The sequence below is a fragment of the Salvelinus namaycush genome, chromosome 20, assembly GCF_016432855.1.
Source record: "Salvelinus namaycush isolate Seneca chromosome 20, SaNama_1.0, whole genome shotgun sequence".
In the NCBI taxonomy this organism is placed as follows: Eukaryota; Metazoa; Chordata; class Actinopteri; order Salmoniformes; family Salmonidae; genus Salvelinus; species Salvelinus namaycush.
In genome coordinates this window covers 53,409,484-53,481,273 of record NC_052326.1, presented here as the reverse complement: position 1 = coordinate 53,481,273, position 71,790 = coordinate 53,409,484, and the positions used below count along the sequence as shown (strand labels likewise).

At 41.9% G+C, this 71,790-nt stretch overlaps 5 protein-coding genes across 5 annotated transcripts in view; 3 read left to right on the top strand and 2 right to left on the bottom strand.

The window, feature by feature from the left end:
• Positions 1–5,427, bottom strand: part of LOC120064868 (L-rhamnose-binding lectin CSL3-like) — a 5,645-nt gene extending 218 nt beyond the window's left edge. Inside the window, exons 1-8 of the mRNA XM_039015460.1 lie at positions 5,415–5,427; positions 5,040–5,155; positions 2,260–2,314; positions 2,135–2,179; positions 1,845–1,980; positions 1,584–1,702; positions 211–255; positions 1–100 (exon numbers count right to left, since the gene is read on the bottom strand). The exon at positions 1–100 is cut by the window's left edge and continues 36 nt beyond it. Coding sequence (XP_038871388.1) covers positions 1–100; positions 211–255; positions 1,584–1,702; positions 1,845–1,980; positions 2,135–2,179; positions 2,260–2,314; positions 5,040–5,155; positions 5,415–5,427 — 629 coding nt within the window. The remainder of the gene's footprint in view (positions 101–210; positions 256–1,583; positions 1,703–1,844; positions 1,981–2,134; positions 2,180–2,259; positions 2,315–5,039; positions 5,156–5,414) is intronic.
• Positions 5,428–7,397: 1,970 nt separating this feature from the next.
• Positions 7,398–10,220, top strand: LOC120064867 (L-rhamnose-binding lectin CSL3-like). Its single transcript, XM_039015459.1, has 6 exons — positions 7,398–7,428; positions 8,048–8,183; positions 8,289–8,407; positions 9,749–9,793; positions 9,904–10,039; positions 10,115–10,220. The coding sequence occupies exons 1-6, from the start codon at positions 7,398–7,400 to the stop codon at positions 10,218–10,220; spliced, it is 573 nt and encodes a 190-aa protein (XP_038871387.1).
• A 16,151-nt stretch (positions 10,221–26,371) lies between these two features.
• Positions 26,372–29,194, top strand: LOC120064671 (L-rhamnose-binding lectin CSL3-like). The gene is made up of 8 exons (XM_039015295.1): positions 26,372–26,402; positions 26,705–26,740; positions 26,821–26,865; positions 27,022–27,157; positions 27,263–27,381; positions 28,723–28,767; positions 28,878–29,013; positions 29,089–29,194. The coding sequence occupies exons 1-8, from the start codon at positions 26,372–26,374 to the stop codon at positions 29,192–29,194; spliced, it is 654 nt and encodes a 217-aa protein (XP_038871223.1).
• A 7,757-nt stretch (positions 29,195–36,951) lies between these two features.
• On the top strand, positions 36,952–63,115 carry LOC120064866 (rhamnose-binding lectin-like). Its single transcript, XM_039015458.1, has 17 exons — positions 36,952–36,982; positions 37,292–37,327; positions 37,408–37,452; positions 37,607–37,742; positions 37,845–37,963; positions 39,256–39,300; positions 39,411–39,546; positions 39,623–39,720; positions 54,062–54,107; positions 60,287–60,357; positions 60,668–60,703; positions 60,784–60,828; positions 60,983–61,115; positions 61,217–61,335; positions 62,643–62,687; positions 62,798–62,933; positions 63,010–63,115. Exons 1-17 carry the CDS (start codon positions 36,952–36,954, stop codon positions 63,113–63,115), a joined length of 1,383 nt encoding a protein of 460 aa, XP_038871386.1.
• Positions 46,546–49,329, bottom strand: LOC120064667 (L-rhamnose-binding lectin CSL3-like). Its single transcript, XM_039015292.1, has 8 exons — positions 49,299–49,329; positions 48,976–49,011; positions 48,851–48,895; positions 48,556–48,691; positions 48,372–48,490; positions 46,974–47,018; positions 46,728–46,863; positions 46,546–46,651 (listed from the first exon to the last, which is right to left on the bottom strand). Exons 1-8 carry the CDS (start codon positions 49,327–49,329, stop codon positions 46,546–46,548), a joined length of 654 nt encoding a protein of 217 aa, XP_038871220.1.
• Positions 63,116–71,790: the final 8,675 nt, after the last annotated feature.

Here is a 71,790-nt window from a genome sequence, read left to right as displayed (position 1 = left end):
CAGTTGGTGTTTTTGAGTTGGTTTTGTGGGCGCCCAATGGAACACACATCGTGTTGACGACGACCGTAGTTGGCACGCTGAATATGGATCTCACCCCGATCTGAGGAAGAGAACGAAGAAAAGGATTACCAAAACTGGTTGTATGTGTGGGCTAGTGACTAACATACGTCACCACATGAATACACCGTACGGTAGTGTTGACCAGCTTACCACATAGTAGTTGAGAATCAGAGCCTTCACATATGATGCTGCTTACTGCAAGGACAACACAGGAGTTACACCACACTGGCCAGACAAATTAAGACACATTAGCCTGGTGAAGTGTTAGTGATGGGCACTAATAGGGAATGTGGATTTCAGGTGCATTTTAAACATGTTGGCATGAACTAAAGTATAAAAAGTTATGCGCATCATCTTCCACCGTTACCTTGTAGTTTCACTTCCTTATGAACAGTTCTCGAAATGCTAACATAAAACAAACTGGCGAAAAAGGTCAACCCACTACACCAAATCTGTAATTCTACGCAGTTTGTGCTGTGCCATCTGTCAGATTAGCTATAGACCCTACCAATCTGTGGGAGTTGCGCTAGCTAGTTACCGTTCCCTGAAACATATTCAGTGGTAAACCAGATTAAGTGCACAACCATCAAATAAGCTTGAGAAACTTCCCTTCCATGTTCTTGCTGGCTAATTGAGCGAGATATGTACATATAACAAGGAGCAGCAGCAGCATATGAGACAAGTCGAAAAGGTTACTGCAAAAAGGGTCAATGCAGATGGTCAGGGTAGTCATTCAGCAGTTTTATGGCTTGGAGGAAGTAGAAACCGTTCAGGGTCCTGTTGGTTCCAGACTTGGTGCAGCAGTACCATCTGTTATGGAGTAGCAGAGACCAGTATGACTTGGGTGGCTCGAGTCTGTATGTAGGGCCTTCAGACACACGTGGTCTCGAGATCCTGATGGCAGGGAGCCCAGCCTGAGTGATGTACTGGGCCGTACACACTACCCTCTGTAGCACCTTGCAGTCAGATGCCATACCTAGTGGTGATGCAGCCAGTCAAAAAGCTCTCAATGGTGCAGCTGTAGAATTGAGGATCGGAGGGCTGATTACAAATATTTCTAGCCTCCTGGTAGGGAGGGCTCGGCCCTCCGTTTCCTGTAGTCCACAATCAGTTCCTTTGTCGTCTTGGCACCACACTTCCAGGTCCCTGACCTCCCTATAGGCGACGCTAACTAAAGTTGTTGCCGGCTACATTTTTCAATAACCACAGCTTGTTGGCTAGCTAGGGTTAGTTAGCAGGTGAGGGTGGTTTACGCGTTGAAAAACACATGCATGTATGAAACACGTTGTGGCCATAAGACAGCATTTAATAAAACATAGTTAGCAAGCTGGTACCATAGGGGAACAAACCTATTCTATTCCTTTTCTAGCTATCAGCATAGTACACTCTTTTACAAAAGAGTAAAGTGGGTAGGAGTATTAAACAATATCCCAACATGCCACAGTCATACCGATAGTACGTTGAATCTAATTATGGATATTGATGCCCACCACTAAGTGTAATTAGCACACATTGAGACTGACTTGTTTCTTGCTGTTGGACACAGGAGTATTTGATGTCCAGGTACTTATAAGTCCCAACACAGGGGTCTCCAAAAACGAAATTGGATGCCGGGACAACACACTGGGTCTTCCCACCACACCTGTGTGTTTCAAAGACAGGTAGAGGTCATGAGTTCCTACAGGTACACACTACAGGTTCCAGTACCCTTCTACCATCTTCCTGGTGGTGGTTAACACAACAACCACGGAGTTTCTACAGGTAAACAGCACAGGTTCCAGTACCTTTCTGCCATCTTGCTGGTGGTGGATTGGCTGAGGCAGTTGGTGTCGGTGAGTTGGTTATCGGGGCGCCCAATGGAACACATATCGTGTTGACGACGACCATAGTTGGCACGCTTGATTTGAATCTTACCTCCATCTGGGGGAGATGGGGAAGAGACAATGAAAAGGAGAAAGGTGAGGGACAAAGGAGAGCCAAGTATGGGTCTCTATGGTGTGGGCTAGTGACCCTAATCTACAGTAGAAACTATCATAGGTGGTCAGTGAGTATACTGTAGGGTTGACTAGCTTACCACATTGCAGTAAAGCATCAGAGCCTTCACACGTGATGCTAATTGCTGCCAGGACAAATAAACAGGAATTACACACTCCTCATATTAGCTTGGTTAAGTAACATCATCATTATTACATACAGTACCTCCATCCGTTAGTGTACAGCAAGCTGCAGCCAGCACTGAAACAACATCACACAGCTAGTTCAGCAACATCTCACAACATATGCACTTGGACCATGAAGGTAGAATTCCGCATTTGAGTTATACCTACTGGATTATAGTCAAGTTGAGCATTTGGTCTCTTATTCCAAGAATGCAACGTGACAATTATATATTTTTTTTGACCAATAGAAATTGAATGTACCTCAAATCATATAACATGTACTTCATTTACTCTCTAATACAAACATTTGGTCATACATATCCGGAGATTCTGGGGTAATGTTGCTACGTATTCACAATGTATAACCACGATTTCCAGCTCTAAATATGCACATTTTTGAACAAAACATAAATGTATTGTATAACATGATGTTATAAGACTGTCACCTGATGAAGTTGTCCAAAGGTTAGTGATTAATTTATATTTATTGCTGGTTTTTGCGAAAGCTACCTTTTGCGGTGAATAAATGCGTTTGTGTGTTTGGCTATTGTGGTAAGCTAATTTAACCTGTCTAGCCCCGCCCACATTCCACTGAAAAGGCGAAATTCAAAAAATATTTTTTAGAAATATTTCACTTTCACACATTAACAAGTCCAATACAGCAAATGAAAGATAAACATCTTGTGAATCCAGCCAACATGTCCGATTTTTTTAATGTTTTACAGCGAAAACACAATACGCATTATATTAGCTTACTACAGTAGCCAGCCACACAACCGCATTCATTCAACCCAATGGTAGCGATAGCGAAAAAAACAGCAAAATATATACATTTATTCACTAACCTTCACAATATTCATCAGATGACAGTCCTATAACATCATATTACACAATACATATATGGTTTCTTCGAAAATGTGCATATTTAGAGCTGAAATCCGTGGTTATACATTGTGAAAACGTAGCAACTTTTTTCCAGAATCTCCGGATATATTTCTGACACTCACCTAATCTGACCAAATAACTCATCATAAATTTTACTAAAAAATACATGTTGGATAGCAAATGAAAGACACACTAGTTCTTAATGCAATCGCCGTGTTAGAATTCTAAAAATAACTTTAGTACGACATACAGCTTACGTTATAGCGAGACAGCGCCCAAAATCAGGGCGGAAAATAATACTAAACATTTTCGACAGAAATACAAAATAACATCATAAATGTTTTCTTACTTTTGCTGAGCTTCCATCAGAATGTTGTACAAGGAGTCCTTGGTCCAGAATAAATCGTTGTTTGGTTTTAGAATGTCCATTTCTTCTGTCGAATTCGCACCACAATGCTAGCCAAGGTTGCTAACATTCCCATCCTCTCTTGGCGCAAAGAACGGAAAACTCCAAAAGTCCCAATAAACGTTGAATAAACTGATAAAACTCGGTTGAAAAAACCTACTTTATGATGTTATTATCATATGTATCAAATAAAATCAGAGCCGGAGATATTCGCCGTGTATACCGAACGCTTTTCAGAAAACAATGTCGAGCTCCCCAGCGCGCCTTCGAAGACAAAGAAAATACCGGACCTGTCACTCCAAAAGCTCTCATTCGGTCTCACATCAAGCTAGACACCCCATTCAACACTCTACTGCCTGTTGACATCTAGTGGAAGGCGTATGAAGTGCATACAGATCCATAAATACAAGGCAATTGAATAGGCAAGGCCTTACACAGAGACCCATTTTCAGAATTTTCACTTCCTGTTTGGAAGTTTGCTGCCAAATGAGTTCTGTTTTACTCACAGATATAATTCAAACAGTTTTAGAAACTTCAGAGTGTTTTCTATCCAATAGTAATAATAATATGCATATCGTATGATCTAGAACAGAGTACGAGGCCGTTTAATTTGGGCACAAATTTTTCCCAAAGTGAAAACAGCGACCCCTATTAAGAAGAAGTTAACTTCTCTAGGATAGGGGGCAGCATTTTCACATTTGGATGTGTGCCTAGAGTAAACTGCCTCCTACTAGGTCCCAGATGCTAATATATACATATTATTATTAGTATTAGTATTGGATAGAAAACACTCTGAAGTTTCTAAAACTGTTTGAATCATGTCTGTGACAATAACATAACTTATTTGTCAGGCAAAACCCCGAGGACAAACCATTCAGATTATTATTTTTTTTAGGTCACTCTCTTTTCAATGTGTTTTCATTGGGAATCCAGATTTCTAAGGGACCTTCCTGTAGTTCCTGTCGCTTCCACTGGATGGCAACAGTCTTTAGAAATTAGTTGAGGTTTTTCCTTTGAGAAATGAAGAAGTAGCCATGTTCAGAATGAGTTTCCAGTGAAGTGTACTGTTAGTTAGAGGCGCATGACCAGAAGGCATGCTACACATTGTTTTCCTCCGGTATTGAACACAGATCATCCCGTCTTCAATTTTATCGATTATTTACGTAAAAAAATACCGAAAGTTGTATTACAAACGTAGTTTGAAATGTTTGGACAAAGCTTACAGGTACCTTTTGAGATATTTTGTAGTCACGTTGTGCAAGTTGGAACCAGTGTTTTTCTGGATCAAATGCGCCAAATAAATGGACATTTTGGATATATATCAACGGAATCAATCGAACAAAAGGACAATTTGTGATGTTTATGGGACATATTGGAGTGCCAACCTCCCTCTCAGACGAGCTTAACTCATTCTATGTCCGCTTCGAGGTAGACAATACCAAGTCATCAACTCTTGCTGCTCTGAATGACCAGGTGCTTTCACTCTCCGAGGCAGACGTGAAGAAAAACTCTCAAGAGAAGGTACTCACAAAGCCGTTGGCCAAGATAGAATATTTGTCCGCATGCTCAGAGTGTGGGCTGATCAGCTGGCGGGCATCTTCTCGGACATCTTCAACCTGTACCTGTCCTTGGCTGCAGTACCCACCTGCTTTAAGGAGACACTGAATCAACACAGGTGACCCCCAGGGGTGTGTGCTCAGCCTCCTCCTGTGCTCCCTGTTCACCCATGACTGCGTAGCTTTGCACAACACCACGGTTGTAGGCCTGATAACCAACAATGACGAGTCAGTCTGTAGGGAGCAGGTATGTGAACTGGCATTGTGGTGTCATGACAACCTCTCCCTCAACGTTAGCAAAACAAAGGATTTGATTGTTGACTTTTGGAAGCCGAGGAGGGAACATACCCCGGATCCACATCAACGGGACTGCAGTAGAGAGAGTCACAAGTTTTAAGTTTCTCAGCGACTACATCACTGCGGACTCGTCATGGACCAACATGACAACAGCGTCTCTACCTTCTAAGGTGGCTGAAGAAAGTTGCCATGCTGCCTCCTCTCTAAATACTACTACTGCACCATCGAGAGCGTCCTGAGCGGATGCATCATGGCCTGGTATGGCAATTACTCCGTCCACAACTGCAAGGCACTCCAGCGGGTTAGTCAACAACACCTCTGCAACGCTGATCCTCAAGACTGGGGCCCCACACGGGTGTGTGCTCAGCCTCCTCCTGTGCTCCCTGTTCACCCATGATTGCGTGGCAACTCAATCGTCAATTTTGCTGACGACAGTGGTAGGCCTGATTACCAACAATGACGAGACAGCGTACAGGAAATATTTGAGGGCCCTGACGGAATGATGCCAGGAAAATAACCTCTCCCTCAATGTCAACAAAACAAAGGAGATGATTGTGGACTACTGTAGACAGCAGATTGAGCTAGTCCCCATCCATGTCAACAGGGCCGCACTGGAGAGGATGAAGAGCTACAAGTTATAACTATAAAGCTGAAATAGTCCATTCACAGAGTCAGTGTGGTGAAAGCTCAACAGCGCCTCTTCAACTTCAGGAGGCTGAAGAAATGTGGCTAGTCCTCTAAGGCCCTCATGAAATTCTACATGGGCACCATTGAGACGATCATGTAGGGCTGTATCAACGCCTGGTCCGGAATTTGCAACCACAGGGCTCTCCAGATGGTGGTGCGGACAGCCCAACGCATCACCGGGGGCACACTGCCTGCCCTCCAAGACATCTCCAGCACTCGGTGTCACAGATAGGCCAAGAAGATCATCAAGGACCTCAGCCACCCGAGCCATGGCCGTGTCTCCCCGCTACCATCTAGAAGGAGTTGATAGTACAGGTGCATCAAAGTTAACCCCAAGAGACTGAGAAACTGGAGATAGAAGTTTCTTACTCCAGGCCATCGGACGTTGAAATAGTAACCTCTAGCCGGCCTCCGCCCAGAACCCTGCCCAAACTTAGTCTCTGTTAAAAGCAGGGTATTGGGCTGATACCAACTGGTACTCTACCCTGTACCATAGAGACTGCTGCCATATGTATATAGTCACTCAACACGGGTCACTTTAATAATGTTTACAGTAGAGTAACTGTACTGGGGATCTGTGGTCACCAAACTGCCTTCAAGAGCAGCGGTCTCCCTTGACAGGAGTGGCAACTGGGAACATATAAATTAACAAAATCACTCGGACCAGCCTTTCTGGACCGTGGCAGTAAAGCCTGATAAGTGCAACACCCAAAGGGCTCGCACGTTGACGGGCAAGGCACCTGTCCAGCAGCCCTGAGAATTTAAGAGGTAATTTAGGCAATTCAAGGCAATTTACTGCACATACAGTTATGCTGTGTTTGCTCAAGAGTATAATTAATTGGCTGATCCCTCCTGATGACCCGGATTGAATAAAGGGGTGCGTTCAGCAGGATGCAACCTTTTGGAAGGTTCAGATAACAATATGCTATTTTGAACAAATATGTCTCTCCGACATGTAGATTAAGGAAATACGTTGTCTCTATTCATGAAATGTATATCTGCAATGATCGAAGGTTTTTTGACTGAACGTGGCCCATGTAATTCTTCCTTAACGAAGAAGCACCACCTAGATGGCTACTTTAAAATGTTGGAAGCCCTCAATGGCAGTGTTCATGCCAAAATGGATTTCATCCATCTAGAGTCCTCTATCTAACTCCATGAGACTGACTCAATAGCCAGGTATAGACCAGCAAACGCCGGCCCCTAATTGCAATGAGGTGCACCTGGAGACAAAGAGATACACCTGGGTTAATTAAGACATGTCACATAACATAAATACCAGGTGAATTGGGTCTTGTTATCATCAGTTGCATTTTCTCTGTTACTACCACGCCTGTACCTGGAATCATGCGCATGTTCAGACTGACGGTGGTCACATGTGAGTATACAAAATCTGTATCTGATGCAGATTAGAATTTAAATATATATGACCAAATGTTAGTAATAGAAGAATGTCATATGATTTGAGGGACATTCAGTTCCTATTGGGCAAAAAAGTATTCAAAACAAAGTCATATAACAAATGTCACATTTTGTGCCTGGAATAAGAGACCAAATGCTCAACTTGACTATAATACACTTAGTATAACTGAAATGCTTGAGTATAGAGACCAATGCTGAATTCTAGCTTCATGGTCCAAGTGCATATGTTGCTGAACTAGCTGTGTGATGTTGTTTCAGTGCTGGCTGCAGCTTGCTGTACACTAACGGATGGAGGTACTGTATGTAATAATGATGATACTACTTAACCAAGCTAATGTGAGTGGTGTGTAATTCCTGTTTATTTGTCCTGGCAGCAATTAGCATCACGTGTGAAGGCTCTGATGCTTTACTGCAATGTGGTAAGCTAGTCAACCCTACAGTATACTCACCGACCACCTATGATAGTTTCTACTGTAGATTAGGGTCACTAGCCCACACCATAGAGACCCAGACTTGGCTCTCCTTTGTCCCTCACCTTTCTCCTTTTCATTGTCTCTCTTCCCCATCTCCCTCAGATGGAGGTAAGATTCAAATCAAGCGTGCCAACTATGGTCGTCGTCAACACGATGTGTGTTCCATTGGGCGCCCCGATAACCAACTCACCGACACCAACTGCCTCAGCCAATCCACCACCAGCAAGATGGCAGAAAGGTACTGGAACCTGTGCTGTTTACCTGTAGGAACTCCTTGACTAGTGTTAACCAGCAAGATGGCAGAAAGGAACTCATGACCTCTACCTGTCTTTGAAACACACAGATGCGGTGGGAAGAGCGAGTGTGTTGTGCCGGCATCCAATTTCGTTTTTGGAGACCCCTGTGTCGGGACTTACAAGTACCTGGACATCAAATACTCCTGTGTCCAACAGCAAGAAACAAGTCAGTCTCTCAATGTGTGCTAATAACACTTAGTGGTGGGCACCAATATACAGAATTAGATTCAACGTACTATCGGTATGACTGTGGCATGTTGGGATATTGTTTAATACTCCTACCCACTTTACTCTTTTGTAAAATAGTGCACTCTGCTGATAGCTAGAAAAGGAATAGAATGGGTTGGTTCCCCTATGGTACCAGCTTGCTAACTACGATTTATTAAATGCAGTCTTATGGCCACAACGTTTCATACGTGCATGGGTTTCTCAACGTGTAAACCACCCTCACCTGTTAACTAACCCTAGCTAGCCAACAAGCTGTGGTTATTGAAAAATGTAGCCGGCAACAACTTTAGTTAGCGTAGCCTATAGGGAGGTCAGGGACCTGGAAGTGTGGTGCCAAGATGACAAAGGAACTGATTATGGACTACAGGAAACGGAGGGCCGAGCCCCTCCCAACCAGGAGGCTAGAAATATTTGGTATCAGCCCTCCGATCCTCAATTCTACAGCTGCACCATTGAGAGCTTTTTGACTGGCTGCATCACCACTAGGTATGGCATCTGACTGCAAGGTGCTACAGAGGGTAGTGTGTACGGCCCAGTACATCACTCAGGCTGGGCTCCCTGCCATCAGGATCTCGACACCACGTGTGTCTGAAGGCCCTACATACAGACTCGAGCCACCCAAGTCATATTGGCCTCTGATACTCCATAACAAATGGTACGGGTGCACCAAGTCTGGAACCAACAGGACCCTGAATGGCTTCTACTTCCCCCAAGCCATAAAACTGCTGAATGACTACCCCGACCATCTGCATTGACCCTTTTTGCAGTAACCTTTTCGACTTGTCTCATATGCTTCTGCACCTTGTTATATGTACATATCTCGCTCAATTAGCTAGCAAGAACATGGAAGGGAAGTGTCTCAAGCTTATTTGATGGTTGTGCACACTTAATCTGGTTTACCACTGAATATGTTTCAGTGAACGGTAACTAGCTAGTGCAATTCCTACTGATTTGTAGGGTTTATAGCTAATCTGACAGATGGCACAAACGGCATAGAAATACAGATTTGGTGTAGCGGGTCGCCCTGCTTCACCTTCTTGAGTATAGCCAGCCAGTTTGCTTAATTAAAATGTTAGCATTTTGAGAACTGTTCATAAGGAAGTGAAACTACAAGGTAACTGTGGAAGATGACGAGCCTAACTTTTTATACTTTAGTTCATGCCAACATGTTTAAAATGCACCTGAAATCAACATTCCCTATTAGTGCCCATCACTAACATTTCACCAGGCTAATGTGTGTCTTAATTTGTGTGGTGTAACTCCTGTGTTGTCCTTGCAGTAAGCAGCATCATATGTGAAGGCTCTGATTCTCAACTACTATGTGGTAAGCTGGTCAACACTACCGTACGGTGTATTCATGTGGTGATGTATGTTAGTCACTAACCCACACAAACACCCAGATTTGGTAATCCTTTTCTTCGTTCTCTTCCTCAGATCGTGGTGAGATCCATATTCAGCGTGCCAACTATGGTCGTCGTCAACACGATGTGTGTTCCATTGGGCGCCCACATAAACAACTCAAAAACACCAACTGCCTCAGCCCATCCACCACCAGGACAATGGCAGAAAGGTACTGAAACCTTTAGTGTGCATTTACCTGTAGGCACTCATTGGCTGTGATGTTAACCTCTACCTGTTTACACAGGTGTGACGGAGAGCGCCAGTGTATCGTCAAGGTATCCAACTCCGTGTTCGGCGACCCCTGTGTCGGAACCTTTAAGTACTTGGATGTGGCTTACACCTGTTACTGAATGTGAGTGTTGTATATGTTCATGCACACATGACTGGGAACTAGAATGCTGGTACTGATGGTTTGTCTTGCAGGATATCTTCCTGGGGAACCTGAAGATGCACAAGGCTTCTGGGATATCTTCATCAGGTCGTGCTGTTTTCAATCAACTTCAATGACCATTGTTAACCTGTATTTTGTGTGTAAGCATTTCTTAAACAATTTCTGAACTGTCAGCCCAGCCTCACATTCAATTTGCGCATATATGTACAAAATGTATTTCAGCAGATTTCGTGCATTTTTGGGGTGGTTCAATTCGTTTGAAAATACACGAATTTCTGTGCTACTTAATTTGTGCGAAAATACACGAATTTCTGTGTTACTTAATTCGTGCGAAAAGACACGAATTTAACCAGTAGGCGACACAAGCCGTTGCAACAACCGTAGACGCGATCGACTGTATTTATTTATTTTACGTTATGAATATATAGGTATTTTGTCTTTTTTTTAACCATAAGAGGTTATATATATTGTCTTTATTTAATCCCTATTAAAACATTGTGGTTTTATGCCTATGTACTGTTTTCGATTTTTCTCAACAGACTTTTCAGGATAGAATGAATGTAAGCAATGCATGATGGTTAATGGTGTTTTATTCGGTTGTAGTTCCATGTATTTCTTAAAAAATAAACGTGTAAACCATTTTTATTGAACAGAATGTAACTGAAAATACAATGGCAGCCTTGCCATTGTCCATCAATAACAAAACATTTTTTTTTCATAACATTTGGGGAAACGTATGCAGTCATTGTAGTCTTACATTTTGTTGGCCAACCAAAATTACCAAAACGTTAACCCGTAATAAGGCTAGGGTGGCTGAGTGTAAGCACCTTTTCACTAGAAACGTTCTTGTGTTCAAATTACCGTCAGTGCGAAATAGCTAGAAAGCTTTCGTATTTCCACTTGGCTCCACCTACGGTTACGATAACGATAAATCAAGTGCAATACCTGCGTCGACCTGTGTCGCGCAGCTAAACACCGGAAAGCTTCTAGCCTACCGGAAAGTTACAAGAAGAACAAGAATAGTTACCTCATCCGGTCATGTGACACTCTGGATGCCCCCTAAAAGCAATTTCAACCGTTTTGAAAAATGACACCTGGTAACCCAAAAAAAATACCAGGTGCATGAAGTTTGGACTTAGAATATTTTTTGAAAACCTCCATAAATCACTCAGGCCATTGACTCGAAGAAAAAACACAAAATATTTTCCAGAAAAACAATATTTTTTGAAAACCTCCATAAATCACTCAGGCCAGCACCCATTGATTTGGGGCGGTAGTATAGCGCTCCCAGAGCGGGTATGGAAGTCTGGATCCCCCCTAAAAGCATTTAAGGCTCTGTGTGTCTTTAAGCACCATACTTTTTCACTCCATCCTTGCTGTGTGTGTGTGTGTGTGAGAGCTTTTCTTTGACATCTGTTTAGCGAAATTACTGATTTACAGTTCATGAGGGTTGACCGATTCACACATTTAAAGTTTTGGAAAGATCTGACTTTTTTAAACCTTCGAAACAGCACCTATGACCCCATTTTAAGGCACTTCCGGTTGGCACAGGAAGCTATAAGTAAATACATATCCTGATCGGGGTATGCTTTTACAGAATCCTGAGTTTTAAGTCTATACGTTAAGAACTGACTGATTTACACAGGGTTGAATGCACTATATATCACAAACTGCTGGTTGGGTATGGCAAAACACTTTTGGGGTGATTTTATCACTTCCGGTTGCTCCAGGAAGCTTAGAATCAACACAGGTAGACCTCATAGTGGCTTGATGGATTGTCATTGAAGACAGGTTCATAAGAAATTCATAACCCACATAGGCTTCAGGTTGAATTTAGGGGTGCAGGCAATGTGTTCCTATGGGGTGAGATGTCATTGTAAACTGTTTGATGTAAACACCTTTTAACTGTTAAGGGTTAATGCCACACGGTCAATGTTAGGCTTGCACAGAGACCTTAGGAACGTTCCTGAGGTCAAATTGTGCTTCTGAACCTTAACAGTTCTCTCTCTGTCTCCCAAAAGCAAAAGACTTGAAATGTAGGTCAAGGGTCATCTTCTTGTCACTGTCGCTGCGCTCAGACCGAGCAAGCTACGGTCAAGCGGGGCATCTCGTTGAACTCGGCACGGCTATGGTGATGTCATTTTTAGTGGTGATTTCAGAATGCTATTTTGGTGGTTTTTCACTGTTGAAACATATTGCAAATGCACAAAAGTCAACTAGCAAGTCAGTGTCCATCAGCCAATTAGATATTTTCAGACACCAAACTGATACCATCTGACTCCAAACTCACTTTTTCCAACTCGTTTAGAAGCCAACTATCACATATATGCTCATAGCAGGCCCAAAATTCACAGCGCCTTCCATTTAAACCATAATAAAACAAATAATACGTAGTTATGTTCTAGCTGCGGGTCCAGTTTTCACATTATGTTTAGCCCTATGTGAGGCGACCTCGAATCCCAAGTTTCGGCTCGATAGGTCATTCGGTGCCCGAGCAAAACCTTAATTGGTGCTGAAATTCCACTTTTTTCCATGCCTTGCTACGGGGTCCTTGAATGAGCTATCGGACAGAAATGTCGGGGTCCGTCTCTATGGGCCGAGCCGGTTTCAATGCACCTAGTCTTGCAACTCTGGGACTTTTCTAAATGTCACAATTTTGTAATGCTCAAAATGAATTGAAGTCAATGCAAATGCACCGAGGCTTTTTATCGGTCCGAGAACCTTCTAGAGCCACATAACTCACCGTGTTTAATCGACCTGAGCTCTAGAACAGGTTTGTAAAGTTTCAGAACTCTAGGTCTGACGGTTCTTTAAAAGTTCAAACAAAAGTAACTATTGCAGGCACTGTCTGCCTCTAAGCCCCTCAGTGTGTCACTCCATCCTTTCTGTGTGGGTGTGTAAATTTTTCCTTGAAATCTGATGGGATGAATGACTGATTTACAGTTCATGAGGGTTGCCTATTCACATATATTAAGTTTTGGAAAGATTTGACTTTTTTAACCCTTCGAAACAGCCCTTTTGACACCAATTATGGCACTTCCGGTTGGCACAGGAAGCTGAAAGTAAACACATATCCTCATTGGAGTGGGCTTTTACAGAATCCTGAGTTTTAAGTCTATACGTTAAGAACTCACTGATTTACATAGGGTTGAATGCACTATTTCTCTCAAACTGCAGGTTGGGTATGGCAAACACTTTTAGGGTGATTTAACCACTTCCGGTTGCTCCAGGAAGCTTAGAATCGACACAGGTAGACCTCATAGTGGCCTGATGGATTGTCATCGAAGACAGGTTCATAAGGCATTATTATTTATTTTATTTTATTTATTTAACCTTTATTTAACCAGGTAGGCAAATTGAGAACACGTTCTCATTTACAATTGCGACCTGGCCAAGATAAAGCAAAGCAGTTCGACACATACAACAACACATAGTTACACATGGAGTAAAAACAAACATATAGTCAATAATACAGTGAAAAAAAATAAGTCTATATACAATGTGAGCAAGTGAGGTGAGATAAGGGAGGTGAAGGCAAACAGATATATGTATAAATAAATAAAAATATAAAAAGGCCATGGAGGCGAAGTGAGTACAACACAGCAAGTAAAATAAAAACTAAAAAAAACACTGGAATGGTTGGTTTGCATTGGAAGAAAGTGCAAAGTAGAGACAGAAATAATGGGGTGCAAAGGAGCAAAATAAATTAATAAATAAATACAGTAGGTAAAGAGGTAGTTGTTTGGGCTAAATTGTAGATGGGTTATGTACAGGTGCAGTAATCTATGAGCTGCTCTGACAGCTGGTGCTTAAAGCTAGTGAGGGAGATAGGTGTTTCCAGTTTCAGAGATTTTTGTAGTTCGTTCCAGTCATTGGCAGCAGAGAACTGGAAGGAGAGGCGTCCAAAGGAAGAATTGGTTTTGGGGGTGACTAGAGAGATATACCTGCTGGAGCGCGTGCTACAGGTAGGTGCTGCTATGGTGACCAGCGAGCTGAGATAAGGGGGGACTTTACCTAGCAGGGTCTTGTAGATGACCTGGAACCAGTGGGTTTGGCGACGAGTATGAAGCGAGGGCCAGCCAACGAGAGTGTACAGGTCGCAATGGTGGGTAGTATATGGGGCTTTGGTGACAAAACGGATGGCACTGTGATAGACTGCATCCAATTTATTGAGTAGGGTTTTGGAGGCTATTTTGTAAATGACATCACCGAAGTCGAGGATTGGTAGGATGGTCAGTTTTACAAGGGTATGTTTGGCAGCATGAGTAAAGGATGCTTTGTTGCGGAATAGGAAGCCAATTCTAGATTTGACTTTGGATTGGAGATGTTTGATGTGGGTCTGGAAGGAGAGTTTACAGTCTAACCAGACACCTAGGTATTTGTAGTTGTCCACATATTCTAAGTCAGAGCCGTCCAAAGTAGTGATGTTGGACAGGCGGGCAGGAGCAGGCAGCGATCGGTTGAAGAGCATGCATTTGGTTTTACTTGTATTTAAGAGCAGTTGGAGGCCACGGAAGGAGAGTTGTATGGCATTGAAGCTCGCCTGGAGGGTTGTTAACACAGTGTCAAAAGAAGGGCCAGAAGTATACAGAATAGTGTCGTCTGCGTAGAGGTGGATCAGAGAATCACCAGCAGCAAGAGCGACATCATTGATGTAAACAGAGAACAGAGTCGGTCCAAGAATTGAACCCTGTGGCACCCCCATAGAGACTGCCAGAGGCCCGGACAACAGACCCTCCGATTTGACACACTGAACTCTATCAGAGAAGTAGTTGGTGAACCAGGCGAGGCAATCATTAGAGAAACCAAGGCTGTCGAGTCTGCCAATGAGGATGTGGTGATTGACAGAGTCAAAAGCCTTGGCCAGGTCAATGAATACGGCTGCACAGTATTGTTTCCTATCGATGGCGGTTACGATATCGTTTATGACCTTGAGCGTGGCTGAGGTGCACCCATGACCAGCTCTGAAACCAGATTGCATAGCGGAGAAGGTGTGGTTTGATTCGAAATGGTCGGTAATCTGTTTGTTGACTTGGCTTTCGAAGACCTTAGAAAGGCAGGGTAGGATAGATATAGGTCTGTAGCAGTTAGGGTCAAGGGTGTCCCCCCCTTTGAAGAGGGGGATAACCGCAGCTGCTTTCCAATCTTTGGGGATCTCAGACGACACGAAAGAGAGGTTGAAGAGGCTAGTAATAGGGGTGGCAACAATTTCAGCAGATAGTTTTAGAAAGAAAGGGTCCAGATTATCTAGCCCGGCTGATTTGTAAGGGTCCAGATTTTGCAGCTCATTGAGAACATCAGCTGACTGTATTTGGGAGAAAGAGAAATGGGGAAGGCTTGGGCGAGTAGCAGAGGGGAGGGCAGTGCTGTTGTCCGGGGTAGGGGTAGCCAGGTGGAAAGCATGGCCAGCCGTAGAAAAATGCTTATTGAAATTCTCAATTATAGTGGATTTGTCGGTGGTGACAGTGTTTCCTATCTTCAGAGCGGTTGGAAGCTGGGAGGAGGTGTTCTTATTCTCCATGGACTTTACGGTGTCCCAGAACTTTTTTGAATTTGTGTTGCAGGAAGCAAATTTCTGCTTGAAAAAGCTAGCCTTGGCTGTTCTAACTGCCTGTGTATATTGGTTTCTGGCTTCCCTGAAAAGTTGCATATCACGGGGGCTGTTCGATGCTAATGCAGAACGCCATAGGATGTTTTTCTGTTGGTTAAGGGCAGTCAGGTCAGGAGAGAACCAAGGGCTATATCTGTTCCTGGTTCTAAATTTCTTGAATGGGGCATGCTTATTCAAGATGGTGAGGAAGGCATTTTTAAAAAATGACCAGGCATCCTCTACTGACGGGATGAGATCAATATCCTTCCAGGATACCCCGGCCAGGTCGATTAGGAAGGCCTGCTCGCTGAAGTGTTTCAGGGAGCGTTTGACAGTGATGAGTGGAGGTCGTTTGACCGCTGACCCATTACGGATGCAGGCAATGAGGCAGTGATCGCTGAGATCTTGGTTGAAAACAGCAGAGGTGTATTTGGAGGGCAAGTTTGTTAGGATGATATCTATGAGGGTACCCGTGTTTACGGAATTGGGGTGGTACCTGGTAGGTTCATTGATAATTTGTGTGAGATTGAGGGCATCAAGCTTAGATTGTAGGGTGGCTGGGGTGTTGAGCATGTTCAAATTTAGGTCGCCTAGCAGCACGAGCTCTGAAGATAGATGGGGGGCAATCAGTTCACATATAGTGTCCAGAGCACAGCTGGGGGCAGAGGGTGGTCTATAGCAGGCGGCAACGGTGAGAGACTTGTTTTTAGAGAGGTGGATTTTTAAAAGTAGAAGTTCAAATTGTTTGGGAACAGACCTGGATAGTATAACAGAACTCTGCAGGCAGTTTTTGCAGTAGATTGCAACACCGCCCCCTTTGGCCGTTCTATCTTGTCTGAAAATATTGTAATTGGGGATAAAAATGTCTGAATTTTTGGTGGTCTTTCTAAGCCAGGATTCAGACACGGCTAAAACATCCGGGTTGGTAGAGTGTGCTAAAGCAGTGAACAAAACAAACTTAGGGAGGAGGCTTCTAATGTTAACATGCATGAAGCCAAGGCTATTACGGTTACAGAAGTCATCAAAAGAGAGCGCCTGGGGAATAGGAGTGGAGCCAGGTACTGCAGGGCCTGGATTCACCTCTACATCACCAGAGGAACAGAGGAGAAGTAGGATAAGGGTACGGCTAAAAGCTATGAGAATTGGTCGCCTAGAGCTACTAGAGCAGAGAGTAAAAGGAAGTTTCTGGGGGCGATAAAATAGTTTAAAGGAATAATGTACAGACAAAGGTATGGTAGGATGTGAATACAGTGGAGGTAAACCTAGGTATTGAGTGATGATGAGAGAGATCTTGTCTCTAGAAACATCATTGAAACCAGGTGATGTCATCGCATATGTGGGTGGTGGAACTGAGAGGTTGGATATGGTATAGAGAGCAGGGCTAGAATCTCTACAGTGAAATAAGCCAATAAACACTAACCAGAACAGCAATGGACAAGGCATATTTACATTAAGGAGAGGCATGCTTAATCGAGTGATCAATAAGGGTCCAGTGAGTAGAGGTTGGTTGGGGTCGTGGCGATCCAGACAGCTGGCCGGGTATATGGCTATCGGTAGCAGCATAGGATGGAGGTCTGTTTGTAGATACCTCGTGCGTTTCCGTCGGTAGGTTCCGTGTAGTGGGGTTTTGTTCAGATAGCAGCCGATAAGACAGCTAACGATTAGCGGGCCTCAGATGAGCGTTCAGGTAACGTCGGGACGGAGGTGCCGGTTGGATAAATCCCTCGGGCAGAATAACGTCGGCAGTCAGTCGTGAAGGCCCGGTGGGGTTCCGTATCTGCAGCAGCAACAAAAGAAACGGGTCCGGATGGTGATGGAACTCCTCAGCTGGCTAGCTCCAGCATGATTTGAGTTTGCTCCGGGGTCGACGTAAGCCAATAGTCACACGGTATGCAGCTAGCTAGCTGCGAAATCAAGGTGCAAGTGTCCAGAGCCTGCGGTTGGAATCCGGGGAAACTGAGAGAAAAAAAAGTCCCGGAATGCTCCGGTCCGAGTCGCGTTGCACAAAAGTGCCGGTAGATTATCGAGCTAAAGGAATAGCTGATGACCGCAAAACGTGGGCAGCTGAAACACCAACGCTAGCCAGCAAACCGGCTAATTTCGGGGCAGCTACAGATTAGCTTCTGGCTAGCTATCGGAGTAGCTTCTGGTTAGCTTTCAGGCTAGCTTCTGAATTAGCCCCTGGCTGTCTTCCACGATGGATTTTCAGATTGAGGTAAATAATACTTATTGTAATTGGTGAAGCGGGTTGCAGGAAAGCTTTTGCAGGAAAGCTTTTGTAGTTGAGTTCTTGGATAATAAAATAAATTAAAGATATGTGAAGAAAAGGTGTAAATATATATATATACAGGACACGACACGACAATACGGAAAAAGACGTCTGAACTGCTAAGCCACCTTGGAGGAGTCCAACCCACATAGGCTTCAGATTGAATTTAGGGGAGCAGGCAATGTATTCCTATGGGGAGACATGTCATTGTAAACTGTTTGATGTAAACACCTTCTTTTAACTATTAAGGGTTAATGCCACACGGTCAATGTTAGGCTTGCACAGATCGGGAGGACCTTAGGAACGTTCCTGAGGTCAAATTGTGCTTCTAACCTTAACGGTTCTCTCTCTGTCTCCCAAAAGCAAAAAAATATGAAATTGAGGTCAAAGGGTCATTTGGGTCCTTCTTCTTGTCCCTGTCGCTGCACTCAGACCGAGCTAGCTACGGTCAAGCGGGGCATCTCGTTGAACTCGGCACGGCCTGGAGATAATGGCAATGCCATTGCAGGCTTTGTGTGTCTTTAAGCACCGTACTTTTTCACTCCATCCTTTTATCCCCTTTTCTTCGTGGTATCCAATCGCTAGTAATTACTATCTTGTCTCATCGCTACAACTCCCGTATGGGCTCAGGAGAGACGAAGGTCGAAAGCCACGCGTCCTCCGAAGCACAACCCAACCAAGCCGCACTGCTTCTTAACACAGCGCGCCTCCAACCCGGAAGCCAGCCGCACCAATGTGTCGGAGGAAACACCGTGCACATGGCCCCCTTGGCTAGCGCGCACTGCCCCCGGCCCGCCACAGGAGTCGCTGGAGCGCGATGAGACAAGGATATCCCTACCGGCCAAACCCTCCCTAACCCGGACAACGCTAGGCCAACGGACCTTCCGGTCGCGGCCGGCTGCGGCAGAGCCTGGGCGCGAACCCAGAGACTCTGGTGGCGCAGCTAGCACTGCGATGCAGTGGCAGAGCTTCGAGACCCACTTAAAAAATGTTCGTCTGAACACACTGCAACTGGATCTGTAACTTTTTTTTTTTTAACTCCTTTTTGTGAACATGACCAATTTGTCAATGTACGATTTCTCTTAAATTACGATAGATAAATGGCTGGTTCTTTTTTTCCTGACACCGTATGCTTATGTACTTTGACGTGAAGCGGTCAAATTAGCACCCTACTTTACGTTTTTGACCTTTAATCCCAGAAAAATGGCCATAACTCAAAAAGCGTTGAGGCCTCGACGCCATCTTGTTCGGGGCCAACTGTCCATTACGTCTTCGAAATATTTTCCGTTTAGGAGAAAAGGCCACATGCATTTGCAATGTGCTTGTGCATTTGCAATATTATTTATTTTCCCTCTGGTGGGAATTTCCTAGACTGCGGAAAAATGACCAAAATGTGTTATTTTTATAAAACGGAAACCGAACGTCCGAGAGATTTAGTTTGATGACTTCCTGAAAGATCTCTCCCCCGCTCACGGCCCGACGCCGTCCGCGAATTTTAGAAACGTTGCAGGACGTCTAGTAAGGGACCTTACATTTGCAATGTGGCGTTTCTCACTAACCATATGGCGAGTGCTAAAATGTTCCCTTAAGGTATGGAAAGGCCTTGGAAAGGCCATAAGTGTAAGCCAACATAATTCATTATTTTACATTAACATGTAATACATGCATTATGAAGAAAATGGTGTAATTTAGGCTCCACGAAATATGAAATGGGTTATGAAGAAAATCGTGTATGGTTGCCTACATGACAAAAAGGCGTTCTGATTACAAGTGCACCAGTATCCAAAGTATTAAGCGAAATCAAGCACAGAAAACAGCATTGGCATTAATAAAACAATATTTCCCACGAATTAAGTCGCAGGTAAATGTGCGTCTTTTCTCAAAAATTCTGTTCAGCAAGTCTAAAACAGTACATATAGGCATACAACGACACATTTTAAAACATGGTTAAACAAAGACAACATTTCTGTATATTCATGACGTTGAATTAGCCATTAAGAAGAACAAAAATGAAATATAAATTATCGCGTCTATATGGTTGTTGCAAAGGCTTGTGTCGCCTACTGGTTAAATTCGTGTCTTTTCGCACGAATTAAGTAGCACAGAAATTCGTGTATTTTCGCACGAATTAAGTAGCACAGAAATTCGTGTATTTTCGCACGAATTGAACCACCCCAAAAATGCACAAAAACGCACGAAATCTGCTGAAATACATTTTGTACATATATGCGCGAATTGAATGTGAGACTGTGTTGGAACTGTGGTTGTTGGTCTGAATTAAACGAAGCAGCTGAAGAATAGACTTGTTGCCTCTTGTATATTTCTAAATGTCACACAATTATTACTGACCATGTGTCCATTATTCTCGCCTTTCACCTGATTTATTTGTACGTGCCTTTGTCTTGATGTTTGTATTCTGTGCCCACTAACTATTCTGTGCCCACTGTCATCTAACAGCCTCTGATCCAGAGACACACACACATGAGCAAACGGGTTCAATGCCCTACTGTGTGGGAGACAGATCTCCCACACTGTCAAAAATGTGCCCCCCCCCCCCCCCCACCAACCACAGTTCCAAGAGCAGCCCCTCAACCATCAGATTCCAGACAGAGAATAAATACAATTCCATTCCCTGCCCCATGCAACACCAACGCACAAGAGGAACAACATGGAAAAACAACCAGGACAATTTAACAGCAAGGCCAACAATATTTGAGTGCATGTACGGCACCTTGTCCATCTTGGTGCATTTGAATGAGTATGCATTTGTACAAACACCTGCATGGCATCAGCCTCAATTGTATCAACACAGCCTCTGTATCATTAATGTATCTACCTTTTATACGGAATTTATTTCTCATCTTAGTCATTCTATCCTTCGCCCAGCAACTGCACACCCACTTGTCTCTGCTGGCAACACTTTCTGGCTTTCTACGCAGCATATCTTTCAACAATACAATTTATATCTAATAGAATCTACAGACTGAGTTAATATTTTACTAAGAGCGTTAGTATATTACTATTTCACTGACCTGGTCTCCAGATATCCAACAGTATTTCTAGGGTCAATTTTAGATCAATGTTATGCATTTTCAGCCATTCCTGACCGGCTGCTTGAGGACAATACCAAAATAAATGGTCAATTCTGTATCCACAAAACAAAATCTGCAGCGCTTTGATTTTATGCCCCAAATATTCAGCATTTTATTGTCAAGAATTCTATAAAACTTTAGCTGATAAGCACAAGTCTTGAAACAACTCATACACCCTGTACCATGGAATCGGTAATTAAAAAATCTCTTCCCAACAATTTTGCAATCTGTATGGCACAGATGTCAACATCCTGGTCATCAAATGAAACTGGCAAACATTCCTATTTATGCTATTTTTTTTTCTCTGCAAGGTTTGGTCCTTTATATTGGGCAGACAGACGAGTTCCCTACCTCCTCCTGCTGCCACCTGCCTCCATTTTGGGGGTAATGCTGTAATCAATTGGTTATAATCTTGGATTGAGCAGACCTTTCCATGTAATTCTGATAACTCCATGAAAGACAACTCTACCCTTCTAATTGACAATATCATTTAAAAACAAATACTCTTTCCCATAAATATAGGTATATTATAAACCAAATGAAAGATAAACATCTTGTGAATCCAGCCAACATGTCCGATTTTTTTAATGTTTTACAGCGAAAACACAATAAGCATTATATTAGCTTACTACAGTAGCCAGCCACACAACCGCATTCATTCAACCCAATGGTAGCGATAGCGAAAAAAACAGCAAAATATATAAATTTATTCACTAACCTTCACAATCTTCATCAGATGACAGTCCTATAACATCATATTACACAATACATATATGGTTTCTTCGAAAATGTGCATATTTAGAGCTGAAATCCGTGGTTATACATTGTGAAAACGTAGCAACTTTTTTCCAGAATCTCCGGATATATTTCTGACACTCACCTAATCTGACCAAATAACTCATCATAAATTTTACTAAAAAATACATGTTGGATAGCAAATGAAAGACACACTAGTTCTTAATGCAATCGCCGTGTTAGAATTCTAAAAATAACTTTAGTACGACATACAGCTTACGTTATAGCGAGACAGCGCCCAAAATCAGGGCGGAAAATAATACTAAACATTTTCGACAGAAATACGAAATAACATCATAAATGTTTTCTTACTTTTGCTGAGCTTCCATCAGAATGTTGTACAAGGAGTCCTTGGTCCAGAATAAATCGTTGTTTGGTTTTAGAATGTCCATTTCTTCTGTCGAATTCGCACCACAATGCTAGCCAAGGTTGCTAACATTCCCATCCTCTCTTGGCGCAAAGAACGGAAAACTCCAAAAGTCCCAATAAACGTTGAATAAACTGATAAAACTCGGTTGAAAAAACCTACTTTATGATGTTATTATCATATGTATCAAATAAAATCAGAGCCGGAGATATTCGCCGTGTATACCGAACGCTTTTCAGAAAACAATGTCGAGCTCCCCAGCGCGCCTTCGAAGACAAAGAAAATACCGGACCTGTCACTCCAAAAGCTCTCATTCGGTCTCACATCAAGCTAGACACCCCATTCAACACTCTACTGCCTGTTGACATCTAGTGGAAGGCGTATGAAGTGCATACAGATCCATAAATACAAGGCAATTGAATAGGCAAGGCCTTACACAGAGACCCATTTTCAGAATTTTCACTTCCTGTTTGGAAGTTTGCTGCCAAATGAGTTCTGTTTTACTCACAGATATAATTCAAACAGTTTTAGAAACTTCAGAGTGTTTTCTATCCAATAGTAATAATAATATGCATATCGTATGATCTAGAACAGAGTACGAGGCCATTTAATTTGGGCACACATTTTTCCCAAAGTGAAAACAGCGACCCCTATTAAGAAGAAGTTAACTTCTCTAGGATAGGGGGCAGCATTTTCACATTTGGATGTGTGCCTAGAGTAAACTGCCTCCTACTAGGTCCCAGATGCTAATATATACATATTATTATTAGTATTAGTATTGGATAGAAAACACTCTGAAGTTTCTAAAACTGTTTGAATCATGTCTGTGACAATAACATAACTTATTTGTCAGGCAAAACCCCGAGGACAAACCATTCAGATTATATTTTTTTTTAGGTCACTCTCTTTTCAATGTGTTTTCATTGGGAATCCAGATTTCTAAGGGACCTTCCTGTAGTTCCTGTCGCTTCCACTGGATGGCAACAGTCTTTAGAAATTAGTTGAGGTTTTTCCTTTGAGAAATGAAGAAGTAGCCATGTTCAGAATGAGTTTCCAGTGAAGTGTACTGTTAGTTAGAGGCGCATGACCAGAAGGCATGCTACACATTGTTTTCCTCCGGTATTGAACACAGATCATCCCGTCTTCAATTTTATCGATTATTTACGTAAAAAAATACCGAAAGTTGTATTACAAACGTAGTTTGAAATGTTTGGACAAAGCTTGAACGTATTGATGTTAGGTACTGCACAAAACAGCCCTGGAGTATTCCTACCTTAGTGGACTTTGTCTACGTTTGTCCTCAACACTAGTTTTTGAAATTATAGTACCTTTTGAGTACCTTTTGAGATATTTTGTAGTCACGTTGTGCAAGTTGGAACCAGTGTTTTTCTGGATCAAATGCGCCAAATAAATGGACATTTTGGATATATATCAACGGAATCAATCGAACAAAAGGACAATTTGTGATGTTTATGGGACATATTGGAGTGCCAACCTCCCTCTCAGACGAGCTTAACTCATTCTATGTCCGCTTCGAGGTAGACAATACCAAGTCATCAACTCTTGCTGCTCTGAATGACCAGGTGCTTTCACTCTCCGAGGCAGACGTGAAGAAAAACTCTCAAGAGAAGGTACTCACAAAGCCGTTGGCCAAGATAGAATATTTGTCCGCATGCTCAGAGTGTGGGCTGATCAGCTGGCGGGCATCTTCTCGGACATCTTCAACCTGTACCTGTCCTTGGCTGCAGTACCCACCTGCTTTAAGGAGACACTGAATCAACACAGGTGACCCCCAGGGGTGTGTGCTCAGCCTCCTCCTGTGTTCCCTGTTCACCCATGACTGCGTAGCTTTGCACAACACCACGGTTGTAGGCCTGATAACCAACAATGACGAGTCAGTCTGTAGGGAGCAGGTATGTGAACTGGCATTGTGGTGTCATGACAACCTCTCCCTCAACGTTAGCAAAACAAAGGATTTGATTGTTGACTTTTGGAAGCCGAGGAGGGAACATACCCCGGATCCACATCAACGGGACTGCAGTAGAGAGAGTCACAAGTTTTAAGTTTCTCAGCGACTACATCACTGCGGACTCGTCATGGACCAACATGACAACAGCGTCTCTACCTTCTAAGGTGGCTGAAGAAAGTTGCCATGCTGCCTCCTCTCTAAATACTACTACTGCACCATCGAGAGCGTCCTGAGCGGATGCATCATGGCCTGGTATGGCAATTACTCCGTCCACAACTGCAAGGCACTCCAGCGGGTTAGTCAACAACACCTCTGCAACGCTGATCCTCAAGACTGGGGCCCCACACGGGTGTGTGCTCAGCCTCCTCCTGTGCTCCCTGTTCACCCATGATTGCGTGGCAACTCAATCGTCAATTTTGCTGACGACAGTGGTAGGCCTGATTACCAACAATGACGAGACAGCGTACAGGAAATATTTGAGGGCCCTGACGGAATGATGCCAGGAAAATAACCTCTCCCTCAATGTCAACAAAACAAAGGAGATGATTGTGGACTACTGTAGACAGCAGATTGAGCTAGTCCCCATCCATGTCAACAGGGCCGCACTGGAGAGGATGAAGAGCTACAAGTTATAACTATAAAGCTGAAATAGTCCATTCACAGAGTCAGTGTGGTGAAAGCTCAACAGCGCCTCTTCAACTTCAGGAGGCTGAAGAAATGTGGCTAGTCCTCTAAGGCCCTCATGAAATTCTACATGGGCACCATTGAGACGATCATGTAGGGCTGTATCAACGCCTGGTCCGGAATTTGCAACCACAGGGCTCTCCAGATGGTGGTGCGGACAGCCCAACGCATCACCGGGGGCACACTGCCTGCCCTCCAAGACATCTCCAGCACTCGGTGTCACAGATAGGCCAAGAAGATCATCAAGGACCTCAGCCACCCGAGCCATGGCCGTGTCTCCCCGCTACCATCTAGAAGGAGTTGATAGTACAGGTGCATCAAAGTTAACCCCAAGAGACTGAGAAACTGGAGATAGAAGTTTCTTACTCCAGGCCATCGGACGTTGAAATAGTAACCTCTAGCCGGCCTCCGCCCAGAACCCTGCCCAAACTTAGTCTCTGTTAAAAGCAGGGTATTGGGCTGATACCAACTGGTACTCTACCCTGTACCATAGAGACTGCTGCCATATGTATATAGTCACTCAACACGGGTCACTTTAATAATGTTTACAGTAGAGTAACTGTACTGGGGATCTGTGGTCACCAAACTGCCTTCAAGAGCAGCGGTCTCCCTTGACAGGAGTGGCAACTGGGAACATATAAATTAACAAAATCACTCGGACCAGCCTTTCTGGACCGTGGCAGTAAAGCCTGATAAGTGCAACACCCAAAGGGCTCGCACGTTGACGGGCAAGGCACCTGTCCAGCAGCCCTGAGAATTTAAGAGGTAATTTAGGCAATTCAAGGCAATTTACTGCACATACAGTTATGCTGTGTTTGCTCAAGAGTATAATTAATTGGCTGATCCCTCCTGATGACCCGGATTGAATAAAGGGGTGCGTTCAGCAGGATGCAACCTTTTGGAAGGTTCAGATAACAATATGCTATTTTGAACAAATATGTCTCTCCGACATGTAGATTAAGGAAATACGTTGTCTCTATTCATGAAATGTATATCTGCAATGATCGAAGGTTTTTTGACTGAACGTGGCCCATGTAATTCTTCCTTAACGAAGAAGCACCACCTAGATGGCTACTTTAAAATGTTGGAAGCCCTCAATGGCAGTGTTCATGCCAAAATGGATTTCATCCATCTAGAGTCCTCTATCTAACTCCATGAGACTGACTCAATAGCCAGGTATAGACCAGCAAACGCCGGCCCCTAATTGCAATGAGGTGCACCTGGAGACAAAGAGATACACCTGGGTTAATTAAGACATGTCACATAACATAAATACCAGGTGAATTGGGTCTTGTTATCATCAGTTGCATTTTCTCTGTTACTACCACGCCTGTACCTGGAATCATGCGCATGTTCAGACTGACGGTGGTCACATGTGAGTATACAAAATCTGTATCTGATGCAGATTAGAATTTAAATATATATGACCAAATGTTAGTAATAGAAGAATGTCATATGATTTGAGGGACATTCAGTTCCTATTGGGCAAAAAAGTATTCAAAACAAAGTCATATAACAAATGTCACATTTTGTGCCTGGAATAAGAGACCAAATGCTCAACTTGACTATAATACACTTAGTATAACTGAAATGCTTGAGTATAGAGACCAATGCTGAATTCTAGCTTCATGGTCCAAGTGCATATGTTGCTGAACTAGCTGTGTGATGTTGTTTCAGTGCTGGCTGCAGCTTGCTGTACACTAACGGATGGAGGTACTGTATGTAATAATGATGATACTACTTAACCAAGCTAATGTGAGTGGTGTGTAATTCCTGTTTATTTGTCCTGGCAGCAATTAGCATCACGTGTGAAGGCTCTGATGCTTTACTGCAATGTGGTAAGCTAGTCAACCCTACAGTATACTCACCGACCACCTATGATAGTTTCTACTGTAGATTAGGGTCACTAGCCCACACCATAGAGACCCAGACTTGGCTCTCCTTTGTCCCTCACCTTTCTCCTTTTCATTGTCTCTCTTCCCCATCTCCCTCAGATGGAGGTAAGATTCAAATCAAGCGTGCCAACTATGGTCGTCGTCAACACGATGTGTGTTCCATTGGGCGCCCCGATAACCAACTCACCGACACCAACTGCCTCAGCCAATCCACCACCAGCAAGATGGCAGAAAGGTACTGGAACCTGTGCTGTTTACCTGTAGGAACTCCTTGACTAGTGTTAACCAGCAAGATGGCAGAAAGGAACTCATGACCTCTACCTGTCTTTGAAACACACAGATGCGGTGGGAAGAGCGAGTGTGTTGTGCCGGCATCCAATTTCGTTTTTGGAGACCCCTGTGTCGGGACTTACAAGTACCTGGACATCAAATACTCCTGTGTCCAACAGCAAGAAACAAGTCAGTCTCTCAATGTGTGCTAATAACACTTAGTGGTGGGCACCAATATACAGAATTAGATTCAACGTACTATCGGTATGACTGTGGCATGTTGGGATATTGTTTAATACTCCTACCCACTTTACTCTTTTGTAAAATAGTGCACTCTGCTGATAGCTAGAAAAGGAATAGAATGGGTTGGTTCCCCTATGGTACCAGCTTGCTAACTACGTTTTATTAAATGCAGTCTTATGGCCACAACGTTTCATACGTGCATGGGTTTCTCAACGTGTAAACCACCCTCACCTGCTAACTAACCCTAGCTAGCCAACAAGCTGTGGTTATTGAAAAATGTAGCCGGCAACAACTTTAGTTAGCGTAGCCTATAGGGAGGTCAGGGACCTGGAAGTGTGGTGCCAAGATGACAAAGGAACTGATTATGGACTACAGGAAACGGAGGGCCGAGCCCCTCCCAACCAGGAGGCTAGAAATATTTGGTATCAGCCCTCCGATCCTCAATTCTACAGCTGCACCATTGAGAGCTTTTTGACTGGCTGCATCACCACTAGGTATGGCATCTGACTGCAAGGTGCTACAGAGGGTAGTGTGTACGGCCCAGTACATCACTCAGGCTGGGCTCCCTGCCATCAGGATCTCGACACCACGTGTGTCTGAAGGCCCTACATACAGACTCGAGCCACCCAAGTCATACTGGCCTCTGATACTCCATAACAAATGGTACGGGTGCACCAAGTCTGGAACCAACAGGACCCTGAATGGCTTCTACTTCCCCCAAGCCATAAAACTGCTGAATGACTACCCCGACCATCTGCATTGACCCTTTTTGCAGTAACCTTTTCGACTTGTCTCATATGCTTCTGCACCTTGTTATATGTACATATCTCGCTCAATTAGCTAGCAAGAACATGGAAGGGAAGTGTCTCAAGCTTATTTGATGGTTGTGCACACTTAATCTGGTTTACCACTGAATATGTTTCAGTGAACGGTAACTAGCTAGTGCAATTCCTACTGATTTGTAGGGTTTATAGCTAATCTGACAGATGGCACAAACGGCATAGAAATACAGATTTGGTGTAGCGGGTCGCCCTGCTTCACCTTCTTGGGTATAGCCAGCCAGTTTGCTTAATTAAAATGTTAGCATTTTGAGAACTGTTCATAAGGAAGTGAAACTACAAGGTAACTGTGGAAGATGACGAGCCTAACTTTTTATACTTTAGTTCATGCCAACATGTTTAAAATGCACCTGAAATCAACATTCCCTATTAGTGCCCATCACTAACATTTCACCAGGCTAATGTGTGTCTTAATTTGTGTGGTGTAACTCCTGTGTTGTCCTTGCAGTAAGCAGCATCATATGTGAAGGCTCTGATTCTCAACTACTATGTGGTAAGCTGGTCAACACTACCGTACGGTGTATTCATGTGGTGATGTATGTTAGTCACTAACCCACACAAACACCCAGATTTGGTAATCCTTTTCTTCGTTCTCTTCCTCAGATCGTGGTGAGATCCATATTCAGCGTGCCAACTATGGTCGTCGTCAACACGATGTGTGTTCCATTGGGCGCCCACATAAACAACTCAAAAACACCAACTGCCTCAGCCCATCCACCACCAGGACAATGGCAGAAAGGTACTGAAACCTTTAGTGTGCATTTACCTGTAGGCACTCATTGGCTGTGATGTTAACCTCTACCTGTTTACACAGGTGTGACGGAGAGCGCCAGTGTATCGTCAAGGTATCCAACTCCGTGTTCGGCGACCCCTGTGTCGGAACCTATAAGTACTTGGATGTGGCTTACACCTGTTACTGAATGTGAGTTGTATATGTTCATGCACACATGACTGGGAACTAGAATGCTGGTACTGATGGTTTGTCTTGCAGGATATCTTCCTGGGGAACCAGAAGATCTACAAGGCTTCTGGGACATTTTCATCGGGCCGTGCTGTTTTCCTCCAACTGCCAAATCAACTTCAATGACCATTGTAAACCTGTGCATTTTGTGCTGAAACATTTCTTAAACCATTTCTGAACTGTGGTTGTTGGTCTAAATTAAATGACATGGCTGGAAGATGATACTGGTTGCCTCTTGTATATTACTAAATGTCACACCAATATTACTGACCATGTGTCCGGTGTTCACCGGTCTCATTTGTACCTGGTGCTAACATGCCTTTGTCTTGATGTCTGTCATCTGTGCCCACCTTTAGGCAGTTGTAGACAAGTTTAATACTCATTGTGATCTGGATGGTCAAACTATATTTTAATCAATTGAACCTGAGTCTCAAATCATTGACAGGTAGTACTTATGACATCAGCAGCCTTAATGGTCCTAATTTGTATTAATCACCAGCTAATCTGGTCACAAAGCAGACCTGGTTGGGTGAGAAATGTTTATACAATGTGTAGACCCTACAAACATTGATAGTTAAGTGGTTGGATCATGAACCAAATGTTACTGTGTAAATTCAGCTAGACTATTTATTCTCTTAATAAACATACTTGCAGTGAAGTTGCCCAACTACATCACATTAGTCTAACAGCTTCTTATCCAGAGACCCACAGGGTCACAGGCACGTCGACAAATCTCCCACAATGTCAAAGGGGGACCTGACCGATACAGCCATCCAAGAGCTGCCCCTCAACCATCACATTCCACTCTGAGAAATAAAATAATTATATTCCCTGCCCTATGCACCACCAAATAAGAGAAACAACCATGAACAGCCAGGCAAACAATGTGAGTGCATGTATGGCACCATGTCCATCTGAGTATTCATTTCTACAAACACCTGCATGGCATAAGCCTCAACCGTATTAACACAGCCCCTCAGTGTCATTCACATGTATTTTTATCTGGAATTTATTTTACATCTCATTCTATCCTTCGCCCAGCAACTCCACCCCCACTTGTCTCCAATTCCACATCCCAACCCTCAGCTTCCCTTAGCACATCCCACCTGTCTCTGCTGGCCACACACTGGATTTCTACGCAGCATATATATTTCAACTATGCTTTGATTAACATACCATTTCTATTGAATAGACTCTACAGACTGTTGAAAAACAATAGTATTAGTAATTGATCTCCAACAGATCTAGGGTCAATGTTTTGCATTTTCAGCTATTCCTGAGAACCTACTTGAGGGCAATACTAAAATAAATGGTCAATTGATTCTGTTCTCACAAAACCTGCATTAGCTGCAAAGCACAAGTCTTGAATCATCTCATACACCATGGAATCGGTAAATCAAATCTCTTCCCAACAATTTTGCAATCTGTATGGCACATATCAACATCCTGGTCCTCAAATGAAACTGGTATACATTCCTATTTTTGCTATTTTTATTCCGCTGCAAGTTTTGATCCTTTAAATTGGGCAGACAGACCACTTCCCTACCTCCTTCTGCTGCCACCTGCCTCCATTTTTGGTGTAATGCTGTAATCAATTGGTTATAATCTTGGACTGAGCAGACCTTTCCATATATTTCTGATAACTCTATAAAAGACAACTCACCCATTCCAATTTACAATATCATTTAATAACAAAATACTTTTTCCAAACTGTTTCCCATAAATACAGGTATTTTATCAACCAGCACATTTAAATTCAGCATTAATATTTGTTCTATCTTTTCAGGTGGATGACATATAAATTGTAGCCAGCTCTGCAATGCTTGTTTGAAAAAGAGAGATACTTAGAAAAAGGTATCATTTGCAATCAATCAAAAATGAGACATCGAAATCTGTACACAGGCAAAAGCGCTATTTAAACAGTGGATTAACTTTTCTTAGTATTTTACTTGAGAACCATTTAGGGTTCAAATAAATCTTTTGACTAAGTGAAGATTTTAGAGATGTTTAGTGCTTTTATATTTAATAATCTCACAACACCCAATTCATATTCATTATATAGCCAGCTAGGCCTGCATACCACCCATCATCCCGCTGCTGGTTTGCTTCTGAAGCTAAGCAGGGTTGGTCCTGGTAAGTCCCTGGATGGGAGAACAGATGCTTCTGCAAGTGGTGTTGGAGGGTCAGTAGGAGGCACCCTTTCCTCTTGTCTAAAACATATGACCAAAGGCAGTAGGGTGCTGTCTTTTGGATGGGACGTTACATGGGTGTCCTGACTCTCCGTGGTCACTAAAGATCCCATGGTACTGATCGCAAGAGTAGGGGTGTTAACCACAGTATCCTGGCTAAATTCCCAATCTGTCCTTCATACCATGGCCACCTAATCATCCCCGGTTTAGAATTGGCTCATTCATCCCCCCTCTTCTCCCCTGTAACTATTCCCCAGGTTGTTGCTGTAAATGAGTATGTGTTCTCAGACAACGTACCTGTTTAAATACAAATGGATAAATATAGATAGGCACACTGTATCTTGTCTGGTTTAGCGTCCCAGATTAAGCTGTCTGTTTTCTGTTTAAAATAGTGTCTGTGAGTTTAACCTCTTGACGCTAGGGGTCAGATTATTATATTTTTTTTTTAAATAACATTCCCAAGGTAAACGGACTATTTCTCAGGTCCAGATCGTAGAATATGCATATAATTTACAGATTAGGATAGAAAACACTCCACAGTTTCCAAAACTGTCAAAATATTGTCTGTGAGTATAACAAAACTGATTCTGCAGGCAAAACCTGAGAAAGTCTAACCTGGAAGTGATTTTTTTATTTTTTATCTGTGTTTCCTGGCCCATCTTTCTTCCATTTAACCTGTTTGGGCTGCAGGGGCAGTATTGAGTAGCCGGATAAAAGGTGCCCATTTCAAACGGCCTCGTACTCAATTCTTGCTCGTACAATATGCATATTATTATTACTATTGGATAGAAAACACTCTCTAGTTTCTAAAACCGTTTGAATTATATCTGTGAGTAAAACAGAACTCCCTTTGCAGCAAACTTCCTGACAGGAAGTGGAAAATCTGAAATCGATGCTCTGTTCTAGGGCCTGCCTATAAAGTTCCTTGATATTTATTAGAATAGATGCACTTCATACGTCTTCCACTAGATGTCGACAGGCAGTGCGAGAAGAAATGGAGTGTGTAACTTGATCTGGTGTCGAATAAAAGCTTTCGGCATGACGTGTCACCAGTTTCCTGTTTTCTGGAGATCGCGTGAAGGGACCTGGATATGCCTTCTGATTAGCTGTCGTTATGGACGACTAATATCTCCGGCTTTGATTTTATTTGATACATGTGACAATATCATCGTAAAGTATGTTTTTTCAATATAGTTTTATTAGATTATTGAAATTTTTTCAGGACGTTAGGCGTGTTGCGTTGTGTGCCTTTGTTCAGGAAGGAGAGCTTAGCGCTACTTTGCTAGCTTTCCGTGCTAATTGACTGGAGAAGAGGACATTCTAAATCCAAACAACGATTGTTCCCGACAAAGGACCCCTTGTACAACATTCTGATGAAAGATCGTCAAAAGTAGGACCCATTTTATGATGCTATTTCATATATCTGTCGAACATGTTGTACTAGTCGTTTGCGCCCAGAGTTTGGGCACGCTCTCGCCATAACGTAAACTGCATATCGTAATGAAGTTATTTTTAGAATTCTAACACGGCGATTGCATTAAGAACTAGTGTATCTATCATTTCCTATACAACATGTATTTTTAGTAACGTTTATGTATAGTTATTTGGTCAGAATAGTTTGAGTGTCATAAAAATATCTGCACATTCTGGGAAAAAGATGCTACGTTAGCACAATGTATAACCACTGATTTCAGCTCTAAATATGCAAATTTTCGAACAAAACATAAGTGTATGTATAACCTGATGTTATAGGACTGTCATCTGATGAAGGTTTATGAAGGTTAGTGAAAATTAATATCTTTTGCTGGTTTATTCCCTATCGCTAACGTGCCTATTGCTATCGCTAACGTGCCTTGATGAATGAATGCGGTAGTGTGGTAGGCTATTGTAGTAAGCTAATATAATGCTATATTGTGTTTTCGCTGTAAAACACTTAAAAAATCGGAAATATTGGCTGGATTCACAAGATGTTTGTCTTTAATTTGCTGTACACCATCGATTTTTCATAAATGTTTTATGATGAGTATTTACGTATTTGACGTTGGTGTCTGTAATTACTCTGGCTGCTTCGGTCCTATTTGTGACGGTAGCTGTGATGTTAGCTGCAATCTAAAACTGATTTATACCTCAAATATGCACATTTTTCGAACAAAACATAGATTTATTGTATAACATGTTATAAGACTGTCATCTGATGAAGTTGTTTCTTGGTTAGTTTGGTTGGTTCTTGGTTAGTTAGGTTGGCTTTGTGCATGCTACCTGTGCTGTGAAAAATGTCTGTCCTTTTTTGTATTTGGTGATGAGCTAACATAAATATATGTGGTGTTTTCGCTGTAAAACATTTTAAAAATCGGACATGTTGACTGGATTCACAAGATGTGTATCTTTCATTTGCTGTATTGGACTTGTTAATGTGTGAAAGTTAAATATTTCTAAAAAATATCTTTTGAATTTCGCGCTCTGCCTTTTCAGTGGAATGTGAGAGGAGTTCCGCTAGCGGAACGCCAGAGCCAGACAGGTTAATAATGTTTACAGTAGAGTACCTGTACTGGGGATCTGTGGTCAATAAACTGCCTTCAAGCGCAGCGGTCTTCCTTCACAGGAGTGGCAAATGGGATCATATAAATGCACAAAATCACTCGGACCAGCCTTTCCGGACCGTGGCGGTGAAGCCTGATAAGTGCAACACCCAAAGGGCTCGCACTTTGAAGGGCTAGGCACCTGTCCAGCAGCCCTGAGAATCAACAGTTGAGAGGAAGAGGACATACGCTCAGCCACCAGAACAACACATTATGGGGATCTAACCATAGAGAATGATAGTCACAGTATATCATCTTTATATGTGTCCCAATATGGTGTCCGTGAGCCCACGGGCAGCTCCATTCCAATCAAATAACAAATGTAATTACATTAGAGACAATCGAGACGATATTCATTTTATTAAATTAGACAATTTTCTTCTATAATTTCTATGAGTTGGCAAAGACACTAAAAGGATGCACAGCGCAACAGAGTGTTTTGTTTGAAAAGGGACTGTATGAAGCCAAATCTGGCAATTTACTGCCACCAACAGTTATCTTCTTATGGATAGGGGGCAGCATTTTCACGTTTGGATGAAAAGCGTGCCCAGAGTAAACTGCCTCCTACTGAGTCCCAGATGTTAATATATGCATATTATTAGTAGTATTGGATAGAAAACACTCTGAAGATTCTAAATCTGTTTGAATGATGTCTGTGAGTATAACAGAACTCATATGGCAGGCAAAAACCTGAGAAAGAAATCCAACCAGGAAGTGGGGAATCTGAGGTTTGTAGTTTTTCAACTCAGCCCCAATTGAATAAACAGCGGGATATGGGTCATCTTGCACTTCCTAAGGCTTCCACTAGATGTCAACAGTCGTTAGAACGTTGTTTCATGCTTCTACTGTGAAGGGGGGCTGAATGGGAGGGGAATGAGTCAGAGGTCTACCAGCAGCCTCGGTCTCATGATGCGCGGTCATGAGAAAGTTACCTCTCGTTCCATTGCTTTTCTACAGACAAATTAATTCTCCGGTTGGGACATTATTGAACATCTATGATAAAAACATCATAAAGATTGATTCTATACATCGTTTGATTTGTTTCTACGACCAGTAATATAACTTTTTGGAATTTTCGTCCGACATTTCCGCTGGACTTGCCCGCGCCTCGTGAGTTTCGATTTGTTTACTAAACGCCCTAACAAAAGGAGGAATTTGGACATAAATGATGGACTTTATGGAACAAATCAAACATTTATTGTCGAACTGGGATTCCTGGGAATGCATTCTGACGAAGATCATCAAAGGTAAGTGAATATTTATAATGCTATTTCTGACTTATGTTGACTCCATCATGGCGGATATCTTCTTGGGTTGTGAATGTCTCTGAGAGCCGTACTCAGATTATTGCATGGTTTGCTTCTTCCGTAAAGTTTTTTGGAAATCTGACACAGCGGTTGCATTAAGGAGAAGTATATCTTTAAATCTGTGAATAACACTTGTATCTTTTATTAATGTTTATTATGAGTTTTTCTGTGATTTGATGTGGCTCTGTGCAAATTCACGGGATGTTTTGGAGGCAAAGCCAAATGTAAACTGAGATTTTTGGATATAAATATGAACTTGATCGAACAAAACATACATGTATTGTGTAACATGTTGTCCCGGGAGTGTCATCTGATGAAGAATATCAAAGGTTAGTGATTCATTTGATCAATATTTCTGCTTTTTGTGACTTCTCTCTTTGCTTGGAAAATCGCTGTCTGCTTTCTGTGACTAGTTAATGACCTAACATAATGATATGCTCTGCTTTCGCAGAAAAGCTTTTTTGAAATCGGACACTGTAGTTGGTTTAACGAGAATTTTATCTTTAAAATTGTGCCTAATACTTGTATGTTTGAGAAAATTGAATTATGAGATTTCTGTTGATTGAATTTGGCGCACTCAATTTCATTGGCTGCTGGCGAGGGAGACAGGTTATGCTGTGTTTGCACAAGAGTATAATTAATTGACTGATCCCTCCTGATTGAATCATTAAAAATTTTGTTATCTGTTATTTTACCAGGTAAATTGACTGAGAACACATTCTAATTTACAACAATGACCTGGGGAATAGTTACAGGGGAGAGGAGGGGGATGAATGAGTCAATCGTAAACTGGGGATTATTAGGTGACCGTGATGGTTTGGGTGCCAGATTGGGAATTTAGTAGGGACACCGGGGTTAACACCTCTACTCTTACGATAAGTGCCATGGGATCTTTAATGACCTCAGAGAGTGAGGACACCCATTTAACATCCCATCCAAATGACAGCACCCTACACAGAGCAGTGTCCCAATCACAGCCCTGGGGCATGTTCTAGACCAGAGGAAAGAGTGCCTCCTACTGCCCCTCCAACACCACTTCCAGCAGCATCTGGTCTACCATCCAGGGACTGACATGGACCAATCCTGCTTAGCTTCAGAAGCAAGCCAGCAGTGGTATGCAGGGTGGTATGCTGCTGGCAATGTATAAAGAATAATGGGGAAATTAATAATGGGGTGCATTCAGAAGGATGCAACATTTTGGAAGGTTATAAACAAATATGATGTGTTTAACAAATATGTCTCTCCGAGATGTAGAATAAAGAAATACATTGTCTCTAATCATGAAATGTATATCTGCAATGCTCAAAGGTTTTGCGACTGAATGTGGCCCGTGTGATTCTTCCTTAACAAAGATCCCCACCTACATGACTACTTTAAAATGTTGGAAGCCCTCAATGGCAATGTTCATGTCAAAATGGATTTTATCCACCTAGAGTCCTCTATCTAACTCCATGAGACTGACTCAATAGCCAGGTATAGACCAGCAAATGCCGGCCCCTATTTGCAATGAGGTGCACCTGGAGACAAAGAGATACACCTGGGTTAATTAAGACATGTCACATAACATAAATACCAGGTGTATTGGGTCTTGTTATCATCAGTTGCATTTTCTCTGTTACTACCACTCCTGTACCTGGAATCATGCGCATGTTCAGACTGACGGTGGTCACATGTGAGTATACAAAATCTGTATCTGATGCAGATTAGAATTTAAATATATACGATCAAATGTTAGTAATAGAAGAATGTCATATGATTTGAGGGACATTCAGTTCCTATTGGGCAAAAAAGTATTCAAAACAAAGTCATATAACAAATGTCACATTTTGTGCCTGGAATAAGAGACCAAATGCTCAACTTGACTATAATACACTTAGTATAACTGAAATGTATTAGTATAGAGACCAATGCTGAATTCTAGCTTCATGGTCCAAGTGCATATGTTGTGAGATGTTGCTGAACTAGCTGTGTGATGTTTCAGTGCTGGCTGCAGCTTGCTGTACACTAACGGATGGAGGTACTGTATGTAATAATGATGATACTACTTAACCAAGCTAATGTGAGTGGTGTGTAATTCCTGTTTATTTGTCCTGGCAGCAATCAGCATCACATGTGAAGGCTCTGATGCTTTACTGCAATGTGGTAAGCTAGTCAACCCTACAGTATACTCACCGACCACCTATGATAGTTTCTACTGTAGATTAGCATCACTAGCCCACACCATAGAGACCCATACTTGGCTCTCCTTTGTCCCTCACCTTTCTCCTTTTCATTCCCTCTTCCCCATCTCCCTCAGATGGAGGTAAGATTCAAATCAAGCGTGCCAACTATGGTCGTCGTCAACACGATGTGTGTTCCATTGGGCGCCCCGATAACCAACTCACCGACACCAACTGCCTCAGCCAATCCACCACCAGCAAGATGGCAGAAAGGTACTGGAACCTGTGTTTACCTGTAGGAACTCCTTGACTAGTGTTAACCAGCAAGATGGCAGAAAGGAATACATGACCTCTACCTGTCTTTGAAACACACAGATGCGGTGGGAAGAGCGAGTGTGTTGTGCCGGCATCCAATTTCGTTTTTGGAGACCCCTGTGTCGGGACTTACAAGTACCTGGACATCAAATACTCCTGTGTCCAACAGCAAGAAACAAGTCAGTCTCTGAATGTGTGCTAATAACACATAGTGGTGGGCACCAATATACATAATTAGATTCAACGTACTATCGGTATGACTGTGGCATGTTGGGATATTGTTTAATACTCCTACCCACTTTACTCTTTTGTAAAATAGTGCACTCTGCTGATAGATAGAAAAGGAATAGAATGGGTTGGTTCCCCTATGGTACCAGCTTGCTAACTACGTTTTATTAAATGCCGTCTTATGGCCACAACGCTTCATACGTGCATGGGTTTCTCAACGTGTAAACCACCCTCACCTGCTAACTAACCCTAGCTAGCCTACAAGCTGTGGTTATTGAAGAATGTAGCCGGCAACAACTTTAGTTAGCGTAGCCTATAGGGAGGTCAGGGACCTGGAAGTGTGGTGCCAAGACGACAAAGGAACTGATTGTGGACTACAGGAAACGGAGGGCCGAGCCCCTCCCAACCAGGAGGCTAGAAATATTTGGTATCAGCCCTCCGATCCTCAATTCTACAGCTGGACCATTGAGAGCTTTTTGACTGGCTGCATCACCACTAGGTATGGCATCTGACTGCAAGGTGCTACAGAGGGTAGTGTGTACGGCCCAGTACATCACTCAAGCTGGGCTCCCTGCCATCAGGATCTCGACACCACGTGTGTCTGAAGGCCCTACATACAGACTCGAGCCACCCAAGTCATACTGGCCTCTGATACGCCATAACAAATGGTACGGGTGCACCAAGTCTGGAACCAACAGGACCCTGAATGGCTTCTACTTCCTCCAAGCCATAAAACTGCTGAATGAATACCCCGACCATCTGCATTTAACCTTTTCGACTTGTCTCATATGCTGCTGCTGCTCCTTGTTATATGTACATATCTCGCTCAATTAGCCAGCAAGAACATGGAAGGGAAGTGTCTCGAGCTTATTTGATGGTTGTGCACACTTCATCTGGTTTACCACTGAATATGTTTCAGTGAACGGTAACTAGCTAGCGCAACTCCCACAGATTGGTAGGGTCTATAGCTAATCTGACAGATGGCACAGCACAAACTGCATAGAAATACAGATTTGGTGTAGCGGGTCGACCTGTTTCACCAGCTTACCAACTGTTCAAAAGGAAGTGAAACTACAAGGTAACGGTGGAAGATGACGCGCATAACTTTCTATACTTTAGTTCATGCCAACATGTTTAAAATGCACCTGAAATCAACATTCCCTATTAGTGCCCATCACTAACACTTCACCAGGAAAATGTGTGTCTTAATTTGTGTGGTGTAACTCCTGTGTTGTCCTTGCAGTAAGCAGCATCATATGTGAAGGCTCTGATTCTCAACTACTATGTGGTAAGCTGGTCAACACTACTGTACGGTGTATTCATGTAGTGACGTATGTTAGTCACTAGCCCACACAAACAACCAGATTTGGTAATCCTTTTCTTCGTTCTCTTCCTCAGATCGGGGTGAGATCCATATTCAGCGTGCCAACTATGGTCGTCGTCAACACGATGTGTGTTCCATTGGGCGCCCACATAAACAACTCAAAAACACCAACTGCCTCAGCCCATCCACCACCAGCACAATGGCAAAAAGGTACTGAAACCTTTAGTGTGCATATACCTGTAGGCACTCATTGGCTGTGATGTTAACCTCTACCTGTTTCACACAGGTGTGACGGAGAGCGCCAGTGTATCATCAAGGTATCCAACTCCGTATTCGGCGACCCCTGTGTCGGAACCTACAAGTACTTGGATGTGGCTTACACCTGTTACTGAATGTGAGTGTTGAATATGTTCATGCACACATGACTGGGAACTAGAATGCTGGTACTGATGGTTTGTCTTGCAGGATATCTTCCTGGGGAACCTGAAGATGCACAAGGCTTCTGGGACATTTTCATCGGGTCGTGCTGTTTTCCTCCAACTGCCAAATCAACTTCAGTGACCATTGTAAACCTGTGCAATTTGTGCTGAAACATTTCTTAAACCATTTCTGAACTGGTTGTTGGTCTGAATTAAATGACGTGGCTGGAAGACGATACTGGTTGCCTCTTGTATATTACTAAATGTCACACCAATATTACTGACCATGTGTCCGGTTTTCTCTCTTACACGGTGTTCACCGGTCTCATTTGTACCTGGGGCTAACGTGCCTTTGTCTTGATGTCTGTAATCTGTGCCCACCTTTAGGCAGCTGTAGACAAGTTTAATACTCATTGTAATCTCTTTCCTGACCACCTCAGGCGGTGTGATCTGGATGGTCAAACAATTTTTAAATCAATTGAACCTGCCTCTCAAATCACTGACGGGTAGTACTTATGCCATCAGCAGCCTTAATGGTCCTAATTTGTATTAATCACCAGCTAAGCTGGTCACAAAGCAGACCTGGATGGGTGAGACATTTTTACACACTGTTTAGACCCTACAAACATTGATAGTTAAGTGGTTGGATCATGAACCAATTGTTACTGTGTAAATTCAGCTAGACTATTTCTTCTCTTACTAAACATACTTCCAGAGAAGCTGCCCAACTACATCACATTAGTCTAACAGCTTCTTATCCAGAGACACACAGGGTCACAGGCACGTTGACAAATCTCCCACAATGTCAAAGGGGGACCTGACCGATACAGCCATCCAAGAGCTGGCCCTCAACCATCACATTCCACCCTGAGAAATAAAATAATTCTATTCCCTGCCCTATGCACCACCAAATAAGAGAAACAACCATGAAAAACAGCCAGGCCAACAATGTTTGAGTGCATGTATGGCACCATGTCCATCTGAGGATTCATTTGTACAAACACCTGCATGGCATAAGCCTTAACTGTATCAACACAGCCCCTCAGTGTCATTCAAATGTATTGGTTTTATCTGGAATGTATTTTACATCTCATTCTATCCTTTGCCCAGCAACTTCACCCCCACTTGTCTCCAATTCCACATCCCAACCCTCAGCTTCCCTTAGCCCATCCCACCTGTCTCTGCTGGCCACACACTTTGGATTTCTACGCAGCATATTTCAACTATGCTGTGATTAACATACCATTTCTATAGAATAGACTCTACAGACTGTTGGAAAAACGTTAATAGTATTAGTAATTGATCTCCAACAGTATATCTAGGGTCAATTTTAGATCAATGTTTTGCATTTTCAACTATTCCTGAGCACCTACTTGAGGGCAATACTAAGATAAATGGTCAATTGATTCTGCATTAGCTGAAAAGCACAAGTCTTGAATCATAGAGGAATCTCTTCCCAACAATTTTGCAATCTGTATGGCACATAACATCCTGGTCCTCAAATGAAACTGGTATACATTCCTATTTATGCTATTTTTATTCCGCTGCAAGTTTTGATCCTGTTAAATTGGGCAGACAGACCACTTCCCTACCTCCTTCTGCTGCCACCTGCCTCCATTTTTGGTGTAATGCTGTAATCAATTGGTTATAATCTTGGACTGAGCAGACCTTTCCATATATTTCTGATAACTCTAAAAGACAACTCACCCATTCCAATTTACAATATAATTTAATAACAAAATACCCTTTTCAAACTGTTTCCCATAAATACAGGTATTTTATCAACCAGCACATTTAAATTCAGCATTAACCTGTTTGGGCTGCAGGGGCAGTATTGAGTAGCCGGATAAAAGGTGCCCATTTCAAACGGCCTTGTACTCAATTCTTGCTCGTACAATATGCTTATTACTATTGGATAGAAAACACTCTCTAGTTTCTAAAACCGTTTGAATTATATCTGTGAGTAAAACAGAACTCAAGTTGGAGCAAACTTTCTATGAGGAAGTGAGAAATCTGAAATCAGACAGGCTGTTCTGGGGTCAGTTTATTAATTTGCATGTCTTCTATTGGTCGAGATGCACTGCATACGCCTTCCCCAAGATGTCAGCAAATAGTGAGAATTGGAATGGAGTTGCTAGGCAGATCTGAGGCCATATAAATGGTCTGGGAACGTGGGGTGCACTCTTTTCATCATTCGCCATGACGCAAGACAGACCTCAGGATGGCGTTCTGGGAAGCTCCCGTTATAGGCCTTAGATATATCCGGCTCTGATTTTATTCGATATAGGTGTTAAAGACATCATAATGTTGTTATTTTAAACCGAGTTATATCAGTTTATATCAGTATATTGCGATTTTCAGATATTTCTTTGTGCTGCGTTATAGTGAGTTGGGCACGTCTGGGCCACATGGCTAATGTTTACTGCTAATTCCAAAGTTGAAGGCGACAATCTACAACCGAGCAACGATTCTTTTGGACAAAGGACAACTTGCCCAAGATTCTGATGAAAGCTCATCAAAAAGTAAGAACTATTTATGATGTTAATTCGTTGTTCTGTTGAAAAATGTAAAACTCCTATTCCGCCATTAATTTCGGTGCGGTCTCGCTTTAACGCACGCTGTATGTCGTAGTAACGTTAATTTTAAAAATCTAACACAGTGGTTGCATTAAGAACTAATGTATCTTTCATTTGCTGTCCAACCTGTATTTTTTAGTCAAGTTTATGATTAGTTACTGATTAGATTAGGTGCCTCTCCCAAGATTTCTCCCGACATTTTGTTGGCAGCTTGGCTACTATTCTCATTGTATAACCACGATTTGTGCCGCTAAATATGCACATTTTCGAACAAACTCTATATGTATTGTGTAATATGATGTTATAGGATTGTCATCTGAAGAAGTTTGAGAAGGTTAGTGAAAAAATTTAGATCTTTTGCTGGTTTATTCGTTATCGCTATTGTTGGCTTGAATCAATGCTGTTGTGTGGTTGGCTATTGTAGTAAGCTAATATAATGCTATATTGTGTTTTCGCTGTAAAACACTTAAAAAATCTGAAATATTGGCTGGATTCACAAGATCTTTGTCTTTCATTTGCTGTACGCTGTGTATTTTTAAGAAATGTTTTATGATGAGTATTTAGGTAATTCACGTTGGTCTCTGTAGTTATTCTAGTTGCTTTGGTGAGAGTTGTGATGGTGGCTGCAATGTAAAACTATGATTTATACCTGAAATACGCACATTTTTCGAACAAAACATATGCTATACAATAAATATGTTATCAGACTGTCATCTGATGAAGTTGTTTCTTGGTTAGTGACTATTTATATCTTTATTTGGTCAAAATTGTGATAGCTACCTATGCAGGAAAAAAATGGTGGGAAAAAAAAGTTGTGTCTTTTGCTATCGTGGTTAGCTAATAGAAATACATATTGTGTCTTCCCTGTAAAACATTTTAAAAATCAGAAATGATGGCTGGATTCACAAGATGTGTATCTTTCATCTGGTGTCTTGGACTTGTGATTTAATGATATTTAGATGCTAGTATTTTCTTGTGACGCTATGCTAGGCTATGCTAGTCAGCTTTTTTACTGATGGGGGTGCTCCCGGATCCGGGATTGTGATGAAGTAGAAGTTAAATCATATCAAATAACAACATTAGAGGATTAGAAATCCAAGGCTTAGAAACAAAGGTGTCCATGTATGCCAATTACTCAAGTTTTATATTTAGTCTGCTAGCTAGATCCCTGTAATGTCTCATTGAAGATCTAGATAACTTTTCTGGACTCTCTGGACTAAAACCTAATTATGAGAAGTGTACAATATTACGTATTGGATCTTTAAAAAATACAACTTTTACAATACTATGCAGTTCATATTTAAAATGGGCTGACGGTGAAGTAGAAATGATTGGTATTCATATGAAAAAAATATTAAATGAGCCCTACACAATGAATTTAAACAGCAAACAGACAGCTTTATCTGGGACGCTAAACCAGACAAGATACAGTGTGCCTATCTATATTTATCCATTTGTATATTTGTATTTAAACAGGTAAGTTGTCTGAGAACACATACTCATTTACAGCAACAACCTGGGGAATAGTTACAGGGGAGAAGAGGGGGGATGAATGAGCCAATTCTAAACCGGGGATGATTAGGTGGCCATGATGGTATGAAGGAAAGATTGGGAATTTAACCAGGACACTGTGGTTAACACCCCTACTCTTGCGATCAGTGCCATGGGATTTTTAGTGACCACAGAGAGTCAGGACACCCATGTAACGTCCCATCCAAAAGACGCCACCCTACTGCCTTTGGTCATTGGGATATGTTTTAGACAAGAGGAAAGGGTGCCTCCTACTGACCCTCCAACACAACTTGCAGAAGCATCTGTTCTCCCATCCAGGGACTTACCAGGACCAACCCTGCTTAGCTTAGCTTCAGAAGCAAACCAGCAGTGGGATGATGGGTGGTATGCAGGTCTAGCTGGCTATATAATGAATATGAATTGGGTGTTGTGATATTATTAAATATAAAAGCACTAAACATCTCTAAAATCTTCACTTTGTCAAAAGATTTATTTGAACCCTAAATGGTTCTCAAGTAAAATACTAAGAAAAGTTAATCCACTGTTTAAATAGCGCTTTTGCCTGTGTACAGATTTCGATGTCTCATTTTTGATTGATTGCAAATGATACCTTTTTCTAAGTATCTCTCTTTTTCAAACAAGCATTGCAGAGCTGGCTACAATTTAAATTTCATCCACCTGAAAAGATAGAACAAATATTAATGCTGAATTTAAATGTGCTGGTTGATAAAATACCTGTATTTATGGGAAACAGTTTGAAAAGGGTATTTTGTTATTAAATGATAGTCAATTGGAATGGGTGAGTTGTCTTTCATAGAGTTATCAGAAATATATGGAAAGGTCTGCTCAGTCCAAGATTATAACCAATTGATTACAGCATTACACCAAAAATGGAGGCAGGTGGCAGCAGGAGGAGGTAGGGAAGTGGTCTGTCTGCCCAATTTAACAGGATCAAAACTTGCAGCGGAATAAAAATAGCATAAATAGGAATGTATACCAGTTTCATTTGAGGACCAGGATGTTGATATGTGCCATACAGATTGCAAAATTGTTGGGAAGAGATTCCTCTCGATGATTCAAGACTTGTGCTTTTCAGCTAATGCAGATTTCGTAGTGAGAATACAGAATCAATTGACCATTTATTTTAGTATTGCCCTCAAGTAGGTTCTCAGGAATAGTTGAAAATGCAAAACATTGATCTAAAATTGACCCTAGATATACTTTTGGAGATCAATTACTAAAACTATTAACGTTTTTCCAACAGTCTGTAGAGTCTATTCAATAGAAATGGTATGTTAATCACAGCATAGTTAAAATATGCTGCGTCAAAATCCAAAAGTGTGTGGCCAGCAGAGACAGGTGGGATGGGCTAAGGGAAGCTGAGGGTTGGGATGTGGAATTGTAAACAAGTGGGGGTGGAGTTGCTGGGCAAAGGATAGATGTAAAATACATTCCAGATAAAAATACATTTGAATGACACTGAGGGGCTGTGTTGATACAGTTTAGGCTTATGCCATGCAGGTGTTTGTACAAATGAATCCTCAGATGGACATGGTGCCATACATGCTCTCAAACATTGTTGGCCTGGCTGTAGTCCCGTGTGGCTCAGTTGGTAGAGCATGGCGCTTGCAACGCCAGGGTTGTGGGTTCATTCCCCACGGGGGGACCAGGATGAATATGTATGAACTTTCCAATTTGTAAGTCGCTCTGGATAAGAGCGTCTGCTAAATGACTTAAATGTAAATGTAATGTAAATGTTCCTCTTATTTGGTGGTGCATAGGGCAGGAAATAGAATTATTTTATTTCTCAGGGTGGAATGTGATGGTTGAGGGCCAGCTCTTGGATGGCTGTATCGGTCAGGTCCCCCTTTGACATTGTGGGAGATTTGTCAACGTACCTGTGACCCTGTGTGTCTCTGGATAAGAAGCTGTTAGATTAATGTGATGTAGTTGGGCAGCTTCACTGGAAGTATGTTTAGTAAGAGAAGAAATAGTCTAGCTTTATTTACACAGTAACAATTGGTTCATGAGCCAACCACTTAACTATCAATGTTTGTAGGGTCTAAACAGTGTATAGAAATGTCTCACCCATCCAGGTCTGCTTTGTGACCAACTTAGCTGGTGATTAATACAAATTAGGACCATTAAGGCTGCTGATGGCATAAGTACTACCTGTCAGTGATTTGAGAGGCAGGTTCAATTGATTTAAAAATTGTTTGACCATCCAGATCACACTGCCTGAGGTGGTCAGGAAAGAGATCACAATGAGTATTATACTTGTCTACAACTGCCTAAAGGTGGGCACAGATTACAGACATCAAGACAAAGACAGCCCCAGGTACAAATGAGACCGGTGAACACCGTGTAAGAGAGAATACCAGACACATGGTCAGTAATATTGGTATGACATTTAGTAATATACAAGAGGCAACCAGTATCGTCTTCCAGCCACATCATTTAATTCAGACCAACAACCACAGTTCAGAAATTGTTTAAGAAATGTTTCAGCACAAAATGCACAGGTTTACAATGGTCACTGAAGTTGATTTGGCGGTTGGAGGAAAACAGCACGACCCGATGAAGATATCCCAGAAGCCTTGTGCATCTTCAGGTTCCCCAGGAAGATATCCTGCAAGACAAACCATCAGTACCAGCATTCTAGTTCCCAGTCATGTGTGCATGAACATATACAACACTCACATTCAGTAACAGGTGTAAGCCACATCCAAGTACTTATAGGTTCCGACACAGGGGTCGCCGAACACCGAGTTGGATACCTTGACGATACACTGGCGCTCTCCGTCACACCTGTATGAAACAGGTAGAGGTTAACATCACAGCCAATGAGTGCCTACAGGTATATGCACACTAATGGTTTCAGTACCTTTCTGCCATTGTGCTGGTGGTGGATGGGCTGAGGCATTTGGTGTTTTTGAGTTGTTTATGTGGGCGCCCAATGGAACACACATCGTGTTCACGACGACCATAGTTGGCACGCTGAATATGGATCTCACCCCGATCTGAGGAAGAGAACGAAGAATAGGATTACCAAATCTGGTTGTATGTCTGGGCTAGTGACTAACATACGTCACCACATGAATACACCGTACGGTAGTGTTGACCAGCTTACCACATAGTAGTTGAGAATCAGAGCCTTCACATATGATGCTGCTTACTGCAAGGACAACACAGGAGTTACACAACACTGGCCAGACAAATTAAGACACACATTAGCCTGGTGAAGTGTTAGTGATGGGCACTAATAGGGAAAGTTGATTTCAGGTGCATTTTAAACATGTTGGCATGAACTAAAGTATAAAAAGTTAGGCTCGTCATCTTCCACAGTTACCTTGTAGTTTCACTTCCTTATGAACAGTTCTCGAAATGCTAACATTTTAATTAAGCAAACTGGCCGGCTATACCTAAGCTGGTGAAGCAGGTCGACCCGCTACACCAAATCTGTATTTCTATGCCGTTTGTGCCATCTGTCAGATTAGCTATAAACCCTACAAATCAGTAGGAATTGCACTAGCTAGTTACCGTTCACTGAAACATATTCAGTGGTAAACCAGATTAAGTGTGCACAACCATCAAATAAGCTTGAGACACTTCCCTTCCATGTTCTTGCTGGCTAATTGAGCGAGATATGTACATATAACAAGGAGCAGCAGCAGCATGTGAGACATGACGAAAAGGTTACTGCAAAAAGGGTCAATGCAGATGGTCAGGGTAGTCATTCAGCAGTTTTATGGCTTGGAGGAAGTAGAAGCCATTCAGGGTCCTGTTGGTTCCAGACTTGGTGCACCCGTACCATTTGTCATGGAGAAGCAGAGACCAGTATGACTTGGGTGGCTCGAGTCTGTATGTAGGGCCTTCAGACACATGTGGTGTCGAGATCCTGATGGCAGGGAGCCCAGCCTGAGTGATGTACTGGGCCGTACACACTACCCCCTGTAGCACCTTGCAGTCAGATGCCATACCTAGTGGTGATGCAGCCAGTCAAAAAGCTCTCAATGGTCCAGCTGTAGAATTGAGGATCGGAGGGCTGATACCAAATATTTCTAGCCTCCTGGTTGGGAGGGGCTCGGCCCTCCGTTTCCTGTAGTCCACAATCAGTTCCTTTGTCGTCTTGGCACCACACTTCCAGGTCCCTGACCTCCCTATAGGCTACGCTAACTAAAGTTGTTGCCGGCTACATTTTTCAATAACCACAGCTTGTTGGCTAGCTAGGGTTAGTTAGCAGGTGAGGGTGGTTTACATGTTGAGAAACCCATGCACGTATGAAACGTTGTGGCCATAAGACGGCATTTAATAAAACGTAGTTAGCAAGCTGGTACCATAGGGGAACCAACCCATTCTATTCCTTTTCTATCTATCAGCAGAGTGCACTATTTTACAAAAGAGTAAAGTGGGTAGGAGTATTAAACAATATCCCAACATGCCACAGTCATACCGATAGTACGTTGAATCTAATTATGGATATTGGTGCCCACCACTAAGTGTTATTAGCACACATTCAGAGACTGACTTGTTTCTTGCTGTTGGACACAGGAGTATTTGATGTCCAGGTACTTGTAAGTCCCGACACAGGGGTCTCCAAAAACGAAATTGGATGCCGGCACAACACACTCGCTCTTCCCACCGCATCTGTGTGTTTCAAAGACAGGTAGAGGTCATGAGTTCCTACAGGTAAACAGCACAGGTTCCAGTACCTTTCTGCCATCTTGCTGGTGGTGGATTGGCTGAGGCAGTTGGTGTCGGTGAGTTGGTTATCGGGGCGCCCAATGGAACACACATCGTGTTGACGACGACCATAGTTGGCACGCTTGATTTGAATCTTACCTCCATCTGGGGGAGATGGGGAAGAGACAATGAAAAGGAGAAAGGTGAGGGACAAAGGAGAGCCAAGTATGGGTCTCTATGGTGTAGGCTAGTAACCCTAATCTACAGTAGAAACTATCATAGGTGGTCAGTGAGTATACTGTTCAGCAGTGTGGACTAGCTTACCACATTGCAGTAAAGCATCAGAGCCTTCACATGTGATGCTGATTGCTGCCAGGACAAATAAACAGGAATTACACACCACTCACATTAGCTTGGTTAAGTAACATCATCATTATTACATACAGTACCTCCATCCGTTAGTGTACAGCAAGCTGCAGCCAGCACTGAAACAACATCACACAGCTAGTTCAGCAACATCTCACAACATATGCACTTGGACCATGAAGGTAGAATTCCACATTTGAGTTATACCTACTGGATTATAGTCAAGTTGAGCATTTGGTCTCTTATTCCAAGAATGCAACGTGACAATTATATATTTTTTTTGACCAATAGAAATTGAAAGTACCTCAAATCATATAACATGTACTTCATTTACTCTCAAATACAAACATTTGGTCATACATATTTAAATTCTAATCTGCATCACATACAGAGTTTGTATACTCACATGTGACCACCGTCAGTCTGAACATGCTCATGATGCCAGGTACAGGAGTGGTAGTAACAGAGAAAATGCAACTGATGATATCTAGACTAAATACACTTGGTATTTATGTTATGTGACATGTCTTAATTAACCCAGGTGTATCTATTTGTCTCCAGGTGCACCTCATTGCAATTAGGGGCCGGCGTTTGCTGGTCTATACCTGGCTATTGGGTCAGTCTCATGGAGTTAGATAGAGGACTCTAGGTGGATAAAATCCATTTTGACATGAACATTGCCATTGAGGGCTTCCAACATTTTAAAGTAGTCATCTAGGTGGGGATCTTTGTTAAGGAAGAATCACACGGGCCACATGCAGTCGCAAAACCTTTGAGCATTGCAGATATAATTTTCATGATTAGAGACAATGTATTTCCTGGTCAGTCCCTGGATGGTAGGCCAGATGCTGCTGGAAGTGGTGTTGGAGGGGCAGTAGGAGGCACTCTTTCCTCTGGTCTAAAAAATATCCCAATTCCCCAGGGCTGTGATTGGGACACTGCTCTGTGTAGGGTGCTGTCATTTGGATGGGATGTTAAAACCTCTACCGCTTCTCTCCATCATTTCCGATTTTTTAAATGTTTTACAGCGAAAACACAATATGTATTTCTATTAGCTAACCACAATAGCCAAACACACAACCGCATATTTTCACCATGTTTCCACCGCATAGGTAGCTTTCACAAAACCGACAAAATAGAGATAAAATTAGTCACTAACCAAGAAACAACTTCATCAGATGACAGTCTTATAACATGTTATACAATACATTTATGTTTTGTTCGAAAATGTGCATATTTGAGGTATAAATCATAGTTTTACAATGCAGCCACCATCAAAAATAGCACCAAAGCAACCAGAATAATTACAGAGAGCAATGTGAAATACATAAATACTCATCATAAAACATTCTTGTGTATCCAGCCAATATTTCCGATTTTTTAAGTGTTTTACAGCGAAAACACAATATAGAATTATCTTCTTTGGGATAGGGGGGCGCTGTTTTCACTTTGTAAAAAATTGTTCCCAAATTAAACTGCCTCGTACTCAATTCTTGCTCGTACAATATGCATATTATTATTACTATTGGATAGAAAACACTCTCTAGTTTCTAAAACCGTTTGAATTATATCTGTGAGTAAAACAGAACTCATTTTGCAGCAAACTTCCTGTCATGAAGTGAGTAATCTGAAATCTGGAGCTCTGTTCCAGGGTCAGTTTATTAGATGTCAGTAAGCAGTGAGAATTGGAATGGTGTGTCTAGGTAGATCTGAGGCTGTATAAAAGCTCTTGGAAACGGGTGTGCAGTCTTTTCAACGTTCGTCATGACGCAAGACAGACCTCAGGATTGCATTCTGAAAAGCTCTCGTTATAGGCGTTAGATATATCCGGCTCTGATTTTATTCGATATAGGTGTTAAAAACATCATAATGTAGTTATTTTAAACCGAGTTATATCAGTTTATATCAGTATATTGCGATTTTCGGTATTTCATTTATGCTGCGTTATAGTGAGTTGAACACGTCTTCGCCACATGGCTAATGTTTGCTGCTAATTCCAAAGTTGAAGACGACAATCTACAACCGAGCAACGATTCTTCTGGACAAAGGACAACCTGCACAAGATTCTGATGGAAGCTCATCAAATAGTAAGAACTATTTATGATGTTAATTCGTTGTTCTGTTGAAAAATGTTAAACTATTATTCCGCCATTAATTTCGGTGCGGTCTCGCTTTAACGCACGCTGTATGTCGTAGTAACGTTAATTTTAAAAATCTAACACTGCGGTTGCATTAAGAACTAATGTATCTTTCATTTGCTGTCCAACCTGTATTTTTTAGTCAAGTTTATGATTAGTTATTGATTAGATTAGGTGCCTCTCCCAAGATTTCTCCCGACATTTTGTTTGCAGCTTGGCTACTATTCTCATTGTATAACCACGATTTGTGCCGCTAAATATGCACATTTTCGAACAAACCATTGTGTTTGTGTAATATGATGTTATAGGACTGTCATCTGATGAAGTTTTGAGAAGGTTAGTGAAAAATTTAATATCTTTTGCTGGTTTATTCGCTATCGCTAACGTGCATGAATCAATGCTGCTGTGTGGTTGGTTATTGTAGTAAGCTAATATAATGCTATATTGTGTTTTCGCTGTAAAACACTTAAAAAATCTGAAATATTGGCTGGATTCACAAGATCTTTGTCTTTCATTTGCTGTACACTATGTATTTTTCATAAATGTTTTATGATGAGTATTTAGGTAATTCACGTTGCTCTCTGTAGTTATTCTAGTTGCTTTGGTGAGAGTTGTGATGGTGGCTGCAATGTAAAACTATGATTTATACCTGAAATATGCACATTTTTCGATCAAAACATATGCTATACAATAAATATGTTATCAGACTGTCATCTGATGAAGTTGTTTCTTGGTTAGTGACTATTTATATCTTTATTTGGTCGAATTTGTGATAGCTACCTATGCAGTAAAAAAATGGTGGGAAAAAAAAGTTGTGTCTTTTGCTATCGTGGTTAGCTAATAGAAATACATATTGTGTCTTCCCTGTAAAACATTTTAAAAATCAGAAATGATGGCTGGATTCACAAGATGTGTATCTTTCATCTGGTGTCTTGGACTTGTGATTTCATGATATTTAGATGCTAGTATTTACTTGTGGCGCTATGCTAGGCTATGCTAGTCAGCTTTTTTACTGATGAGGGTGCTCCCGGATCCGGGATTGGGACCAACTAGAGGTTAGCGTCCCAGATAAAGCTGTCTGTTTTCTGTTTAAATTCATTGTGTTGGGCTCATTTAATATTTTTTCATATAAATACCAATCATTTCTACTTCACCGTCAGCCCATTTTAAATATGAACTGCATAGTAATGTAAAAGTTGTATTTTTTAAAGATCCAATACGTAATATTGTACACTTCTCATAATTACGTTTTAGTCCAGAGAGTCCAGAAAAGTTATCTAGATCTTCAATGAGACATTACAGGGATCTAGCTAGCAGACTAAATATAAAACTTGAGTAATCGGCATACATGGACACCTTTGTTTCTAAGCCTTGGATTTCTAATCCTCTAATGTTGTTATTTGATATGATTTAATAGCTGGCATTTCGATGGCCATAACGAATAGATATGGTGACACGGACACCCTTGTTTAACTCTTCTTGACAATTCAAAACTCTCTGAGAAGTAGCCGCTTTTTACACTTTTACACCTGGGGTTGCTATCCAGTACGTTTACCCATTTCTAAGAGAATCACCGAAATTGTAAACATCCAGGCATTTTATGAATACATTTCTAGTCCGTAATTGCCTGTAGACCCTGTCACATACGTCTCTTGTCTGGGACATTGAATTGCGATTCCATTGTGTCCCTATACTGACATTCTGCTTGTTTGATTGCCTTGCAGAGGGAATAACTACACTCTTTATATTCAGCTTTATTCCCCGACCTCTTTCCATGGTTGAATGCGGTGGTTTGCGCTTTCAGTTTTGCGCGAATGCTGCCTTCTATCCAAAGGTTCTGGTTGGGGTAGGTTTTAATAGTAACACTGGGTACAACCTCTCCAATGTACATTCTAATAAATTCACTCACAGAGTCGGCGTATAAATCGATTTTATTGTCTGAGGCTTCCCGGAATATTTCCCAGTCCACGTGATCAAAACAATCTTGAAGCTTCAATTCCGATGGGTCAGACCAGCGTTGAATGGTTTTAGTCACAGGTACATCCTGCTTGAGTTTCTGCCTATAGGGCGGTATGAGCAAGATGGAGTCGTGGTTGGATTTGCCGAAAGGAGGGCGGGGGAGGGCCTTGTATGGATCGCGGAAGTTAGATTAACAGTGGTCGAGTGTTTTGCTCGAGCAGGTACGAAAGTCAATGTGCTGGTAAAATTGAGGTAGTCTTGTTCTCAAAATAGCTTTCCTAACATCCGCAGCTTCAATAAATCAGCCTGAGGATATATGGCTTCCGGGGGAAGGGGGGAGTATACACGGCCGTGACTATAATCAAAGAGAATTGTCTTGGGAGATAATACGGTCGGCATTTGACTGTATGGATTTCTAGTTCAAGTGAACAAAAGGACTTGAGTTACTGTATGTTCATAAACCACCACCCTTCCACTTACCAGAGAGATGTTTTTTTCTGTCGGCGCGACGCATGAAGAAACCCGATGGCTGTATCGACTCTGACAACATATCCCGAGTGAGCAATGTTTCCGTGAAACATAGAATGTTACAATCTCTAATGTCTCTCTGGAAGGCAACTCGTGCCCTAATTTCGTCCAAAAATTACTACATAATTTCCAAAGGACTTGAAGCGAGGCGACCATCTCTGTCTGCGCCATCTTTTGATCATTTAGCTTCCTCCTTTACAATATAATTTGGAGAATCACAGGTAACAACATTTTTGTAAATAGATTACATTAGATGGTTCTAGAATAAGTTCATCCATTTCTTTTAGTTTTTCCTCTAATTTATTTTGCATCACTGTAGTTCTTTTTTTGCTTCCTGTACCATTAGAGAATGTATTTCCCTTGTTAGTCCTGACTCTTTAGCCAGCAACTGCTTTTTTATTGTTGTTGAAAATTGAATTGAATAACCTCTCAAGTTACATTTAAAGGTATCCCACACAATAAGGGGATTTGCTGAACATATGTTGTACTGGAAAAATTATATTATAAATGATTTTGTCTAAGTTCACAATAAATTGTCACCCAGTAAACTTTGATTACATGTCCAATATCCCCATCCACGTGGACATTCCGTAAGAGTTATGTGAAAGCCAATTAGATGTTGATCCGATCGCATTCGGTCTCCTATTGTCCATTGGTTTGATTTGGGATGAGCACAGCAGTACCACAACGACAGTACCACGGGACATATTAATGATGGTATAATATAAATAAAAAATTAACTGTGTGGATCACGCCGCCTGTTCCTGGTTGCTGATATTCTGGTTCGCCTAATTTCAGTTTGACAAAAGTATAGTGTCGCATCATTGTATCATCTAAACTGCAATGAAATATATTTTCAGACCAAAAAGTACTATTTTCAGCTGTTGAACACTGGTGTACAAAAATGTCACTCATCATTGTATTAGCGCACTACAGATCTACCACTTAGACTTGATTTCAATGAGGGATAGATCAATGTTGGTGTATTGCCAAAATATGTGGGACAGTGCCAGAGATACCTTTGAGGAGATGGGGAAACTCCATTGGCATCATATCAACTTCTTATGGCTGCAGGGGCAGTATTGAGTAGCTTGGATGAAAGGTGCACAGAGGTGCCCAGAGTAAACGGCCTGCTCCTCAGTCATAGTTGCTAATATATGCATATTATTAGTAGTATTGGATAGAAAACACTCTGAAGTTTCTAAAACTGTTTGAATTATGTCTGTGAGTATAACATAACTCATATGGCAGGCAAAAACCAGAGAAAAAATCCAAACAGGAAGTGGAAATTCTGAGGCTGATGGATTTTCAACCAAGATCTCATTGAAATCACAGCGAGATATGGATGAGTTTGCACTTCCTACGGCTTCCACTAGATGTCAACAGTCTGTAGAACCTTATGTGATGCCTCTACTGTGAAGGGGGGCCGAATGAGAGGGGAATTAGTCAGGTCTGCCATGACCTGACCATTCTTTGACCATGCGCGTTCACATGAGAGGGAGCTCTGTTCCATCGCTCATCTGAAGTCAATGTAATTCTCCGTTTGGAACGTTATTCAAGATTTATGTTAAAAATATTCTAAAGATTGATTCAATACATCGTTTGACATGTTTCTATGGACTGTTACGGAACTTTTGGACATTTCGTCAGGTTTTAGTGAACGCACTTCCCTGACGTAGGATTTGGTTACCAAACACACTACAAAAATAGCTATTTGGACATAAATGATGGACATTACCGAAAAAAACGAACATTTCTTGTGGAAGTGGGAGTCCTGGGAGTGCATTCCGAAGAAGATCAGCAAAGGTAAGTGAAGATTTATAATCTTTTTATGAGTTTTGTTGACTGCACAATTTGGCGGGGAACTGTATGGCTTGCTTTTGTGGCTGAACGCTGTTTTCAGATTATTGAATATTGTGTTTTGCCCTAAAGCTTTTTGAAATCTGACACAGCGGTTGCATTAAGAACAAGTGTATCTCTAATTCTATGTAAAACATGTATCTTTCATCAAAGTTTATCATGAGTATTTATGTTATTTGACGTGGCTCTGCAACTTCTCCGGATTTTTTGGAGGCATTTCTGAACATGGCGCCAATGTAAACGGAGGTTTTTGGATATAAATATGAACTTAATCGAACAAGACATATATGTATTGTGTAACATGAAGTTCCATGAGTGTCATCTGATGAAGATCATCAAAGGTTAGTGATTCATTTTATCTCTATTTGTGCTTTTTGTGACTCCTCTCTTTGGCTGGAAAAATGGTTGAATTTTTCTGTGAGTTGGTGGTGACCTAACATAATCGTTTGTGGTGCTTTTGCTGAAAAGCCTATTTGAAATCGAACACTTTAGTGGGATTAACAACAAGATTACCTTTAAAATGGTATAAGATACATGTATGTTTGAGGAATTTTAATTATGAGATTTCTGTTGTTAGATTTTGGCGCCCTGCACTTTCACTGGCTGTTGTCATATCGATCCCGTTTTCCGGGATTGCAGCCATAAGAAGTTTTAATGCCCATTTTGTATGTTGCCCATACGTTGTCAATGGCCTCCTCAGTGCGTTCTGGACTATTCTGGAACAAGGAGAGCTCTTCAAGGAGTGAATGGGAATCAATTGGGCGCTAGCTGAAAAACCCAACTTTAGCATGAATTCCGTGAACAAGTGCAAAATTGCAACTTTAATCCGAGATGTTTGATAATATCGTATTGCTTTAAAATAGTGACATTATCTACTTTTGAGGAAAATAGGCAGGTTTCTCGACTTTGAGAAGGCATTGCGTGATGATTAGCCTAGCAACCGTCTGACGCATTATGACAACGTGAATGTGATTCGTCAAAAGTTTGTGGGGCGTTATACGTTTCTCCAATCATTGCCAATGGGAGTTTATCTCCTACTGTTCTCTAAAAATGGAAAGCAGCCTTAGCAAGTTTTCCAAAAATATCACCAACATGTATCCTGCTTCACAAGAGGATCCAGCCTGCTTGACCATGTACAAGCAAAACATCCGTGATAAGTACAGCGGTCTAAGGCACTGCATCTCAGTGCTAGGGACGTTACTACAGACCCGGGTTCGGCCGGTGGGGCTTTACTTGACCCAAGTCACCAGTTGAATGGCGTTTCCTCCGACACATTGATACATCTGGCTTCCAGGTTAATTAACTTCTCTAGGATAGGGGGCAGCATTTTCACATTTGGATGTGTGCCCAGAGTAAACTGCCTCCTACTAGGTCCCAGATGCTAATATATACATATTATTATTAGTATTAGTATTGGATAGAAAACACTCTGAAGTTTCTAAAACTGTTTGAATCATGTCTGTGACTATAACATAACGTATTTGGCAGGCAAAACCCCGAGGACAAACCATTCAGATTTAAATTTTTTGAGGTCACTCTCTTTTCAATGTGTTTTCATTGGGAATCCAGATTTCTAAGGGACCTTCCTGTAGTTCCTATCGCTTCCACTGGATGGCAACAGTCTTTAGAAATTGGTTGAGGTTTTTCCTTTGAGAAATGAAGGAGTAGCCATGTTCAGAATGAGTTTCCAGTGAAGTGTACTGTTAGTTAGAGGTGCGTGACCAGAAGGCATGCTACACATTGTTTTCCTCCGGTATTGAACACAGATCATCCCGTCTTCAATTTTATCGATTATTTACGTTAAAAAATACCGAAAGTTGTATTACAAAAGTAGTTTGAAATGTTTGGACAAAGCTTACAGGTAAATGTTGAGATATTTTGTAGTCACGTTGTGCAAGTTGGAACTGATGTTTTTCTGGATCAAACGCGCCAAATAAATGGACATTTTGGATATATATCAACGGAATTAATCGAGCAAAAGGACCATTTGTGATGTTTATGGGACATATTGGAGTGCCAACAGAAGAAGCTCGTCAAAGGTAAGGCATGAATTATATCTTTATTTCTGCGTTTTGTGTCGCGCCGGGAGGCTTGAAATATGATGGTCTGTGATTGTTAGCTGGGGTGCAATCCTCAAACTGCATCGCTTGGCAAGGACTTCAGACTATCACAGACTGCAAAAGGCAATCCTGCTGTGCCATGCCCACCAAAGCCTTGAGACAATTGAGACATGGATTCTGCCATTTAGTTGAAACCCCCTCGGGCGGATTACGTCAGTAGTCCAGTCGTGAAGGATCGGCGGGGCTCCATATCGGCAATTAAAGGGGTCCAGGCAAATTGGCAAAATAGGTATTGTAGCTTAAGGAGTGGATGAAGGACCTCTTCAGCTAGCCGAAAGATGGGCCTAGCGTAGGCTAACTCCAGGCTAATTGGTGCTTGCTTCGGGACAGAGACGTTAGCCAGGAGAAGCCAATCGGATAACAGCTAGCTAGCTGCGATGACCCAGGTGAAAAGGTTCAGAGCTTGCGGTAGGAATCCGGAGATATGGAGAAAAATAAGTCTGATTTGCTCTGGTTGTGCTGTGCAGACTGGCAAGGGTTGTCTGGGCTAAAGGTAGCTGATGACCACTAGCAGTGGCTAGCTGACTACTATCTAGTAGCTAGTTAGCTGGCTAGCTGCTGTTGGGGGTTCCCGTTAAAAAGTAAAGAAAATAGCAGAATCATACCACATGACCAGCGCATCTTCAACTTCAGGAGGCTGGAGATATGTGGCTAGTCCTCTAAGGCCCTCATGAACTTCTACATGTGCACCATTGAGAGGATCATGTAGGGCTGTATCAACGCCTGGTACAGAATTTGCAACAGCAGGGCTCTCAAGATGGAGGTGTGGTCAGTCCAACGCATCACCGGGGGCAAACTGCCTGCCCTCCAGTACATCTACAGCACTCGATGTCAAAAGAAGACCAAGAAGATCATCAAGGATCTCAGCAACTCGAGCCATTGCCTGTTCACCCTGCTACCATCTAGAAGGAGATGATAGTACAGGTGCATCAAAGCTGTGACCAAGAGACTGAGAAACTGGAGATAGAAGTTTCTATCACCAGGCCATCGGACGTTGTAATAGTAATCTCTAGCCGGCCTCCGTCCAGAACCCTGCCCAAACTTAGCCACTGTTAAAAGCAGGGTACTGGGCTGATACCACCTGGTACTCTACCCTGTACCATAGAGACTGCTGTCATATGTACATAGTCATTCAACACGGGTCACTTTAATAATGTTTACAGTAGAGTAACTGTACTTGGTATCTGTGGTCACCAAACTGCCTTCAAGCGCAGCGGTATCCCTTCACAGGAGTGGCAACTGGGAACATATTAATGCACAAAATCAATCGGACCAGCCTTTCCGGACCGTGGCTGTGAAGCCTGATAAGTGCAACACCCAAAGGGCTCGCACGTTGAAGGGCAAGGCACCTGTCACCAGAACAACACATTATGGGGATCTGACCATAGAGAATGATAGTCACAGTATATCATCTTTATATGTGTCCCAATATGGTGTCCGTGAGCCCACGGGCAGCTCCATTCCAATCAAATAACAAATGTAATTGCATTAGAGACAATAGAGACAATATTGATTTGATTAAATTAGACAATTTTCTTCTATAATTTCTATGAGTTGGCAAAGACACTAAAAGGATGCACAGCGCAACAGAGTGTTTTGTTTGAAAAGGGACTGTATGAAGCCAAATCTGGCAATTCACTGCCACCAACAGTTATGCAGTGTTTGCACAAGAGTATAATTAATTGGCTGATCCCTCGTGATTGAATCATTTTCATTTTATTTATCTGTTATTTTACCAGGTAAATCGACTGAGAACACATTCTCATTTACAACAACGACCTGGGGAATAGTTACAGGGGAAAGGAGGGGGATGAATGAGCCAATCGTAAACTGGGGATTCTTAGGTGACCGTGATGGTTTGGGTGCCAGATTGGGAATTTAGTCAGGACACCAAAGTTAACACTCCTACTCTTACGATAAGTGCCATGGGATCTTTAATCTTTAAACCTATGTAAAATATGTTTTTTTTCTGAATTTTTATACTGAGTATTTCTGTGTTTGAATTTAGCGCCCAGCAGTTTCACTGGCTGTTGAAGAGGTGGGACGCTACCGTCTCACTTGCCCAAGAGAGGTTACTGATCTCAGAGAGTCAGGACACCCGTTTAACATCCCATCCAAATGACAGCACCCTACACAGAGCAGTGTTCCCGATCACAGCCCTGGGGCCTTGGGATATTTTTTACACCAGAGGAAAGAGTGCCTCCTGCTGGCCCTCCAACACCACTTCCAGCAGCATCTGGTCTCCCATCCAGGGACTGACATTGACCAATCCTGCTTAGCTTCAGAAGCAAGCCAGCAGTGGTATGCAGGGTGGTTTGCTGCTGGCAATGTATACTGAACAATGGAGAAATGAATAATGGGGTGCATTCAGCAAGTTGCAACATTTTGGAAGGTTATAAAAAAAATATGCTGTGTTTAACAAATATGTCTCTCCGAGATGTAGAATAATTAAAAACATTGTCTCTAATCGTGAAATGTATATCTGCAATGCTCAAAGGTTTTGCAACTGAATGTGGCCCGTGTGATTCTTCCTTAACAAAGATCCCCACCTAGATGACTACTTTAAAATGTTGGAAGCCCTCAATGGCAATGTTCATGTCAAAATGGATTTTATCCACCTAGAGTCCTCTATCTAACTCCATGAGACTGACCCAATAGCCAGGTATAGACCAGCAAACGCCGGCCCCTATTGCAATGAGGTGCACCTGGAGACAAATAGATACACCTGGGTTAAATAAGACATGTCACATAACATAAATACCAGGTGTATTGGGTCTTGTTATCATCAGTTGCATTTTCTCTGTACCTACCACTCCTGTACCTGGAATCATGTGCATGTTCAGACTGATGGTGGTCACATGTGAGTATACAAAATCTGTATCTGATGCAGATTAGAATTTAAATACATATGACCAAATATTTGTAATTGAAGTATATGTCATATGATTTGAGGGACATTCAGTCCCTATTGTGCAAAGAAGTATTCAAAAATAATCATATAACAAATGTCACATTTTGTGCCTGGAATAAGAGACCAAATGCTCAACTTGACTATAATACACTTAGTATAACTGAAATGCTGGAGTATAGAGACCAATGCTGAATTGTAGCTTCATGGTCCAAGTGCATATGATGTTGAATGTTGCTGAACTAGCTGTGTGATGTTTCAGTGCTGGCTGCAGCTTGCTGTACACTAACGGATGGAGGTACTGTATGTAATACTGATGATACTACTTAACCAAGCTAATGTGAGCGGTGTGTAATTCCTGTTTATTTGTCCTGGCAGCAATCAGCATCACGTGTGAAGGCTCTGATGCTTTACTGCAATGTGGTAAGCTAGTCAACCCTACAGTATACTCACCGACCACCTATGATAGTTTCTACTGTAGATTAGCATCACTAGCCCACACCATAGAGACCCATACTTGGCTCTCCTTTGTCCCTCACCTTTCTCCTTTTCATTCCCTCTTCCCCATCTCCCTCAGATGGAGGTAAGATTCAAATCAAGCGTGCCAACTATGGTCGTCGTCAACACGATGTGTGTTCCATTGGGCGCCCCGATAACCAACTCACCGACACCAACTGCCTCAGCCAATCCACCAGCAAGATGGCAGAAAGGTACTGGAACATGTGCTGTTTACCTGTAGGAACTCCTTGACTAGTGTTAACCAGCAAGATGGCAGAAAGGAATACATGACCTCTACCTGTCTTTGACACAGATGCGGTGGGAAGAGCGAGTGTGTTGTGCCGGCATCCAATTTCGTTTTTGGAGACCCCTGTGTCGGGACTTACAAGTACCTGGACATCAAATACTCCTGTGTCCAACAGCAAGAAACAAGTCAGTCTCTCAATGTGTGCTAATAACACTTAGTGGTGGGCACCAATATACAGAATTAGATTCAACGTACTATCGGTATGACTGTGGCATGTTGGGATATTGTTTAATACTCCTACCCACTTTACTCTTTTGTAAAAGAGTGTACTCTGCTGATAGCTAGAAAAGGAATAGAATAGGTTGGTTCCCCTATGGTACCAGCTTGCTAACTATGTTTTATTAAATGCTGTCTTATGGCCACAACGTGTTTCATACGTGCATTTGTTTCTCAACGTGTAAACCACCCTCACCTGCTAACTAACCCTAGCTGGCCAACAAGCTGTGGTTATTGAATAATGTAGCCGGCAACAACTTTAGTTAGCGTAGCCTATAGGCAGGTCAGAGACCTGGAAGTGTGGTGCCAAGACGACAAAGGAGCTGATTGTGGACTACAGGAAGCGGAGGGCTGAGCCCCTCCCTACCAGGAGGCAAAACATTTTTGGTATCAGCCCCCCCGAACCTCAATTCTACAGCTGCACCATTGAGAGCTTTTTGACTGGCTGCATCGACACTAGGTATGGCATCTGACTGCAAGGTGCTACAGAGGGTAGTGTGTACGGCCCAGTACATCACTCAGGCTGGGCTCCCTGCCATCAGGATCTCGACACCACGTGTGTCTGAAGGCCCTACATACAGACTCGAGCCACCCAAGTCATACTGGTCTCTGCTACTCCATAACAGATGGTACGGGTGCACCAACTCTGGAACCAACAGGACCTTGAATGGCTTCTACTTCCTCCAAGCCATAAAACTGCTGAATGACTACCCTGACCATCTGCATTGACCCTTTTTGCAGTAACCTTTTCGACTTGTCTCATATGCTGCTGCTGTTCCTTGTTATATGTACATATCTCGCTCAATTAGCCAGCAAGAACATGAAAGGGAAGTTTCTCAAGCTTATTTGATGGTTGTGCACTTAATCTGGTTTACCACTGAATATGTTTCAGTGAACGGTAACTAGCTAGCGCAACTCCCACAGATTGGTAGGGTCTATAGCTAATCTGACAGATGGCACAGCACAAACTGCATAGAAATACAGATTTGGTGTAGCGGGTCGACCTGTTTCACCAGCTTACCAACTGTTCAAAAGGAAGTGAAACTACAAGGTAACGGTGGAAGATGACGCGCATAACTTTTTATACTTTAGTTCATGCCAACATGTTTAAAATGCACCTGAAATCAACATTCCCTATTAGTGCCCATCACTAACACTTCACCAGGCTAATGTGTGTCTTAATTTGTGTGGTGTAACTCCTGTGTTGTCCTTGCAGTAAGCAGCATCATATGTGAAGGCTCTGATTCTCAACTACTATGTGGTAAGCTGGTCAACACTACTGTACGGTGTATTCATGTAGTGACGTATGTTAGTCACTAGCCCACACAAACAACCAGATTTGGTAATCCTTTTCTTCGTTCTCTTCCTCAGATCGGGGTGAGATCCATATTCAGCGTGCCAACTATGGTCGTCGTCAACACGATGTGTGTTCCATTGGGCGCCCACATAAACAACTCAAAAACACCAACTGCCTCAGCCCATCCACCACCAGCACAATGGCAAAAAGGTACTGAAACCTTTAGTGTGCATTTACCTGTAGGCACTCATTGGCTGTGATGTTAACCTCTACCTGTTTCACACAGGTGTGACGGAGAGCGCCAGTGTATCATCAAGGTATCCAACTCCGTATTCGGCGACCCCTGTGTCGGAACCTACAAGTACTTGGATGTGGCTTACACCTGTTACTGAATGTGAGTGTTGAATATGTTCATGCACACATGACTGGGAACTAGAATGCTGGTACTGATGGTTTGTCTTGCAGGATATCTTCCTGGGGAACCTGAAGATGTACAAGGCTTCTGGGACATCTTCATCGGGTCGTGCTGTTTTCCTCCAACCGCCAAATCAACTTCAATGACCATTGTAAACCTGTGCATTTTGTGCTGAAACATTTCTGAACTGGTTGTTGGTCTGAATTAAATGACGTGGCTGGAAGACGATACTGGTTGCCTCTTGTATATTACTAAATGTCACACCAATATTACTGACCATGTGTCCGGTTTTCTCTCTTACACGGTGTTCACCGGTCTCATTTGTACCTGGGGCTAACGTGCCTTTGTCTTGATGTCTGTAATCTGTGCCCACCTTTAGGCAGTTGTAGACAAGTTTAATACTCATTGTGATCTCTTTCCTGACCACCTCAGGCGGTGTGATCTGGATGGTCAAACAATTTTTAAATCAATTGAACCTGCCTCTCAAATCACTGACGGGTAGTACTTATGCCATCAGCAGCCTTAATGGTCCTAATTTGTATTAATCACCAGCTAATCTGGTCACAAAGCAGACCTGGATGGGTGAGAAATGTTTATACAATGTGTAGACCCTACAAACATGGATAGTTAAGTGGTTGGATCATGAACCAATTGTTAGTGTGTAAATTCAGCTAGACTATTTCTTCTCTTACTAAACATACTTCCAGAGAAGCTGCCCAACTACATCACATTAGTCTAACAGCTTCTTATCCAGAGACACACAGGGTCACAGGCACGTCGACAAATCTCCCACAATGTCAAAGGGGGACCTGACCGATACAGCCATCCAAGAGGTGGCCCTCAACCATCACATTCCACCCTGAGAAATAAAATAATTCTATTCCCTGCCCTATGCACCACCAAATAAGAGAAACAACCATGAAAAACAGCCAGGCCAACAATGTTTGAGTGCATGTATGGCACCATGTCCATCTGAGGATTCATTTGTACAAACACCTGCATGGCATAAGCCTTAACTGTATCAACACAGCCCCTCAGTGTCATTCAAATGTATTGGTTTTATCTGGAATGTATTTTACATCTCATTCTATCCTTTGCCCAGCAACTTCACCCCCACTTGTCTCCAATTCCACATCCCAACCCTCAGCTTCCCTTAGCCCATCCCACCTGTCTCTGCTGGCCACACACTTTGGATTTCTACGCAGCATATTTCAACTATGCTGTGATTAACATACCATTTCTATTGAATAGATTCTACAGACTGTTGGAAAAACGTTAATAGTATTAGTAATTGATCTCCAACAGTATATCTAGGGTCAATTTTAGATCAATGTTTTGCATTTTCAACTATTCCTGAGAACCTACTTGAGGGCAATACTAAAATAAATGGTCAATTGATTCTGTATTCTCACTACGAAATCTGCATTAGCTGAAAAGCACAAGTCTTGAATCATCGAGAGGAATCTCTTCCCAACAATTTTGCAATCTGTATGGCACATCAACATCCTGGTCCTCAAATGAAACTGGTATACATTCTTATGCTATTTTTATTCCGCTGCAAGTTTTGATCCTGTTAAATTGGGCAGACAGACCACTTCCCTACCTCCTCCTGCTGCCACCTGCCTCCATTTTTGGTGTAATAATGTAATCAATTGGTTATAATCTTGGACTGAGCACACCTTTCCATATATTTCTGATAACTCTATAAAAGACAACTCACCCATTCCAATTTACAATATAATTTAATAACAAAATACCCTTTCCAAACTGTTTCCCATAAATACAGGTATTTTATCAACCAGCACATTTAAATTCAGCATTAATATTTGTTCTATCTTTTCAGGTGGATGAAATTTAAATTGTAGCCAGCTCTGCAATGCTTGTTTGAAAAAGATACTTTGCAATCAATCAAAAATGAGACATCAAAATCTGTACACAGGCAAAAGCGCTATTTAAACAGTGGATTAACTTTTCTTAGTATTTTACTTGAGAACCATATAGGTTTCAAATAACTCTTTTGACAAAGTGAAGATTTTAGAGATGTTTAGTGCTTTTATATTTAATATCACAACACCCAATTCATATTCATTATATAGCCAGCTAGGCCTGCATACCACCCATCATCCCGCTGCTGGTTTGCTTCTGAAGCTAAGCTAAGCAGGGTTGGTCCTGGTAAGTCCCTGGATGGGAGAACAGATGCTTCTGCAAGTGGTGTTGGAGGGTCAGTAGGAGGCACCCTTTCCATTTGTCTAAAACATATCCCAATGACCAAAGGCAGTAGGGTGCCGTCTTTTGGATGGGACGTTACATGGGTGTCCTGACTCTCTGTGGTCACTAAAGATCCCATGGCACTGATCGCAAGAGTAGGGGTGTTAAGAACTAGTGTATCTATCATTTCCTATACAACATGTATTTTTTAGTAACGTTTATGTATAGTTATTTGGTCAGAATAGTTGAGTGCCATAAAAATATCCGCACATTCTGGGAAAAAGATGCTACGTTAGCACAATGTATAACCACTGATTTCAGCTCTAAATATGCACATTTTCGAACAAAACATAAGTGTATGTATAACCTGATGTTATAGGACTGTCATCTGATGAAGCTTATCAAGGTTAGTCAAAAATTATATATCTTTTGCTGGTTTATTCGCTATCGCTAACGTGCCTATTGCTATCGCTAATGTGCCTTGATGAATGAATGCGGTAGTGTGGTAGGCTATTGTAGTAAGCTAATGCTATGCTAATGCTAATGCTATATTGTGTTTTCGCTGTAAAACACTTAAAAAATCGGAAATATTGTCTGGATTCACAAGATGTTTGTCTTTAATTTGCTATACACCATCGATTTTTCAGAAATGTTTTATGATGAGTATTTAGGTATTTGACGTTGGTGTCTGTAATTACTCTGGCTGCTTCGGTTCTATTTGTGACGGTAGCTGTGATAGTAGCTGCAATGTAAAACTGATTTATACCTCAAATATGCACATTTTTCGAACAAAACATAGATTTATGTTATAAGACTGTCATCTGATGAAGTTGTTTCTTGGTTAGTTTGGTTGGTTCTTGGTTAGTTAGGTTGGCTTTGTGCATGCTACCTGTGCTGTGAAAAATGTCTGTCCTTTTTTGTATTTGGTGGTGAGCTAACATAAATATATGTGGTGTTTTCGCTGTAAAACATTTTAAAAATCGGACATGTTGGCTGGATTCACAAGATGTTTATCTTTCATATGCTGTATTGGACTTGTTAATGTGTGAAAGTTAAATATATCTAAAAAATATATTTTGAATTTTGCGCCCTGCACTTGAAGTGGCTGTTGTCATATTGTGCCCGGCTTCGGGCTTGCAGCCAGAAGAAGTTAACAGGAATCCAGTGTAGGGAAGATAGCACTGGAGTAATATGATCAAATTTCTTGGTTCTAGTCAGGATTCTAGCAGCCGTATTTAGCACTAACTGAAGTTTATTTAGTGCTTTATCCGGGTAGCCGGAAAGTAGAGCATTGCAGTAGTCTAACCTAGAAGTAACAAAAGCATGGATTAATTTTTCTGCATCATTTTTGGACAGAAGATTTCTGATTTTTGCTATGTTACGAAGATGGAAAAAAGCTGTCCTTGAAACATTCTTGATATGTTCATCAAAAGAGAGATCAGGGTCCAGAGTAATGCCGAGGTCCTTCACAGTTTTATTTGAGACGACTTTACAACCATCAAGATTAATTGTCAGATTTAACAGAAGATCTCATTGTTTCTTGGGACCTAGAACAAGCATCTCTGTTTTGTCCGAGATTAAAAGTAGAAAGTTTTCAGCCATCAACTTCCTTATGTCTGAAACACAGGCATCTAGCGAGGGCAATATTGGGGCTTCACCATGTTTCATTGAAATGTACAGCTGTGTGTCATCCGCATAGCAGTGAAAGTTAACATTATGTTTTCGAATGACATCCCCAAGAGGTAAAATATATAGTGAAAACAATAGTGGTCCTAAAACGGAACCTTGAGGAACACCGAAATGTACAGTTGATTTGTCAGAGGCCAAACCATTCACAGAGACAAACTGCTATCTTTCCTACAGATAAGATCTACACCAGGCCAGAACTTGTCCGTGTAGACCAATTTGGGTTTCCAATCTCTCCAAAAGAATGTGGTGATCGATGGTATCAAAGGCAGCACTAAGGTCTAGTAGCACGAGGACAGACGCAGAGCCTCGGTCTGACGCCATTAAAAGTTCATTTACCACCTTCACAAGTGCAGTCTCAGTGCTATGATGGGGTCTAAAACCAGACTGAAGCATTTCGTATACATTGTTTGTATTCAGGAAGGCAGTGAGTTGCTGCGCAACAGCTTTTTCTAAAATGTTTGAAAGGAATGGAAGATTCGATATAGGCCGATAGTTTTTTATATTTTCTGGGTCAAGGTTTGGCTTTTTCAAGACTGGCTTTATTACTGCCACTTTTAGTGAGTTTGGTACACATCCGGTGGATAGAGAGCGTTTATTATGTTCAACATAGGAGGGCCAAGCACATGAAGCAGCTCTTTCAGTAGTTTAGTTGGAATAGGATCCAGTATGCAGCTTGAAGGTTTAGAGGCCATTGTGTCAAGAGATATAGTACTAAAACACTTAAGTGTCTCTCTTGATCCTAGGTCCTGGCAGAGTTGTGCAGACTCAGGACAGCTAAGCTTTGGAGGAATACGCAGATTTAAAGAGGAGTCCATACATTTACATTTTAGTCATTTAGCAGACGCTCTTATCCAGAGTGACTTACAGTAGAGTGCATACATTTTATTACATTTTTACATACTGAGACAAGGATATCCCTACCGGCCAAACCCTCCCTAACCCGGACGACGCTATGCCAATTGTGCGTCGCCCCACGGACCACCTGGTTGCGGCCGGCTGCGACAGAGCCTGGGCTCGCGCCATATTATCTCCAGCCCAGCCTGGGCGCGAACCCAGAGACTCTGGTGGCGCAGCTAGCACTGCGATGCAGTGCCCTAGACCACTGCGCCACCCGGGAGGCTTAATTTGCTTTCTAATGATCATGATCTTTTCCTCAAAGAAGTTCATTAATTTATTACTGCTGAAGTGAAAGCCATCCTCACTTGGGGAATGCTGCTTTTTAGTTAGCTTTGCAACAGTATCAAAAATGCATTTTGGATTGTTCTTATTTTCCTCAATTAAGTTGGAAAAATAGGATGATCGAGCAGCAGTGAGGGCTCTTCGATACTGCACGGTACTGTCTTTCCAAGCTAGTCGGAAGACTTCCAGTTTGGTGTGGCGCCATTTCCGTTCCAATTTTCTGGAAGCTTGCTTCAGAGCTCGGGTATTTTCTGTATACCAGGGAGCTAGTTTCTTATGACAAATGTTTTTAGTTTTTAGGGGTGCAACTGCATCTAGGGTATTGCGCAAGGTTACATTGAGTTCCTCAGTTAGGTGGTTAACTGATTTTTGTCCTCTGACGTCCTTGGGTAGGCAGAAGGAGTCTGGAAGGGCATCAAGGAATCTTTGTGTTGTCTGAGAATTTATAGCACAACTTTTGATGCTCCTTGGTTGGGGTCTGAGCAGATTATTTGTTGCGATTGCAAACGTAATAAAATGGTGGTCCGATAGTCCAGGATTATGAGGAAAAACATTAAGATCTACAACATTTATTCCATGGGACAAAACTAGGTCCAGACTGTGGCAGTGAGTAGGTCTAGAGACATGCTGGACAAAACCCACTGAGTCGACGATGGCTCCAAAAGCCTTTTGGAGTGGGTCTGTGGACTTTTCCATATGAATATTAAATTCACCAAAAATTTGAATATTATCTGCTATGACTACAAGGTCCGATAGGAATTCAGGGAACTCAGTGAGGAACGCTGTATATGGCCCAGGAGGCCTGTAAACAATAGCTATAAAAAGTGATTGAGTAGGCTGCATAGATTTCATGACTCGAAGCTCAAAAGACGAAAACGTCATTTTTTTTTTTGTAAATTGAAATTTGCTATCGTAAATGTTAGCAACAACTCCGCCTTTGCGGGATGCACGGGGGATATGGTCACTAGTGTAACCAGGGGGTGAGGCCTCATTTAACACAGTAAATTCATCAGGCTTAAGCCATGTTTCAGTCAGGCCAATCACATCAAGATCATGATCAGTGATTAGTTCATTGACTATAACTGCCTTTGAAATGAGGGATCTAACATTAAGTAGCCCTATTTTGAGATGTGAGGTATCACGATCTCTTTCAATAATGGCAGGAATGGAGGAGGTCTTTATCCTAGTGAGATTGCTAAGGCGAACACCGCCATGTTTAGTTTTGCCCAACCTAGGTCGAGGCACAGACACAGTCTCAATGGGGATAGCTGAGCTGACTACACTGACTATGCTAGTGGCAGACTCCACTAAGCTAGCAGGTTAGCTAACAGCGTGCTGCCTGGCCTGCCTGGCCTTCAGGGTCTACAGGCAATTACGGACTACAAATGTATATATAAAATGCCTGGATGTTTACAATTTCGGTGATTCTCTTAGAAATGGGTAAAAGTACTGGATAGCAACCCCAGGTGTAAAATAGTAAATAGCGGCTACTTCTCAGAGAGTTTTGAATTGTCAAGAAGAGTTAAACAAGGGTGTACACTGTCACCATATCTATTCGTCATGGCCATCGAAATGCCAGCTATTAAATCATATCAAATAACAACATTAGAGGATTAGAAATCCAAGGCTTAAAAACAAAGTTGTCCATGTATGCCGATTACTCAAGTTTTATATTTAGTCTGCTAGCTAGATCCCTGTAATGTCTCAATGAAGATCTAGATAACTTTTCTGGACTCTCTGGACTTAAACCTAATTATGAGAAGTGTACAATATTACGTATTGGATCTTTAAAAAATACAACTTTTACATTAGTATGCAGTTCATATTTAAAATGGGCTGACGGTGAAGTAGAAATTATTGGTATTCATATGAAAAAATATTAAATGAGCCCTACACAATGAATTTAAACAGAAAACAGACAGCTTTATCTGGGACGCTAAACCAGACAAGATACAGTGTGCCTATCTATATTTATCCATTTGTAAATTTGTATTTAAACAGGTAAGTTGTCTGAGAACACATACTCATTTACAGCAACAACCTGGGGAATAGTTACAGGGGAGAAGAGGGGGGATGAATGAGCCAATTCTAAACCGGGGATGATTAAGTGGCCATGATGGTATGAAGGACAGATTGGGAATTTAGCATGGACACTGTGGTTAACACCCCTACTCTTGCGATCAGTGCCATGGGATCTTTAGTGACCACAGAGAGTCAGGACACCCATGTAACGTTCCATCCAAAAGACGGCACCCTACTGCCTTTGGTCATTGGGATATGTTTTAGACAAGAGGAAAGGGTGCCTCCTACTGACCCTCCAACACCACTTGCAGAAGCATCTGTTCTTCCATCCAGGGACTTACCAGGACCAACCCTGCTTAGCTTAGCTTCAGAAGCAAACCAGCAGCGGGATGATGGGTGGTATGCAGGTCTAGCTGGCTATATAATGAATATGAATTGGGTGTTGTGATATTATTAAATATAAAAGCACTAAACATCTCTAAAATCTTCACTTTGTCAAAAGATAAATTTGAACCCGAAATGGTTCTCAAGTAAAATACTAAGAAAAGTTAATCCACTGTTTAAATAGCGCTTTTGCCTGTGTACAGATTTTGATGTCTCATTTTTGATTGATTGCAAATGATACCTTTTTCTAAGTATCTCCCTTTTTCAAACAAGCATTGCAGAGCTGGCTACAATTTAAATTTCATCCACCTGAAAAGATAGAACAAATATTAACTTCTTTGGGCTGCAAGCCCGAAGCCGGGCACAATATGACAACAGCCACTTCAAGTGCAGGGCGCGAAATTCAAAATATATTTTTTAGAAATTTTTATCTTTCACACATTAACAAGTCCAATAATGCATATGAAAGATAAACATCTTGTGAATCCAGCCAACATGTCCGATTTTTAAAATGTTTTACAGCGAAAACACCACATATATTTATGTTAGCTCACCACCAAATACAAAAAAGGACAGACATTTTTCACAGCACAGGTAGCATGCACAAAGCCAACCTAACTAACCAAGAACCAACCAAACTAACCAAGAAACAACTTCATCAGATGACAGTCTTATAACATAAATCTATGTTTTGTTTGAAAAATGTGCATATTTGAGGTATAAATCAGTTTTACATTGCAGCTACCATCACAGCTACCGTCAGAAATAGGACCGAAGCAGCCAGAGTAATTACAGACACCAACGTCAAATACCTAAATACTCATCATAAAACATTTCTGAAAAATCGATGGTGTATAGCAAATTAAAGACAAACATCTTGTGAATCCAGCCAATATTTCCGATTTTTTAAGTGTTTTACAGCGAAAACACAATATAGCATTATATTAGCTTACTACAATAGCCTACCACACTACCGCATTCATTCATCAAGGCACGTTAGCGATAGCAATAGGCACGTTAGCGATAGCGAATAAACCAGCAAAAGATATATAATTTTTGACTAACCTTGATAAGCTTCATCAGATGACAGTCCTATAACATCAGGTTATACATACACTTATGTTTTGTTCGAAAATGTGCATATTTAGAGCTGAAATCAGTGGTTATACA

Bases quoted from the DNA above. Each gene is read 5' to 3' on its own strand.
- LOC120064866 (XM_039015458.1), top strand. From the start codon at position 36,952: ATGCGCATGTTCAGACTGACGGTGGTCACAT. The intron at 36,983-37,291 runs GTGAGTATACAA...GTGATGTTTCAG, and splicing joins CAGACTGACGGTGGTCACAT to TGCTGGCTGCAGCTTGCTGT. The intron at 60,358-60,667 runs GTGAGTATACAA...GTGATGTTTCAG, and splicing joins CAGACTGATGGTGGTCACAT to TGCTGGCTGCAGCTTGCTGT.
- LOC120064671 (XM_039015295.1), top strand. From the start codon at position 26,372: ATGCGCATGTTCAGACTGACGGTGGTCACAT. The intron at 27,382-28,722 runs GTCAGTCTCTCA...TTGTCCTTGCAG, and splicing joins TGTCCAACAGCAAGAAACAA to TAAGCAGCATCATATGTGAA. The intron at 28,768-28,877 runs GTAAGCTGGTCA...TCTCTTCCTCAG, and splicing joins TGATTCTCAACTACTATGTG to ATCGTGGTGAGATCCATATT.
- LOC120064667 (XM_039015292.1), bottom strand. From the start codon at position 49,329: ATGAGCATGTTCAGACTGACGGTGGTCACAT. The intron at 48,491-48,555 runs GTACTGGAACCT...TGAAACACACAG, and splicing joins ACCAGCAAGATGGCAGAAAG to ATGCGGTGGGAAGAGCGAGT. The intron at 46,864-46,973 runs GTAAGCTGGTCA...TCTCTTCCTCAG, and splicing joins TGATTCTCAACTACTATGTG to ATCGGGGTGAGATCCATATT.
- LOC120064867 (XM_039015459.1), top strand. From the start codon at position 7,398: ATGCGCATGTTCAGACTGACGGTGGTCACAT. The intron at 8,184-8,288 runs GTACTGGAACCT...TGAAACACACAG, and splicing joins ACCAGCAAGATGGCAGAAAG to ATGCGGTGGGAAGAGCGAGT. The intron at 10,040-10,114 runs GTACTGAAACCT...CTGTTTACACAG, and splicing joins ACCAGGACAATGGCAGAAAG to GTGTGACGGAGAGCGCCAGT.